Raw genomic sequence first — 54,066 nt, 5'->3', positions numbered from 1 at the left:
TCCTATTCCAGAACCTAAAAAAGTAGAAGCAGCACCTGTAGTACATTATGCCTCAAAGCCAGCGCTGAAGGCAGTACATGCTCCCGATTATGGCACTTTTGTTTCATATACAGGATCCTCACACAATTACAAATATTAAAAACAAGTGTCAATAGCAAAAAGAAGAGGAATAAGACAACAAACAAGCTACCAAAATCTAGTAAATTGAATGGAATTGATAAAATGACAAATAATTAGATAAGGATTATATTAAAATATTCTAACTTACCTAAGATAAATTCATTCATTCAAACTCAATCACACAACTTAAGTATACTTTTTCTTTTTATTATCATTAATACTTTAATACGCCATACCCTTTATCCATCCATTTGTGCCTCCCTCTTAGTTTATTTGTTTCCATCCTTCTCTTTTTATTCCCACAATCATTTTTCATCACCGTATTAGTAAAATATGTACTTAAACATCCCACTATTAGCCCATTCTTGATCACTGACAAATCCTATGAAAAGTACACTGTGAATAATGCAATTTACATTATATTAAATAGTAAATTTTTTCTACTTGTATGAATGTAAAAAAATATTAAATTTAGATTTTATTAAATAAGAAACAAAAAATATTTGTAAATATAAAAATAAAAAAAATATACAATGGAACTGCATGGTATAATGTGCATTCTTCTATATATGAATATAAACATTTTGGTCTTTCTTTGCTGACAATAGCATAGTAGAGGGTAGTCATTCGAATAAAAGCTATCGAATGATTACCCCATCGTTAAGAAGTAGTACACAATTTTTAATCGCATTAGAAAAATTGCAATGATTATTATTTAGTTAAGTTATAATTACCTAATTATAACAAAATTTAGAAATAAACAAACCTATGAATTCAATAAAAATATAAATATTACTAACCAAATAGTTTGTACAATTATGGCACTAAGTGACAGAAGTCAAATGCTTTACCACAACATTTGGCTAAGGTTGAGCTAGAGGCGAACCATTAACACCCTTTTTAACCTTGCAAAGATCACGCAATGGCAATTTTTGCACATGGCTTTGTCGGACCATGTACAAGCACTGTGCTGGAGTACTTGATCTAAGTAAACTCTAAACATCGCTGCCCCATTGTGTAACTTTTGAGATGCAAAAACACTTCCGTTTGCAACCACGCAGCTGGATTGGCCTCTATTGATACGGCAATAGGACGTAGAAACTTATTCGGAGAACCGAAATACGAATCTATCAAATAAGACCAGTTCTTAACACACTGTATTAAGTTCGTCCGCCTCTCACGGGCATGTTTCCTTGATGATAGACCGTATCTTGGTGTATTGCAATCCCGGGATAAATACCAATACCTCTAGTCTGTCGGGCGATGAACAAATGTGTCCTCAGCCTTTCCTTGAAATGATTTGACATGAGGTGGAACCAGACTACCACATAATCTCGTACTACGGTGGCTGTGGTTTAAATCCAAATTCTCGGGAAGGGGTGCTTGGTTAAAAGATTGATGCATGGTGAAATATAATTTTCAGGATAAGCAAGGCTGTGGATTAATAAAACATTTGATTTGAGCTGATAGTGCAAAGGCTGGGTATGTGTTGGTGTGCGATGTACCAGCAGATACTTGTATCTATTGGATGAGAGGGATTCTAAGTTGTATTTGAGGTGTTGTCGTATGAAGGTTTGAAGGATGTTTGGCGAAACTGAGTGAGATGTTTAGGAAGTTGTTAACACCACAATATTGGCGGAGTTGTTAGCACCTTAATCATTAATTTAACGATGATTTTCCTTCATAGTTGAGTGTGTTGCTCAACTTATATTATAGATCTGTGTTTCGAACTACCAAATACGTGCCTGGGTACTGTTGCCGAATCAACAGCCATCTCAGTAGATTGCTCCGACCTTGTGGGAGTTTGATTGAGCTTGACTCATGATATCTGTCATTCCTCAATGGGATTGCTATGGTAAGAGATTAGATAGTTCGAGTACTTGAGCAAAGTATCTGTACATGGACCATCAAAACCATGTACAAAAATTGCCACCTGCGTGTAAGATACACAAAGGGGAGTTGGTGAGTCGTCCAAGAATCTCACACTGTGGTTGAAACAGACTACCGTGAAATAAGGCCGATATAGCCGGTGTTCAAGTATAACACTTTGACATCTTGTGGTTAGGTATAAACAGAGTTAACCCTGAACATACCCAGACAAGGGATGGAATTTTCATGACGTCATCTCAATAAGATTTAACCCTTCAGAGTGGTGACTATGGGACTAAGCGTTGGGAATGAATCGGTGTTAAATGAATACGATAAAGAATGAATAAATATGTACATACATATGTCGGTTGTTTTCTCTATGAATATGTCGGAGAGATGAGAAAGATGCTAGGTTGAATGGTGATGGATGTACGGAATCTTGTCGAGATGACGTCATGAAAATTCCCTGACAAGGGTCAGGGTATGTTCAGGACTAACTCTGTTTATACCGGACTTATCATAAGATGTCCAGTGCTTCCCTTGAACACCTACTATGTCTTCCTTATTTCACGGTGGTCTTTTCCATACAGGCTGAGGTTATTTGACGACCACCGCCCCATTGTGTTACTTTCACGCTGGAGAAAATTTTTGTACATGGTTCTCCGGGTCCATGTACAAGCACTTTGCTTAAGTACTCGAGCTATATAATAGAGTAGCCCCTTTGAGGAATAACAGGTGTCTTGAGACCAGCCCAATACAACCCCCACAAGGAAAAGGCAATCATTAGTTTAGAGCGTACTGATGCTATGTTCACCCCAGTGCATTCCCTAACCTCTTAAAGGTTCGCACTGCTGAAATGGCTTTTTTATTTCAACAACAGCACCTAGGGACGTAGTTGATGGACTGAAGTACGAATTCATATTTAATTGACAAGACTTATTTTAGTGCCCATTACTGAATGCATGAATAAGCAAAAGTTTTCGAAGAAATACCGTTTCATTTGATAACTATTTAACTATCATACAGTTAAAGACTCACGCTTGTATTTATAAAAAAATCTTATTTTGCTTTTAATGCACTCAATAGTTAAAGCACACTTTAGCCTTAAAAACCATTAATAAAATTGTGATATTCATAAACAAATAATAAACGTGTATTAACTATTGTGCTGATTTATGTTTAAGTTGGCAGCACTGTACAATATGGCTGTCATTTTATGTGTTAGTGTTGCGTACAATTAGGATAAATATTCGTTGATTCGGTTTTCTTAATTTCATATTTTTGTTTATAATAGATTTTTGACAATAAAAACAAACTTTTAAGAAAAATAAATAATATATGGCTTTAATAAATGTCTATTTAGTTCAGATGTATAAATATAACATATAATTTCTAATTATTATTAAAAGTATCCGAATAACGGATATTTTGCGACAAAATATACATCACTATGACATATTTTCTTATTTTTACTTATTTTCCTTGTAATTTTTGATAAATTTTTGCAAAAATTGATAAATTTCTTTGATATTTGACTAATTTTAATGCCGGCGAATATATTTTGCATTAGTATAACACTAATCAATATAATTTACATGGTTAATTACTTTATGGCATTACATATATTTAACCAACAAACTTTGAAAAAGCCAAATCAAATGATTTTGTCCATCATTTAGTTGACAGACGGGCATTTCCAAATTGCCTAAAAAAAGTGCTGGACAATTGGAATATTGTCAAATATTCATGCATTAATCCAATAATGCCTAGATTTGAGTTTTTTCCTCAAAATATAATCGTTTAAAAATTTTCTGGGATTTTATTTACAAATTTGTAAACGTTAAAATTAGAATTTTTAGATTTTATTTTAAAAGAAACCATAATTACTTTTCGCAATCAACCTAAAATTACCGTAAAAATCTTTATCTGAGAAAAAAATTGTTAAAAATCAAGTTATTGTTGGCTTAAAGAAGGGTCGAGCCTACAATAAAATTCTTCTAATTGTCAATGGTTTATTGAAGGTGTTTTAAGCTATTTCACGTTTATAAATACGATTTTCCTGAATTTTGCCTAAAATTGTTTAATAAACCTAAAATAAGTTTTTATAAATACAGCCGTCAGTATGTAGAGCCGATTTTATTACACACCTTAAAAAGACAAAATGACACATATATATACCGCCAACAATATTTTAAATATAGAGTATTTCACAGTCATTATATATGATCTACACCATTTTTAAGATTTATTTAATAGTCACGACTGAATATGATGTTCTTCATCAATGATTTATAAATGCATGCATTCTCGACGACAAAAAAAAAGAACAGTGTAAACATTTTTGTTGAACCAGACAAAACCTCATGGCTATAAAACCGGAAAAAACACACGCTTCAAATTTAGAAGTCTTTACCCAGTGCTCAAGTTAAAAAACAAACAATCAATTCCGCATTCAACACCAAAGAAAAACAAAAAAACAAAGAAGAATGAAATTAAAATTTATATCTCAATATTTAACAAGAATTGTAATTGCATTAGCAGTTTTAAATACGAAATTAATAGTAAGTCAGGTCCATCATGCGCCGCTAACAGCACAACATTTGCAACAACATCATTCGTATCATCGGTATTATCACAATCATCAGCAAACTGAGGAAGGTAACTTGCAAAGGGACGAAGAAGCAGAAATTCCTCAACACAACAGCTACTCTGAGAGAAGGAAGACTAACGATCACTACAGCAGCCACCACCACCATGGTCAACTTCATTTTAATCACCTACATTTAAGGGAGTTAGCAGAATCGGCCAAAGATCCTAAAAATTTAAGAAATGGTATTTATCATGATGGTGCCATTACTTACGATTTGGGTTTGCCAAATTATGAAATCTTAAATCCACATGATCCACCGGAAATCATTACACCCGATCACCCGCACTACGAAGAGCAACTGAATCACATCAAAAAGACCAACAATTTCACAATTGAAGATTTTGGTGTAACTCCAATGCCAGACAGTGAAACTATATCAGAAACCACATCTTTCGCAAATGACTCCACTACCGATTCTACTACTATTACCACAACCGACATGCCAGAAACAACATCAACCAGTAAACGATTTTCATCAACCACAACAAAAGCAACAACAACAACTACAGCATCTCCAATGAAAAAATTTAAAAGCATTAAAAGTGATATTGAAAAGCATTTAAGTAAAACCAAAGAAAAACTTCGAATATTAAATGATGAATTGGATTTGAAAAATGGAAACCATAAAGTCTCCTCTACACCCCCTGCTCACAATGTGACAGGAGTAAAATATGTTGTTGTAAGAAAAAATATTAAACAACGTCCTGCACCATTCCGACTTTCCCATACGAATAGTTTTAACTATTCTAACCAACAAAATCAAAAAGACATTTCCGATAAGGCATCTGCCAAGATTCCAGTCACAACACATGAAACAGATTCTAAAATTAAGAAAAGTTTTTATGGACAATCGGTGCTACTGCCAGCCGAACGGGTTCATAATCCTAGTTATCCATATGGAGCGAGGAATTTCTTGCCAGCAACGCCTTACCATCGGCATTTTGCTTACTCTAATAATCACCTGCCCTCACCAAACCAAGCCTATGTTAGATCTTATGGTTCTCTTCATAATCATGATGACGGTTTATATCACTGGCCTACTTCCACGGAAAAGACTTTAACAGCAACGAAGGAATTGATAAATCAAGACCGATGATTAATTAAGTTGTTATAAGTAGTATTTAATTTTGTTACTTAGATTTAAGAAATAAATACTGTTAATTTAAATTAGTGCCAATTGCCAATTTATCTATTTAGATACATCTTTGATAGTTCGCCCATTTTTCTCTAAATGTTCATATATTTATATGTAAAAGTTTCCCATATAAAACTTTTTTAGGGTTCTAGCTGTTATTAGTATATTTCCAGTTGTACAACTTTTAGTATTTATTTTATATGGAAGGCGCCAAGCCTACTATTTCTAGTCAACTTATTCTTAAACCAAACATTCATAATGAAGTTGAAGACTCCTACTTGATGTAGTTTCCCAAATATTCCATCTTTAGTGTTAATGCATCATATTCTAAATTAAATATTTATAATGATACTAAAGTGGCTTCTCTTAGAAAAACTAATTTAATATTTTTATACCCCCCACCACCATCAGTGGTGATAGAGGGTATATATAACTTTGTCATTCGTGTGTAACACCAAGAAATATTCATCTGTCGATTTAGCTATGTCCGTCTGTCCGTCCGTCCGTCCGTCCGTCTGTCTGTCTGTGTAAAACACGCTCACGTTAAAACGAAGCAATGTAACAAAATTCACCCAAAACATTCGTTATTATCCGGTACAGTTTGCTATTGAAAATGAGCAAAATCGGTTCACATCGGGAAAAGTTATGAATCAAAATTTAAAACAACCCACAGTGGTATAGGAAAAAAAAGAGGGAAATAATTCGGTAACTTCTAAACGGTTAATCCGATTTTAATGAAATTTGGTATGCACAAAGAGGAGGTGTTGTCGAGTTTAGGTTTTGGACCTTATAGGCCAACCAGGGGCCCGGCGGGGGGTCCTGAAATTAGGACACCTCGGCTATGTTAAATTTTTAAAACGATCCTATTTCTTCATTTGAGTTCCGATTTAAAAAAAAAATCGTATATAGAATCTCCTCATCGAGCACTATAAAAAATGTCGTAGCAGTAAATTATCTCTTATAGTTTAGGAGATATCGCATTTGAAAATTAAAATTTTAAAATTTTTACCGTCCTTACTTTAGTTTTTGTGATAATAGCGGGTCCAATTCGCCATTTTTTTATTCGCTTAAAAACAAGTTTATATATCAAGCAGTGAAAGAATTATGTAAAAATCATGACTGAGTCCAAAGTTATAGGCATTTTAATTTAAAAATAAAAAAAGGCGATTTTTTGTCATTTTTTTGGGAAAAAAGTATCTTTTTCTTTTTAAGTTATCTAAAAAGTTTCTAAGAAGGTGTATATAGAATTTATACTTTTTGGAAAGCTGACTTTACATAAAGTACGATAAATGAAACAAAACCTAAAAATTTTTGATACCGAGGGGACCAGGTCCATCCAAAAAAACCCTATTTTTTATGGAAAATTCAATTTTGAGCAAAAATTCTCAAATCGCATAGTCGATATCAAATTATAGTGACCTGTTTTATATGACCCAATATGTTCTTAATCATTTTGTAACGGGTTTCGATAACCCCCCCCTGGTATGGATATAATAGGCAAAAAACCAAAAAATCCCATTTTTGGGATTTTTTAAAACTTTTTTGGGAATTCCGGGATTTCTAATAAGAAAATTTTTATTTAATTATGGATTTTAAGTAAAAAAATCTACCTAACTGTAAAACTTCATCAAAAAATATTCATAATAAAATTTTTATGCAATTTTGAAAAAATTGTATCTTCGCAAAAACTGAATAAAAAACATTTTTAATTTTTTTTAAAAAAAGTATTCCGCGAATTTTTTAAGTGACAAATTAATTAGGGAAATCTCAACATCTTTTAGAAAATTTACATAGCACTATTATTTTCATCCATAAGGTTAACTCTTAAATTTGTTACATATATGGATGAAAATAATAGTGCTAGGTAAATTTTCTAAAAGATGTTTAGTTTTTCCTAATTAATTTGTCACTTAAAAAACATTAGGTAGGCATGTTATATATCAATGGAAAAGTAATTTTGTCTATTTTCAAAACTGTATATAATTTTTGAAAATTAAAAAATTCGCGGAATACTTTAAAAAAAAAAAAAAATTAAAAATGTTTTTTATTCAGTTTTTGCGAAGATACAAATTTTTCAAATTGCAATAAAAATTTTATTTATGAATATTTTTTGATGAAATTTACAGTTAGGTAGATTTTTTTACTTAAAATCCAAAATTAAATAAAAATTTAGAATTTTCTTATTAGAAATCCCGGAATTCCCAAAAAAGTTTTAAAAAATCCCAAAATGGGATTTTTTGGTTTTTTTGCCTATTATATCCATACCAGGGGCGGGGTTATCGAAACCCGTTACAAAATGATTGAATTTTCCATAAAAAATAGGGTTTTTTTTGGATGGACCTGGTTAGGTTTTGTTTCATTTATCGTACTTTATGTAAAGTCAGCTTTCCAAAAAGTATAAATTCTATATACATCTTCTTAGAAACTTTTTAGATAACTTAAAAAGAAAAAGATACTTTTTTTTCCAAAAAAAATTACAAAATCGCCTTTTTTATTTTTTAAATTAAAATGCCTATTACTTTGGACTCAGTCATGATTTTTACATAATTCTTTCACTGCTTGATATATAAACTTGTTGTTAGCGAATAACAAAAATGGCGAAAATCGGGAATATTTGGACCCGCTACTATCAAAAAAACTAAAGTAAGGACGGTAAAAATTTTAAAATTTTAAGTTTCAAATGCGAATATCTCCTAAACTATAAGAGATAATTTACTGCTACGACAACATTTTTTATAGTGCTCGATGAGGAGATTCTATATACGAAATTTTTTTTAAATCGGAACTCAAATGAAGAAATAGGATCGTTTTAAAAATTTAACATAGCCGAGGTGTCCTAATTTGAGGACCCTCCGCCGGGCCCCTGGTTGGCCTATAAGGTCCAAATTCAAAACCTAAACTCGACAACACCTCCTCTTTGTGCATACCAAATTTCATTAAAATCGGATTAACCGCTTAGAAGTTACCGAATTATTTCCCTCTTTTTGTTTTCCTATACCACTGTGCAACCTCGAAAAAAATAAGCATTTTTTACACATTCTGATGTAATTTTCTCGAAAACTATGCAAGATAATTTCATGAAAGTCATCATACATTCGTTTCTACACAAGATATTCATTCTTGCTGAAAATTGCCAGTATCAGTCCATAATTTCATATACCTCCCATACAAAAGTACATATTCCCGGAAATGAGTTTTTTGTTAATAACTTCCGTCAGAATGTTGATATCTTCACAAATTTTACAAATCAAAATCTTATGTTAATAGAATTCATTGAGAGAAAAAATTTTTCTGGGTCGGTCCATAATTGGTCATAGCTCCCATATAAGGTCCCCTCCCGATCACTTAAACACACATAACTCATTACTAAATTAAGATATCCATATAAAATTTGGTACAAGTATTTCTCATATGCACAGAAATATTACTGTGAAATTTTTTTCCGATCGGTCCATAAATGGTCATAGCTCCCATACAAGGTCCCCTCCCGAAAATCACTTAAACACACATAACTCATTACTGAATTAAAATATCCATATAAAGTTTGTCACATGTTTTGCTCTCACATATACAAATATTACTACGAAATTTTTTTCCGATCGGTCCATAATTGGTCATAGCTCCGTACAAGGTCCAATCCCGAAAATCATTAAACAGACATAACTCATTACTAAATTAAAATATCCATATGAAGTTTGGTACAAGTATTGCTCTTACATATAGAAATATTACTATGGAATTTTTTTCCGATCGGTCCATAATTGGCTATTGATACAAAATTTGGCACAAATATTAGTTTTGTTTAAAAAATTCTATTTCAAGATTTTTTCACGATCGGTTCATAACATAGGTTCCCTTCAGAAAATCACTTGAACACACATTACTTATTACTAAATTACGATATAGATACAAAATTTGACTGAAATATAGCTTTTATGTACAGAAATTTAGCTTAAAGAATTTTTTACGATCGGTCTATAATTGGTCATATCTCCCATACTAGGTCCTGCCCCCAAAAAGCAATTTAACCGTATTTAACTAGTTGCATTATCAATTTATGTAGAACAAAATTATATATGTATTTGGAAATCCTTAAATCTTTCACACACATGCATACATGCACATTATTAAATATATATAAAGCATATATTAGGGCGCTATAAAAATATAAAAGAAAATGGGGTTTGTAATGTTCAATAAATCTTGGAATTGTAACAGATTTAAGCTGTTTAAATCTTGGGGTTTTTCTATTTAAGACATGAGAAAACTTATTTATTTTATTTGATCAATTAGAAAAGTATTAATATAAAAGTAGCTGGTGGAGGGTATTTAAGATTCAGCCGAATATAGCATTCTAACTTGTTTTAATATGAGAAATGCCACGACCACTAAACCCAGTTAGACCATTTTGTCCCTAAATGGATGTCAAAGTTGTAGATACAAAATTTGAGGACTCTATCTGCCGCAGTTTCTGAAATGAACGACTTTTAACAGTTACTTTGTATGAGAACAAATTGCCATTGCCTACTTGAAATATCAAAATAAAAAGGAGCCTATAGTTTCTTCCAGATACACAGAAGGATACTGTGAAAATTTCAAGAAAATCGGTCTGGCCGCTTAGGTGCATATAAATTTCAAACAAGCAAATAAACTCAAATTAATTTGTATGTAGATGTATGACGAATACGATCCCTATTTCATTCTTAACTTCAATATAAGTCCCGCTTATGGAAATGACTTTAACGTTTATAACAGTCTTATAAATATCTGGATGGAATACGACATTTTATGATGAACGACCACATTTGATCCTAGCCACCATCTAAAGTCCCCTTTAGAGTCGCTTTCGAATTCTTAAGAGTTCGGCACAATATTGGTCAAGCTTCCATAAAAGGAAAGCGCACAGATTATTGTGGCTGCAGCAGACGCCGGGAAAGCTTATACTATGAACCTGAATATTTCCGAGAAGTTTATTAATTAACACAGGCCAACAAAATTTAAATGCAGTAAATAAAAATCCAGAGATTTTCTAAGGTCTGAACCTGAATCTGTCCTCAGAATTTCTTCATCACATCATCATCATTATTGTGGCAGCAGCAGTTGACTCCACGGAATTTTATACTGTGTGTCCTGAACACTTCCGAGATATTTATTGAATAATACAGGCCAACAAAATTTGAAAGAAGTAAAAATCCAGAAATCAAAGCATACTTTTGTAAGGGTTGAACCCGAATCTTGCCTCAGGATTTCTCTATCACTTTAGGTTAAGATATCTTGAAAGACAATAAGATATAACAAAGATAAAACCTTTATATTAAAGTCGCAGATTGTACTTTTAGATGACAAAACAGATTTTATAAATAAATTTGTCTTGGCGCTATTAGAATTTCTCAAATATGGTTAAAAACGTAGTTATGGCCCATCGGCAGTATAATTTTTACTTTTATAAAAAGATACTTATGTAAATATTTAACAAAATTATGATCTCCTATGCCATATTCAGGGGATCCCGTTGTAAGGGCGCAGTGTGAAATAATGGACCGAATTCAATCAAATTCAATATGTATTATGGCATAATCGAATCAGAAAATGATTATAATTTGTAGTAATAATTTTCGGAAATTACAAAAATATTCCTGGAAATTCTTGGGATTAGTTTCACACCAAGAAACTCTAGTTCATATGAAATTGTGAATATTTATTTATAATAAAAACCACGGTAAAAATATCATGATAAAAACTATTCAATGGCGCTGAAAAACTGGCGGTATATATTGCCATAAGTACAACCCAATTTTATCAATGATCATAAAAACGATCACAAAAACGTCACAACATGTAACAACGTTGTGACGGAAGTTATGTAATACTAATCTGACCAACTGATTATTTCTGCACGTTTATTAAACACTGGCTTTTGCTTAAAAAGAACGTCTGCCAACAAATCTCTGATCAAAACTAGAAAAATGTCTGAAGCTCCCACACAATATGAAAAAAAAATCAATTAAGTAAAAAATCAACTTAAAATAATATTCAATTGAACACTTCTCCAGGTGAAATGTGCCAATGAATGTAAATGTTATAATCAATCATGCAGTTTCTAATAATATCTATTGAAGAGGGGTTGTGCAACGAGCATTTATACTGATCTCTTAATTTGCAATTGGCAACATGACAATAATGTATCTCAAACAATCGTACGTGTTAAATGACTAAACTTCCGTTCTTAATTGTTGATCTACAATACGCCGCTATATTTTCGCATTTTTTCGTTGATGAACTTTTAATAGAAGAAAAAAACACAGCAAAATAATGCAAACAGCCAAACGTATTCGTTATAAAAAGTCTGTATTGGCCATAAGCTTAACTTAGAATAGTGCGGCTGACGTCTTGTTAACAACTCTGTACAACAACTACTACAACCGTCACCTCAATTACCGTGACCACGACCACTACCACCTTTTAGTTTATTGTCATACTCTATTAACTTAATTGGTAACTAATTAAATAATTGCAAGTTCATTAAATTTTAAAAATTTCATGCAGTTTTTGGAACGTGCAAAATGCAATTGAAGGTGAGTTTTAGTTTGATAACATCTTGAAGAGGAATGTAAGAGATTTAATTATGTTTTTGTGTACTTTAAACAGATTACTGCGCATTTAATATTCTTCACTTGCTTGGTATCATCTCTGAGAGGTAAAGCATTGCATCCCAAAGGATGTTACGAGTGCGAAGAAGAAGTATGGGAAGAAGTTCCTTGTGCTGATATACCATCGAATAGTACAACTGTATCGACTCCCTATTACTCTACAACACCTATTTACAAACCAACCACACCAAGTCCAAAACCTCCTACGACCAAACCAACTACGGTCAAACCCACAACTAAAAAATATACAACGACCACACGTGCGCCACCCACTTATGCACCTTATCCCACTACAGTAAGTCCAGAATATACCACACCCAAAGATCCATACAAAAATGTTACTGTGAGTGTAAACTTGGTTGCAAGGAATTCTGTCGAAAAGTCGTTATCAATTCTCCTGACAAACAAATCGTTCAGGTATCAAAAATATCAGAACCAGTGGAAAAGGGTCGCATTGAGTCTACACACTTTCTACAGCGAGAACTTATACCTAAAGCAGATCATAGTTATGATAAACCCGATGATTATGCACCATCTTATGATGACGATGATGATGATCAAGATAACAAGTATGATGAACCAACACCTCCATCTATACCTTTGCCCACCATACCGAATTATGAAGAAGACCTTGATCCAGCTGTTTATGCAGCTTATCATAGTAAGCCCAATGTTCCTGCTATCGAATACTATTCGAAACCAATAGCTCATCCTATTGCACCCATATATCATGGTCCATATGCAACAGCTGAAGCGGGTGTAAATAACTTTCATTCTTATGCCTCATATCCACCCAAGCCTTCACATGCTTCGTACTATAGTCCTCCAAGTGCTGGCAGTTATAATTTCCCCATTCCCTTGGAAAACGTTTTTTCCAAGGTTACAAAAACTCTACTTGATCCTGTAGAAAGAGTACAAATCTCACTAGACGCCTCCGGTAGGAAAATTGCAGGTAATACTTATTCCAAGTGTCCCAGCTATTCAACACCCTCGTATTCATCACCAACGCCAGCGAAGGATTCCCAACTAGAAACTAGAAACGATCTCGATTTCGATGATTCATTCGATTCACTTATTAAGGAGTTCTTAAGAAGTAATCCTTCAGATGAAGCGTCATATCAAGCATTTCCCAACAAACCTTTCTACTCAGTGTCGTACAGTAGATAATAAATTGTTATATTATCTTCGTTAGTTTAATAAATTAATATTTAGTTTTAAGTTTATGACGAAGGAGCAGATGCTATGCATTGTTCAGTTATGATAAGATTTGTTATTAAAGTTTTTTATATACCTCTATACTTTGTTTTCGGCAATTTTTCTGGTAATAATGGGTTAAGGGTAAAAATATCGTATAATTTCGTATAATTTATATTTGGAGGCCTACCTGCTTAGCACAATTAAGGACAGAACAACCACCAGTCGAGTGCTTAACGAGAACACCAGCCTTGACATCCTTATTTCACGGAGGACTTTTTCAACTACTATATGAACTTGGGACGGTTCACCACGCTCCCCTGAGCAGCTTCTTGCCAAGTGATCACGTTGCGGAAAGAAGGTAGCAAGCTTCCCCGACAGGCTGAAAAGTACAAGACGAATCGAAAGAGAGGGGTCAACGAAGACCCCAAAATCGCACCCATTGAATCTATAATCTTGGGATCAACATCGAGATAGATCAATATATGCACAGCCATGAGCGACGCCGTGGCGTCCCCATCCTCTAACGATCCACACAGGTAGTATTAACAACCATTAGTCGTGCAACCACATCACGAGGCTCTGTTACTTCGGCAACAGCTCCTAGGAACAAACTGGCAGAACGAATCACAGATTTTATCACCAAACCGTTCAAAAACCATCAATCATACATCACCCATCTTCTCCAACAATTCCGACACTCCCATCTCTTCCGACATTTCCGTCTCTTCCGACACTTCCATCTCTTCCGACACTTTCATCTCTTCCATCAGATACATCATATCCAAGAGTCAACACAACATTTTAATGATCAATCATTGCATTATCAGCTCATTCCCAACATTTTATTCCACAGACTATCTTGTGGTTTGTACCGCTCTTAACGACGATAACAGAAACTTATCTTGAAAATATATTACTTCAGCGTGAATCAGACCAATCTAACTGTACCTTCCCGCGAATTTGGCTATAAACCACAGCCACTACGTGGATCCCGAAGGAACCTCAACCAACTGACCAGACAGGACAAAGTCCTGCGGACAACAGTCTAACCGTAGTACCAGATTATTTGGATCTCTGGTTAGACCCCATCTCAAATCATTCCAAGGAAATGCTGAGGATACATTTGGTCATCACCAGTTTATAGTCCCGGCAGACTAGAGATATTGGTAGCACCTCCTTTCCCCGGGATATTACAATAACACCAAGGTGGAGATTTCACCATGACCCCGGGGGGAGAATATAGATGCAGTCGGATATAATTATGATTACAAACTTGATAGCACAGGAGAAAAACACACAATCGAACTCTCTGATGGGAAAATTGGCATAATTAAAAGTAGAATGTAATAACCTTAACATATCTATTATCGGTATCAGTGAAATGAGAAGGAATGGTAGCAGCAATTTTACGACCTCTCAAGGTAACCGAATCATATATTATGATCACGCAACAGATAAGATGAGAGAGGGCACTGCGACCCTGTTTGAAACTAAAATGGCGAACTGTTTCTCGGATTATGAGTAGATTACGATCATGCTATAGGCGACTTATATTTCCCACGTAAAACGCACCACAAGTTAGCAAAGGAAATCAAATATACAAAGTCAAAAATTTATTTAAATTTATAATGATAGTTTGCTGACACTGCAACGTTGGACACTATAAATTTTGTGTACTCATAAGAAGATTTAAAATACCTCACAATGACTACTGTATAAGCTGTGTATACCCGAGGGGATGATCTTAATCTATCTGTGTGTGTATGATTATATACACTTCATTCCTTAAATATCAACTAAATAATAAAAGAAAAGGATTACTTACAATTTGTCACACACTGACAATAGTCATAATATGTTATAATTTATGTGACACTGCATTTGTCACGATCAATCGTAAAGTGTATATAGATACTATAGTATGAGATAAAGCCCACGCATAGCTTATTTTTTTTTCTATATTGTGTGTAAATACTTGTACACATACGTAAAATTATTTTAATTTTATTTTAATATTGCAAAATTCCAAATAAATACACCAAATAAAAAAAAAATATTAGAACTGAAATCCATTTCAGTTAACACCCTACTATTTCTATGAACTCTCGGTGGAGATTTTTCGAGCAAAAACCTGTAGTACAAAGTTGGTAGCAACAGCTAATTTCTATATTAAAAAATCTATCCGATATTATAAATGGCTCAGAATATAGATAAATAGACAGACAGACAGACAGAGAGACAGACAGACAGGACAGACAGATAGATAGATAGATAGATAGATAGATAGCTAGATAGCTAGATAGATAGATAGATAGATAGATAAGATAGATAGATAGATAGATAGATAGATAGATAGATAGATAGATAGAATAGATAGATAGATAGATAGATAGATAGATAGATAGATAGATAGATAGATAGATAGATAGATAGCTAGATAGATAGATAGCTCGCTCGCTCGCTCGCTCGCTCGCTCGCTCGCTCGCTCTCTCGCTCGCTCGCTCGCTCGCTCGCTCGCTCTCGCTCGCTCGCTCGCTCGCTGCTCGCTCGCTCGCTCTCGCGCTCGCTCGCTCGCTCGCTCGCTCGCTCGCTCGCTAGCTCGCTCTCTCGCTCGCTCGCTCGCTCGCTCGCTCGCTCGCTCGCTCGCTCGCTCGCTCGCTCGCTCCTCGCTCGCTCGCTCGCTCGCTCGCTCGCTCGCTCGCTCGCTCGCTCGCTCGCTCGCTCGCTCGCTCGCTGCTCGCTCGCTCGCTCGCTCGCTCGCTCGCTCGCTCGCTCGCTCGCTCGCTCGCTCGCTCGCTCGCTCGCTCGCTCGCTCCTCGCTCGCTCGCTCTCGCTCGCTCGCTCGCTCGCTCGCTCGCTCGCTCGCTCGCTCGCTCGCTCGCTCGCTCGCTCGCTCGCTCGCTCGCTCGCTCGCTCGCTCGCTCGCTCGCTCGCTTGCTCGCTCGCTTGCGCTCGCCTCGCTCGCTCGCTCGCTCGCTCGCTCGCTCGCTCGCTCTCTCGCTCGCTCGCTCGCTCGCTCGCTCGCTCGCTCGCTCGCTCCTCGCTCGCTCGCTCGCTCGCTCGCTCGCTCGCTCGCTCGCTCGCTCTCTCGCTCGCTCGCTCGCTTGCTTGCTTGCTTGCTCGCTTGCTCGCTCGCTCGCTCGCTCGCTCTCTCGCTCGCTCTCTCGCTCGCTCCTCGCTCGCTCGCTCGCTCGCTCGCTCGCTCGCTCGCTCGCTCGCTCGCTGCTCGCTCCTCGCTCGCTCGCTCGCTCGCTCGCTCGCTCGCTCTCGCTCGCTCGCTCGCTCGCTCGCTCGCTCGCTCGCTCGCTCGCTCGCTCGCTCGCTCGCTCGCTCGCTCGCTCCTCGCTCGCTCGCTCGCTCGCTCGCTCGCTCGCTCGCTCGCCCTCGCTCGCTCGCTCTCTCTCTCGCTCGCTCGCTCGCTCGCTCGCTCGCTCGCTCTCTCTCTCGCTCGCTGCTCGCTCGCTCGCTCGCTCGCTCTCGCTCTCTCGCTCGCTCGCTCGCTCGCTCGCTCGCTCGCTCGCTCGCGCTCGCTCGCTCGCTCGCTCCTCGCTCGCTCGCTGCTGCTCGCTCGCTCGCTCGCTCGCTCGCTCGCTCGCTCGCTCGCTCGCTCGCTCGCTCGCTCGTCGCTCGCTCGCTCGCTCGCTCGCTCGCTCGCTCGCTCGCTGCTAGGGCCTAGCTCGGGCTACCTATCGGGGTCAGCGGGTGGCGGATAGCTGAACGACCTACAGATATGTAGGCCAGCTGCGATAAATAAGCAGTCCCCGACCATGAGCGGCAAAGTCCGAGGGTGTGCTAAAAAAAGAGGCACAGAAGCCTGACGACGACTTTGTGACATGGCGATTAGATGCCGCCAGTAAGTAGGCATCTCCCACAGGAGGTACCCTCCAGAGAGGTGTAGTTGGAAGCGTGACGTCTTCGTGGTTCCTCCAGTCGAAATTAAACCCAGAAGCGTCTGTCTCAAATTGAGCGGCTCCCTGGTCAGCGTCTGTTTCCCATGTTAGGGTCGGCTGCAATTAAAACTCCTGGCGGTTAGGACAAAAACGCTACGGGTAGGATCCCGGAACAAAAAACAAAAATGGAAAAGCTCAATGAAGGAAATTCACTTACGGTGCAGGGGCTAATGACCCCAGTACCGGCGGCTCAAGGTGGTGCGCGAGCAGGCCACCAGTCGTCGATATCCAACGACTGCAATGTTACTCCGGTAAGCTTGGCTAGGGTAACACAAAATGCTACAAGCAACTCAGCACAGCAATCACCACTTGGAAGAAACTCGGTGACTAAGAAAGCCTCACCCGCGTGCAATACCGTTAAAACAACGAAAACGGGTCAGAAACCAGTGGCAGTATACAACGAAGGAACAAAAACTAGTTCAGTTCCCGAAGGAATGGAGTCGGATCCAAAACCAGAGGCATTAGAGCACGACGCCGATGGTACGAAAACAGGTCCAAAGTCAGTGACAGTAGAGCACAAAGCTCCAACAATAGTCTCCGACTTTGCCAGGCTAGGCGATAAGATCTGGGAACTTGTGTTATTCTTGCGCAAGAAAACAAATATCCACAAAGACGTCGGGGCAATGGCAAACGAGATGCAAGCACTCTATATTCTAGTAAGGGAAGACAAATGTGAAATGTGTCGCCGTGGATGTAAGGGAGCTGCTGATATTAGGTTAACCCAGAAAGAGGAGGGTACAACTCCCAAAAGCATGGAAACCTCTGCAAGGAAACGACCAGCAAAGATGATGAGCCCTAAGGATAACAAACCAAAAAAGAAGAACAAGAGAGAGTTGCCAGCTCGAAAAAATGGTCCAGAAGTGATTCCGGATACACCAGCTGAAAGTGCTGCTCCGGAAGAAACCGAAAATGGCGAGTGGAAAACTGTAAAGAAGAAGAAGATACGTGAGCGTACAACGAGACCTGATGCTCTTATAATTAAATCTTGTACAGAGCAGTCTTACGCACAGATCCTCAAAACTGTCAAATGTGATGCCAGACTAAATGCACTTGGTGAAAACGTTAAAGCCATTAGGAAAACTGCAAAAGGAGAATTGCTGTTGGAGCTGAATAAATCAGAGCATGAAAATCTACAGCAGTTTAGAGAGGCAGTAACAGAGGTACTGGGCAAGAATGCCGAAGTTAGAGCTGCTAGCCACGAGACGCTCTTGGAAATAAAGGACATAGATGAGGTGACGACAAAAGAAGAAGTCCTTGATGCATTGAGGAAGTTCTCCAACAAAACTGAAGTACTGCAACCGACCTCAATTAAATCAATAAGAATGGCTTATGGAGGCACACAAATTGCAACTGTCGGCCTAAGCATCCCGTTGGCTAATACCTTAATAGAAACTGGGAAAATCCGAATTGGCTGGGTAGTGTGCAGAATTCGTCGGAAATTTGCGCTGACGAGATGCTTCAAATGCTTAGACTTTGGTCACATATCTGCAAACTGTAAGAGTAACCACGACTACAAGGACACGTGCATAAAATGTGGTACAAATGGACATAAAATTAAGGATTGTCCTAATCAACCCTTATGTCTCTTATGTAAGGAAAACAGATCTCATATTACTGGCTCTTCGAACTGCCCTAGATATAAAAGTGCTATGGAAGTGCGTAAGCTGAAACCATGAGATTTTTGCAACTAAACCTAAACCATTGCGAAGCAGCACAATGTCTGCTTCGGCAAAGTGTTATAGAGACAAATGTTGACGTAGCACTTCTCAGTGAACCTTATACAATAGAAGAGTCTCCATCATGGAGGAGTGACGCCACGAAGACTGCATCAATTTGGGTAGCAAATGGAAAGATGCCAAATAACTCATTGACGTCCATGAGTGGATTTGTACGGGCCAAGATTTCAAATATTGCCGTATATAGCTGTTATTTTGCCCCTCGACACAGTCTGGAAGAGTTCAAAAGTATGGTGGACAAATTATCGTTTGATGCCGCCAAGCACCGTAAAGTGCTAATTACGGGCGACTTTAACGCGTGGGCTATTGACTGGGGATGCCCGCGAACAAACCCCCGTGGAAGTGCGCTTCTTGAAGCTTTCGCGAACCTAGACATAGTGCTTTTGAACCAAGGCTATGAACATACGTACAGTCGTAATGGAACTGGTTCAATAATAGACCTCGCATTCGCTAGTACTAATATCGCAAATCGCTTTAAGTGGGTTATCACTGATATTTATACCCATAGCGACCACAAGGCGATACTCATAGACTACACTGACACAGCTCCAAAGTTGGCAAACCGTGCCAATAAAGAAGTGTTTGGATGGAAATGTAACATCTTCGATCGCGAAATGTTCCAAGCGTGTCTCATTAACGAAAGAATAGATGGACTCCCAGAAGAAGCTGCAAAGCACTTTATCCGTAAAGTGTCCCAAGCTTGTGATATGTCAATGAAAAAGAGACGGCCAGGTACTCAACATAATTCCGTGTACTGGTGGAATGAAAATATCGCGCAACTGAGAAGGCAGTGCATTAAAGCTCGCAGGGAATTTACCAGATCTAGAGGCCTCCCAGTAAATATCCAGCACCACGAAGCGTATAAAATCAAAAAGAAGGAGTTAAAAAAAGCTATTAAAACGAGCAAAAGGGAATGTTTTACCAGTATATGCGATGATCTCGACAATAATCCTTTTGGGTTAGCGTACAAAATAGTTACGAAGAGATTAAAAACATGCAAAAGTGTATCACCGACAGAACCTACTACGATTAGAGCGATTGTTTCTTATCTCTTTCCTCCTCAAAGTACAATCACGTGGAACAGGACACCGACAGAGGCAAATCAGTTTTTTCCCCCAGTAACCAGCACTGAAATCCGCCAGGCTGCAGAACACTTACAGGACAAAAAAGCGCCAGGCCTTGATGGGATCCCTAATCTTATAGTGAAGGAAGTAGTCGCAGCATACCCTAACTATCTAGTTGACTTATTTAACAGCTGCTTTGAGCATTCAACTTTTCCAACAATATGGAAAAGACAAAAACTTGTCTTGCTACCAAAAGGTAACAAACCGCCGGACGACCCTTCATCATTTCGGCCAATATGCCTAATAGATACTTTTGGGAAACTACTAGAGAGCATAATCTGTAGTAGATTACAAGAAAGCGTGGAGACAGCAAATGGACTGTCGGAATATCAATTTGGATTCAGAAAAAAACGGTCAACAGTAGATGCTATAAAAATCCTGGTCACAACAGCTAGAGAGGCCATTAGAAGAAAAAAGTACGCAAATGATTACTGCGTAGTTGTAACTCTAGATGTTAAAAACGCTTTCAATTCTGCCAACTGGCTGAAAATCATACAGGCGTTAAAGAACTTAGACATTCCTCAATATCTAATATCGATGATACAGGACTACTTCACAGATCGGGTAGTCTACTACAACTCTGATGACGGCCCCCAACAATATATAGTCACGGGAGGGGTCCCGCAAGGCTCGGTACTTGGGCCATTACTATGGAATGTGATGTATAACGGCATTCTACAGCTCAATCTACCAGTTGGTGTCAAGACCATAGGTTTTGCCGACGACGTCGCACTACTAATTGTAGCTGCGGGTTTAAATGAAGCCAAAACAGTGACAAACGCCAGCATAAGTGTGGTTAAATCGTGGCTCTCTTCAAATGGCTTAACACTAGCAGAGCACAAAACGGAAGTTGTAGTTATATCCAGCCGCCGAGTAAGAGAATATATAACCATACGGGTAGGAGACTGTGAAATCTCTTCAAAGGACTCTTTAAAGTATTTAGGCATGATGATAGACAGCAAACTGTCTTTTAAAAGCCACATAGAATATATTGAAGCAAAAGCCAGAAAATCTGCTACGTCACTGTGCAGGATAATGCCAAATACGAGAGGTCCGAAATACCACAGAAGGAAGATATTAGCAGGAGTAGTTAAAAGCATTATACTATATGCTTCACCTATATGGGCTAGCGGTATAAAGTTTAGGACGTACAGTAATAAACTCAATTCAGTATACAGACTGACGGCGTTAAGAGTATGTAGTGCTTACAGAACGGTATCAGACGAAGCGGCGTTTGTAATTGCGGGATTGATTCCGGTTGACCTCCTGGCGGCAGAGATTGGTTCAATACATAAGGACAACATCACAAAGACAGAAGCTCGATCGAAAACTCTAGAAAGTTGGCAAAGAAGGTGGTCAGCTACCACAAAAGGCCGATGGACCTACACTCTAATACCTAATCTTAATAACTGGTTGGAGAGAAAACACGGGCATGTGGAGTACTACACAACCCAATTCCTTAGCGGACACGGTGCCTATAGGCACTACTTACATCGATTTGGACTGACCGAATCACCTTTATGTCCAATTTGCCATGACCTAGAAGATGCAGAACACGTCTTCTTCTTCTGTCCCAGGTTCAACTCAAAAAGAGAGGATCTTCAAACAGAGCTAGGAACTGAAATAAGAGTAGATAATATTATCCAGCTCATGATGAGTTCGCCTACGTACTGGGGATATATAGCCAAGTATATAAAACTTGTTCTTCTAGAACTCAGTAGAAACTGAAAACAATAGTGGAGGTCAAATGACCTACCCATCCCGGCGAAGAAATACTTCGCGGTCGTCCCGCCGGGATTGGGAAGACGTTTGGGGTGTTTTAGCGTGTTAAAGTCTCGCACAAAGTCTTTCGATGATTTCACCTCGTTAAAAAAAAAAAAAAAAAAAAAAAAAAAAAAAAAGATAGATAGATAGATAGATAGATAGATAGATAGATAGATAGATAGATAGATAGATAGATAGATAGATAGATAGATAGATAGATAGATAGATAGATAGATAGATAGATAGATAGATAGATAGATAGATAGATAGATAGATAGATAGATAGATAGATAGATAGATAGATAGATAGATAGATAGATAGATAGATAGATAGATAGATAGATAGATAGGAAGATTAGCAGGCAGGCTGGCTGGCTGGTAAACACTTCTCTCTAAAGCCAAAATTATGGACAATATTCTCTAACATATTCTATATCTCAAAACTTCTTACGAAACTTATCGTGACATTTACCACATTCTAGATATATGTATGTGCATATATTTCACATACCTACTGATTTATACTAACATTGGATATGGCCCCGTACTTAACAAAAATTATCATTTAGTTATTGGAAAAATATTTAACACTTAAGTGAATTATTGAGCAATATCCAAATCAAATGAACGATCAAATGTAGAGTACAATTTCAGACGAATGTAAACATGTCTCATACAAGCATATGTTTAGAAAATGTTTGTTTTTAACTTTTAAAAAAGTTTTCATATGGGTTGGGTCTAAAAAAACAACATCGGACGCGTGCTCTTGTTGTCTGCGGCATACTTTATTTAAGTTTAAAGGCTTAAAGAATTCCTCAGGTTTCTATAAGCGCGTGTGTTTATGTCTCTCAAAAAAAATACACGCACGTTCAAAGATTTCTTTACTTTTTAATTTTTTTTTTAGATATTAATTTAATACTCTAGTTTAGTATGTATGTAAATATATATTTAATATCTGTATGAGACTTAGATTTTACATATATACGAATATTAATCTAATGGCAATAAAAATTATTTGAATACTTTATTCGTAAACAAATTCTAAGGAACATGTTTGGAGAAGTATGATGAAAATTCATAGAGCTTTTTGTTTTTTAATATTTCTTGAAAAATTAAGATTAAAAATAAATAAAATTATTACATCGTATGATCTGTAAGTGCAGAACATGACATTTTCATAGCACATACATACATACATATCTATTATTTGCTGAGACAACTTTTATAAATGTGTTTCTTAAGAAACCAAATATTATATCAGGGGTTTATTTTTAATCCGAGGCGTTCTAATAAACAGGTTTAAGTTGATGTTTGTAATGCAAATTTAATAATCTCACAACCTCTTTAAACGTATAGATTGAGGGAAACCGTTTAACGAAACCTTGTAATCAAACTTCAAATCGAAAAACCTCAATGAAATTTGTACATGTACTATTTTGACTCTGCAATGAACCGTTTAGAAAAGTGTTTTATGATTTCACCTAGTACCAACTTTCTTTCAATGAGTTATAAGACACCTTATAACCCGAAATAGGCGAAATACATATATCGTTGCTGATAGCAGTAATAACAGGACACTGAGTGCTAGGCAGACATGTCGGCTTGGACTCCGCTTCAATGAATACTGTCGTAGTTGCAAAGACAGAGAAGAGGAAGATACGGTATACCATCTTCTCTGTAAATGCCCTGCTCTAGCCGTTAAGAGAAACAGTTTTTTGGTATTCACTTCATCTATCTATCCAATCTTAGTGAGATATCTGGGTCTAGATTTAATGACATCTTGAGATTTATCATGGCCTGGATTTAATTCTATACAATAACGAGTGGTCCTAACAAAACGGGATCGCTTCGACTCTACTTTACTGTTTGCGAACAAAATACGAAAAAACTCGAAACTCTGAGTCAAATGTATACATTTCTAAAGAATTGAGCTGTGCTGAATCCGAATCTCAGAATATCTTTATTACCCTTGGTTTTTGAAAAATTTGAAAAAAACACATATTTGGATCGTTATAAGAGCACGAAGAGCCATTATTAAAAAGATGTGTTACATATATCGTTTGAAAGTTCAAACTGTCTACTTTAAAATAAAGTGTTATATCTTAACTTAAAACTTGAATAAAACTTTTTCTAAATTTAAGGTAGTTTCAAGTTTAGGATTAATCTTAACCTTGAAGAAGGATTGGATTTTTGAATGACATAACAGATTTTATAAACAAAGGTCTTTTGGCGATTTTATAACTTCGCAAATATGACCACAAACCAGGTTTTTCTAATTTTTAGAACACGCTGACTGGAAAGTCTGATATGTAGAGGGCAGATACAGTTCTGCAGGATTAAAAAACTTGATTTTTTATATAAAACACAAAGTTTCAGTAAAATAATATTCTGTTAATCTTAACGTTATTATTTGTAACAATCAGGAAATTGAATAAGTTTTATTTAAAAAAACACATACATAAACACAGTTGTAAATTAACAACAATACTTTTATCTTAATTTTATCCTTTATCTACATGTCAATTTTTTATGTTTTTTTTTTGCTTTTTTTCTATACTAAAATTTTTAGATCTAATCTTGATTAAAACAACAATGTTTTATCTTAAAAACAAAACAAAAAAATGCGTGAATTGAAAATTTTTGAATTTGAACATAAATCAAATACAATTCATTTGTAACCAAACGTGCAGCACTCACACTCAAACGCATGAACATTAGACCTGTCCTTGAAAATATGTAAATTTTTTTTTGTACGTTAGAGTAAGGGTTTCGAGAAAGTTTTATCCAAAATAACTTTTTGCCAAAGTCATATCGTAAGCTTTATATTCAGAATTTTATTTCTGGATATTAGTTTTTAATAAAATCGAGTTCAAGTTTGTGGTAAATCGTCGAGTTGATCACGTCCAGTATTGGGTTCAGTCTGATAAACTCAAATCTGACATTAAAGCTGCAAGCTTTTATATCAGAACCATCCAAAGCAAATCGTTTCTTTGAGGGCAGGTCTATTACACACTCACTACATAGCAAATACTACGTGCAGTTTTGCAAAAAAGTAAGGTTAACAATCAACAACAAACAAATAACTAAATAAAAATCCATATCTAATTGAGTAATATAATGCAAAATGGAAAGAAAACAACCAACGATGTTTTTGTTTATGAATTAAAAAAGAAACGAAGAAAAATTGGAATTGTAGGCAAATTTTTTTTAATAACAAGTCCAAAACTGATACTCTAAATTCACTCACTCACACTCGAAAACAAAAATGCTCTAAATAAAATGATACAATTTTGAGAACAATAACAACAACAACAACTACTACTAAATAACATCAATAATAACAAAATGAATAAACTTTATTCGTGAAAACCCAACTAACAAGAATTTCCAATGCAAACAAAAAGTAATATTGAAATTTGATATTTGGAAAATGATGACTGCACAGTTCCCTACGATGAACGGTTACAAACTTCAAATTGACTTTAAACGGACTTACAAAAACTAAGATTAATGAAGATGTATATGGATTTCATACTGAGCACTTCAAAACTAAGAATATAAATAACATTGGAAAGGGTGATATAATTCAGGCAAATCCTTTCTTATCGACGTAAGCTCATCGGAAACAAATCATTTATCTCTTCGAAAGACCTTCTAATGACTAAAAATATAAACAATGCAACTCAATGCAAATATATTTCAAAAGAAGTAGATTTCCACTTAGATCACAATCTTGCTGCGATGTAGTGGTTTAGTTCTGGATGTGGGACTCTAGCCTGCTATTAAATGCTGCTGACGCAGAGTTTTCTTGCATGACAGCGAACTCAAAGCCTTCATAACCAAAGGTTAATCTCAGCGATTCCAATTTTTCATTTTTAATCCCTTGCTTTCCCGTTATTCCACTTCCCCACTTGTGAGGTTAAGATGGTTGGTAACAGTGCTGAGAACCTGAATGGCTACTTAGTATTAAAGATTAATCGATCCCTTCCGTTTCCATGACATAGGCAGGTCTTTTATAGCATAGCACATCAAAATCCTTGACTAAAACGCCTTTCCAATACGAAGCCAAGTCTGGCGACCAATTTAGGAAGAAACGAGCACTGGCAAAGGCAAATCCTTTCTTATCGACGTAAGCTCATCGGAAACAAATCATTTATCTCTTCGAAAGGTCCTCTAATGACTAAAAATATAAACAATGCAACTCAATGCAAATATATTTCAAAAGAAGTAGATTTCCACTTGGATCACAATCTTGCTGCGATGTAGTGGTTTAGCTCTGGATGTGGGACTCTGGCCTGCTATTAAATGCTGCTGACGCAGAGTTTTCTTGCATGACAGCGAACTTAAAAGCCTTTATAACCAAAGGTTATCCTCTCCAATTTTCATTTTAAATCCCTTGCTTTACCGTTATTCCACTTCCCCAATTGTGAGGTTAAGGTGGTTGGTAACAGTGCTGAAAACCTGAATGGCTAATTAGTGGTAAAGATTAATCGATCCCTTCCGTTGCCATGACATAGGCAGGTCTTTTATAGCATAGCACATCAAAACCCTTGACTAAAACGCCTTTCCAATACGAAGCCAAATCTGGCGACCAATTTAGGAAGAAACGAGCAAGAAGGAGGTGTTAAGAGACTAGATATGCCAAAGAAAAGTTCATTCTAGACAAGATTGATAAGAAGGCAGCAAATTGTACTCCCCATGAATACGATGAGAAAGATAGTGTTAAGTATGAAGCTGTGGTAGCCAAATACCAGATGTTTATGGAAACCGAACCCAGCTCATCCAAGGCAGCAGCTGCAGAAAATGAAAAGTCCGAGTGGAAGCGATTTCATACCGAGGCAATTAAACCGTCTAAAACGATAATGGTTACAGATAGCAAAACATCTCCAGGACCTGCAGCATCTAGAATCATATCGGCCGGAAGACCATTCAGTAAAGTGGTAAAGGACAACCTCCAAATGGCACAGGTTAAGGCTAGATATGCCAAAGCAAAGTTCATTCTCGACAAGATTGATAAGAAGGCTGCAAATGGCACTCCCAATGAAATCTATGTGGAAGATAACATTAAAGCTGCAAAAAACTAAAGATCCAAGTGGAACAGATTTCAGACCGAATCAGATAAATCGTCTAAATTGAGAAATGTTGCAGATAGCAAAACAACTGCATTTCCTGCAGCATCTACAATCCAATCGGCCGGAAGACCATGAAATGATTTGGCGAAGTCAACCTCCTAATGGCTCATTAACCCAGCATGTTGTGCATTAATCCAGCATGTTGTGCATTTTGGCTGAGTTGGTTATGGAAAACCTGCTGGCCAGTGACGACAGCACATCGTTTTGACTCTTGTGAAATATATATATATATGTTCTCAAATGACTTTCTCAGCTAATGCTGAGATAATCGACACATGGGTATTCTTATGCCTTAAGCTGATCCTCGCTGAAGAAATTCCGATGAGACCACGGGTGCATATTTGGTTACCAAAATTTACCATCTGAAGCGTCAGAACCCCAACTTCCACATGGGTGACGAAAAAGAGCATACCCTTACTGTCACAGAGTTGGGCACTGTTGAGCTTGCGAAAGAGCGGGAAATGAGGGCATTCAGAAATATAACATTTCTAACGAATGTATGTGATTGTGATATTCCCCTTGCCGGTATAGGATTGACTAATAGGTGATAGAAATATCTAACATCAGGTGGTCCACTACTATTACTTGCGGAATATTCAAAATGGACCTGTCCTTACGGAAAACTTCAATTCCCTTGCATCTCGATAAAAATTCGTTGAGCCTTCTTATAGAAATGCCTACATAGAACTCTACGATTGAAAGTACATAAGTATGTGTGATCATTTCAACTATTTACAGATGCATGCAGAAGTTTTTGGAGAGAATGACAACCAATATCTTTGGTACATACTTAATGTTCTAAAATGACACAAGGATAACGAATACACCGGTTAGTTCTCTTGAGGACCAAAATTAGGAAGAAATCGTTTAAATATTATCACAATGATCTAAATTACCTCCGAATATTCTCTCAAAATTGAGAGCATACCACATAACCTAACCAACCAAATATTGATAATCTACTCCCATCACAAGGTTTCGTAAGTTTCCTAAGAATGTTTAGGAATCGAAACAAAGGTTCCATTCAAACAGAGTAACTGCATCACTTCCTTTTTTCCAATATAGTGCAACATACCACTTGTAATACATTCACATCATTGACCAGAAATACAAGTGTAGAGTACTCTCAAAAAAACAAACCACACGCATACCAACACAATTATTCCGCTTACGCACTATGGAGGTCTATTGAAATTGACCGGACGGCCACACCGTACGAATCCAATACCACCAGATCTAAATGATACGTACAAACCATTTTCATATATAAATGTCTGCATCTAATTGACAAGAATCGTAGTTCACCTCAGGAGTTTCAAGTGATACAACAAACAAACCAACAAGCAAGAAATTCTTTGCATTGCCAAACAAAAAGTAAACCACCAGCAAATACTACAGAGTCATTTTTATTTCTCAAAAGTACAAAAACACAAAATATATTAAACATGTTCAAAGTAAGTGAGAACAAGGCTTAATGGAGTCAGGATTAATTGGAAAATGTTAATATAATTACAATATTATTTTTTTGTATTGCAGTTATTCGGTCTTTTACTTGTTGGTGTAAGTGCTGTCCTTGCAATTGAATATCCTTTGCTCCATCAGCCAGCCTTAATCAAACCCTTGATAAAGACTGTAGAAGTAGAAGCTCCTGCCCACTATGATTTCTCCTATTCGGTACGTGACGATCATACCGGCGATGTCAAAAGCCAAACTGAATCTCGTAAGGGAGACGTCGTACATGGCCAATATACTTTAATCGATGCTGATGGTTACTTGCGTACCGTGGACTATACCTCGGATGCCCATAATGGTTTCAATGCTGTTGTGCGTCGTGATCCCTTGGGCCACAAAGTGAAAGCTATTGCTCCCATTGCCAAGGTATTAGTGGGACCACCAAAACTATTGGCTGCCCCCAAATTGGCCCTACCATTGGGTTACCACTAAACACCCTCAGCTGACTATATATGACGACTTTTAAAACATTCATGCTATCGTATCGTACATTGAATCAACCAAGAAACCATTGCATGTCCACGTAAATATCACATTTATACAATAAGAACTGCTTGCTTACCAATATAATTTTTTGTTTCTTAATTAAATTAATTTAAATTTTAAAAACGAAAACAAACAATTTAACAATATTCAAATCTGAGATTGTACTCTTAAGTTACTATGCCCACTTTAGGTTTATATTCTCATTTAGCCATTTTACTACTAAAGCGAATGAATGCCAATTATTAAGGACACCCGAATCCATTTCAACCTTAAAACACATCCAGCAGAAGAAGACATTTTCTTTGTATACCACTTATCCTATATCCTAATTCCTTACACACATGATGATCTCTATCTTAAAGGGTATTTCCTAAAACAACATTTCCTTACCATGTCTTACCAAAAAACCAACCAACTGGAAATGGCAGGTTCTCGAGAAAAGGTGTGTCTAATTACATTGGCATTCATATTGATGTGGTTTTTTATTATATTTCAATCATACTGTAAATATTTCATTTTGTGTTAAATATTAATCTAATTTACTACATACTTTATTATACATACATTTATTTGTACATATGTAAATCCATACACAAACACTCAAACATAAAGATCCGAGGTGTGTATATGTGCAATGTACAAATTCACACACATGCCATATGAATTGCAAAAGAGCATTTTACAAATGAATAAACAAAATTTAAAATGCAACTTAAAAAGCTGTTATTTTTCTTAATTTTTCACTATTTTACTTTTTTAAAAATTTAACGGTCACTCAAAATAAAAATTTTGATTTTTACAAATTATTAGAAGCATATAATTAGGCTTAAAATATATTTATAATGCATGGGAATGTGCAATTACTATAGACTAGATTTTTGAGTAAACTATAGAATAGACTATAGACTAGACTATAGACTAGACTATAGACCAGACTATAGACTAGACTATAGACTAGACTATAGACTAGACTATAGACTAGACTATAGACTAGACTATAGACTAGACTATAGACTAGACTATAGACTAGACTATAGACTAGACTATAGACTAGACTATAGACTAGACTATACACTAGACTATAGACTAGACTATAGACTAGACTAAAGACTAGACTAAAGACTAGACTATAGACCAGACCATAGACTAGACTATAGACTAGACTATAAACTAGACTATAGACTAGACTATAGACTAGACTATAGACTAGACTACAGACTAGACTATAGACTAGACTATAGACTAGACTATAGATTAGACTATAGACTAAACTAGACTATAGACTAGACTAGACTATAGACTAGACTATAGACTATACTATAGACTAGACTATAGACTAGACTATAGACTAGACTATAGACTAGACTATAGACTAGACAATAGACTAGACAATAGACTAGACTATAGACAGGATATAGTCTAGACTATAGACCAGACTATAGACTAGACTAGACTATAGACTAGACTATAGACTAGACTATAGACTAGACTATAGACTAGACTATAGACTAGACTATAGACTAGACTATAGACTAGACTATAGACTAGACTATAGACTAGACTATAGACTAGACTATAGACTAGACTATAGACTAGACTATAGACTAGACTATAGACTAGACTATAGACTAGACTATAGACTAGACTATAGACTAGACTATAGACTAGACTATAGACTAGACTATAGACTAGACTATAGACTAGACTATAGACTAGACTATAGACTAGACTATAGACTAGACTATAGACTAGACTATAGACTAGACTATAGAATAGACTATAGACTAGACTATAGACTAGACTATAGACTAGACTATAGACTAGACTATAGACTAGACTATAGACTAGACTATAGACTAGACTATAGACTAGACTATAGACTAGACTATAGACTAGACTATAGACTAGACTATAGACTAGACTATAGACTAGACTATAGACTAGACTATAGACTAGACTATAGACTAGACTATAGACTAGACAATAGACTAGACTATAGACTAGACTATAGACTAGACTATAGACTAGACTATAGACTAGACTATAGACTAGACTATAGACTAGACTATAGACTACTATAGACTAGACTATAGACTAGACTATAGACTAGACTATAGACTAGACTATAGACTAGACTATAGACTAGACTATAGACTAGACTATAGACTAGACTATAGACTAGACTATAGACTAGACTATAGACTAGACTATAGACTAGACTATAGACTAGACTATAGACTAGACTATAGACTAGACTATAGACTAGACTATAGACTAGACTATAGACTAGACTATAGACTAGACTATAGACTAGACTATAGACTAGACTATAGACTAGACTATAGACTAGACTATAGACTAGACTATAGACTAGACTATAGACTAGACTATAGACTAGACTATAGACTAGACTATAGACTAGACTATAGACTAGACTATAGACTAGACTATAGACTAGACTATAGACTAGACTATAGACTAGACTATAGACTAGACTATAGACTAGACTATAGACTAGACTATAGACTAGACTATAGACTAGACTAGACTAGACTATAGACTAGACTATAGACTAGACTATAGACTAGACTATAGACTAGACTATAGACTAGACTAGACTAGACTAGACTATAGACTCCAATCCCTGGGGCAATGCATATCGCATAGTTATGTCCCGATTGAAGGGGAAAAAATCAGCCCAAGTAACGTGCCCCACATTAATAAAAAAAAATAGTCGCTACGCTTTTCCGCAGGGAGAACCATTTGTAGACATGTTACCATGCAGTAATATGTCAGAACCATTGCCAGTAACTGAGGACGAGATCCTAAAATTGTGCTGCAAAGTCGGTGACAAAAAAGCACCAGGACTGGATAATATTCCAAACAAAGCACTGAAGATTGCATTGAAAACCACGCCACAGCTGTTTGTCTCATTATTTGATAAATGCCTGAGAGATGGTGTGTTTCCATCGCGATGGAAGAAGCAAAAGCTCATCCTGATACCCAAACCCAGGAAAACTTTAGGCGAACCTCAGTCTTATAGACCGATTTGCCTTCTGGATACATTAGGCAAGTGCTTGGAGAGGTTGATATATACCAGAATACTGAACGCTGTAGAGGAATCAATCGGCTTATCAAAGATGCAATACGGCTTCCGAAAAGAGAGGTCCACAGTGGACGCAATAAATTTTGTTGTCAACATTGCAGAAAAGGCCATCAGAGGCAAAAGAAGTGCAAGAAAATACTGCGCGATAATAACATTGGACATTAAGAATGCCTTTAACTCGGCTGAATGGTGTAATATAATAACCGCACTGCGCAAACTAAATATTCCGGAGTATCTCATAAAAATAGTTAAAGACTACTTTTCAGACAGAACCCTGTGGTACGAGACAGACAATGGTATTGAGTCCCAAAACATTTCTGCTGGCGTTCCGCAAGGATCGGTCCTAGGCCCACTACTATGGAACATCATGTACGATGACCTTTTCAGGCTCAGTGTTCCGGAAGAGGTAAAAATTGTAGGCTTTGCAGACGATGTCGCAATAGTAGTCCAAGCTCGAAATCTGGAAGAAGTGCAGCTTTATGCAAACGAAGCAATTAGATCCATTAAGATTTGGCTGGAAAAATCAAACCTGAAACTAGCAGAACACAAAACAGAAGCTGTGCTAGTAAGCAGTAGGAGAGCGAAAGAAGTGTTAACGGTCCAAGTTGGAAGAAGTGAAATCGTGTCCACGGAAGCAATAAAATACCTGGGCGTGATAATCGATAATCGTCTAAACTTTAAAAGGCATATCGAATATTCATGCCTTAAGGCTACCAACGTCGTGAATGCACTGGCGAGATTGATGCCAAACATAGGAGGTCCGAGGCAAAGTCGAAGAATTCTTCTCTCGAGAGTGGCAAACTCTATACTGCTTTATGGTTCACCCATCTGGGAGGGCTTCCCGAGATGTACTTCCAGAAAGGACATGATGTCTATCTTCCGCAGAGGATACCTACGTATTTGCAGCGGATACCGCACTATATCTCTCGAGGCATCCTGTGTTATCGCGGGCATAGTCCCCTTAGACATTACCGCACATGAATTTTCAAAAATATACGAAACTAAAAGACAAAATACAGAGGCGCAGCACAGAAACATTCGAAATGACGAAAGAAGATCCTCAATGGAAAAATGGCAAAGACGGTGGGAGAACTGTTCTGCAGGACGCTGGACTTACAAATTGATTCCAAAAATAGAGAAATGGGTAAACCGCAGGCATGGAGAAGTTAACTACAATTTAACTCAGTTTTTAAGTGGACATGGAGGCTATAGAAGCTACCTGCACCGTTTTGGTCACGATGACTCACCGGTGTGTCCAGTATGCCCAGGTGTTGATGAAAACACCGAACATGTCATATTTGTATGCCACAGATTTGAAGTAGAACGTACTAGGTTAGAAACCCAGCTAGGGCACAGATTAACTCCAGATAACACTGTGGATATCATGCTGACATCTGAGCTGCATTGGGACCGTATAAATTCCTTTATTACTTATGTAAACGAATCCCTAAGAAAAGAAGAACAGCTTCGGAAGCAAGTAAGAGCGGTACTGTCACAACGCCAGTAGAAATAAGTAGATCAGCGAAACAAGCTGGCCGCCCCGCGAAGTAATACCTACTGGCAGTTCCGCGGAGTGTGGTGTTGACGATGGAGGTGGTTTTAGTCGGTAGGAATCCGACATACCCAATGGGACCTATAGAAGGTTTCCACCTCCACTATAAAAAAAAAAAAAAAAAAAAAAAAAGACTATAGACTAGACTATAGACTAGACTATAAACTAGACTATAGACTAGACTATAGACTAGACTATAGACTAGACTATAGACTAGACTAGACTAGACTATAGACTAGACTATAGACTAGACTATAGACTAGACTATAGACTAGACTATAGACTAGACTATAGACTAGACTAGACTAGATTATAGACTAGACTATAGACTAGACTATAGACTAGACTATAGACTAGACTATAGACTAGACTATAAACTAGACTATAGACTAGACTATAGACTAAACTATAGACTAGACTATAGACTAGACTATAGACTAGACTATATACTAGACTATAAGGTGTCAATTAAAAAGACTGCTACCATGGGCCTGATAAGGGCAGCACATTACCAACAATAGTATACACTGTATTAATAGCCACTTCAGGCTACCTGTAGGAGTCAAATGCAAAGAGCGAAGAGGTGAGCACCAACTCGCTGGAAGACCACGCTTAATACTTAGCTAAACAAAACATGGGTATGATACATTGATCCAGAAACCTTGAACGATTCGAAACAAGGTTGCTGGATTAAATTACATAAGTAAATTTCCAATTTTTCTATGCTGATACATGGTCTCGCACAATAACTTATGCTTTCTCCTCTCAGCAGGGTTGTCAACATCAGATGCAGCGGTGTTGAAGCAAGGGCGTGGAAGCATATACCTTCTCTCTGTTTACTTTACCGGAATCTACGATCGATGACAACGGCAGTAAGCTGGATATAGCTCTGGAAACGGTACTAGATATTCTACCCATTGAAACATATATAAGATATGAGGCCCCATATTGGACACGGAAGGCTATACACAATCGGGAATATATCGGAAACTTTGAAGAATTGATTCCAGATAGAATGTCATGGTCTAGCGGACTATTAGATCAAATACCCATAGGAATCCATTGCTACACGGATGGTTCTAAATTGTGAGATAAAGCGGCTGTGGTGTTCTATATTTAAGATCCAGATATATGTAGAAATATACTACCGTCTTCCTAATCACAACACTATCTTCTGGACAGAAGTCACAGCAATATTGGAATTAGATTAGAATAAGTATGGCGCCAACAATGGTTCTCGTTATTAATACGGATCGTTTAAGTTGAATTCCTATAAAAATATTTTTGAAAATTTCTTTAATTTTATCCAGTGAACAAATACATATAAACATCAACGGAACTGGAAATAAAAACTCAAATGGGGAAATTTGAGATCTTTTCGGCGAACTAAATTGAGTCACTAGACTACTGAGGTAAATGTTTGTAAATAGCGGTAATTGTTGGAAATGTATGAGTGTGAAGTTTGAAGGGCCGACTATAAAACACAAACACACATACAAACAAATTATGGTTAAATCTATTTAACGTTTTTCAACAATTTGTAGTCTGAATACATAAAAAACCTGACTGTGTCACAGATAAAGTGACTGAATGACTGACTGATGTATGGAATGCTGAGTGACAAGCTAACTGACTCACCGATTTTTGCAATGTGAAGATGCAAATAAGTGTGTATGTATGTACGATCGAATATTTGATATTGGATATCATTTCCTCTTTGAAGTCAGTTAAAATGGTTGTTGATTGTATGTATTTGCAACACACAAATATTGCATAATTTCTTCATTTTTATGTTTTTGGTATATTTGTTGCAACAAATATGAAAATCATACGTCTGTAGTCTTACACATGTTAGGGGTATCACTATACACATTATTCACTAGACTTGTAGCCAAACATTTGAGATCTCATTGCAAGACAATCAAAAGTATAACATTTGATCGTCATCAACAAGAGTTTGGGCGGCAGCAGCAGATGATGATGATGTTAATGGGGGTATAAAAAGAACTTGCTTGACAAATGTTTACCATTAGACATCTTCTATTCAAATAGTTATCATACCTTACCAACTCCGAAACATTTCAATTATGAAACTTATTGTAAGTATTTGGATTATTTGTACGCATCATCATTACGCTGGGAATTATAGTTAACTTTGGAATACTATTCGTTACAGTGCTTCTCATTTGTCTTGGCTGTAGTGTGTGTTTTGGCCAATGCCAGTATCATTGGACATCCCGCAACAATCGAAGTGGAGGAGTCCAGTCCACCACATTATGAATTTCAATATGCTGTACATGACAGCCATACCGGAGATATAAAAGATCAATTTGAACATCGTCGTGGTGAATACGTAACAGGACGTTATTCTCTTGTGGAACCCGATGGTCATCGTCGTATTGTTGATTATAGCTCTGATCCCCTATTGGGTTTCTCAGCACAGGTGCGTCGTGAGTCACCCACTTTGTTGACAGGACATGCTGTTGTAGCACCAGTAGTCGAAGAATGGCCTGCACCTACACATCGCCGTTAAAAAGAAATTCAAAAAAATTTCTAGGAAAAAAAATTAAAGCAAAACAACAACAACAAACAAACATCATCACAAGACAAAAATAACAGATTTGTAATTTTCGAACATTAACAATAATATTTTATTTACAATTTGTTTTGTTTTTATTTTATCTCTTGCTCTCTTACTTTCTATCTCTTTAAAATACTCTTACATTACATTACAATACAATAAATAAATACATAGTAATTTTACTACAATCATACATACAATAAATTTAGTTTTCAATTTTTATTTTCCTTTTAATTTTAAATTTTTCTTTTTAACTTAGTTTTTGTTTATTTAGTTTTGTTTTTATCACAGAAACACTTAATTCACTTAAAATTAAGAGTTTATTTTTTTTACTCTTTATTCATCACATTCTCACTAACTATCAAGATATCATAAGCTCCATTTTCAAAATTTCATTAGATGTGAGATATTCAAAGAAATACATATTATATGATCACCAGTTTTCCAAATGATATACAAACCCGGTTAAGTTTGGTTACATGATCTCAACACTCGAAGGCTATGGAAAATTTAAATTTTGAAAAGGTACTCAATTGTTCCAAAAATAGTACTTTTTAATATTAAAACATTAAGATATTTCAAAGTCTTTAGAGTAGTCTTTGAACTAGTCTTTTGTCTAGTTTATGGACTAGTATGTGGACAAGAACATTGACTAAACTGTGGACTAGTCTATTGATTACTTTCTTTACTTGTCCGTGGAATTGTTGGTTGACTAGTCTATGGATTTGACTAGTATAGAATATTCTATCGAATAATCGGTGCTAGGAGTACTACGGTATTTTTCGATGACAAAAAGTACAATAGTACTGAATGCTTGATTCGGCCCATTGTGATACTAATTTGCTAAATTGGGCGATCCAACTTGAGTATATAGTAAATAATGTTAGGTTTATTAATTATTCTCTTTCTGAAAATTTTCTTGCAAAAATAGAAGACTTAGAACAGCTTACTTATTTGACTTTCAAAATTATGTTACCGCTAGATCTTGGAGTTCAAAATTACGCTAAGGAACTTTAATTGAAAACTTGTACCATTTAACCGAGGTCTTAATTCTTGGTATAAAAAAGTACCAATTCGTTCTTTGACGCACCGACCCTTTAACTTTTAATATACAAAGAGGGCGCTTTTAGCCTACCAGACTTTTTTAATTTGTCTATTTCCTGCTTCTAATTCTTTCTTATCAGAGTCATAGGGCTCCGAAACCCACCTGAAGTTTTTCGAATTTTGTCTATTCATTGTATCGAATTCCCTTTTCCACAAAAAAGTGTTAGTTTTGCGAGTTATTCCTCTGCTTTAGTCAGACGCATACGCTTCTAACCTTTGGGAACAGATCCAAAAGAGTTTGGTAATGAAAGATATTTACTTAGTGGACGCCTTTCATATAGAATACTATCACTACTTAGTCGGTCAGACTAATCGAAGTAGCCATTTTTAATGAAGAGGGCATATGCTGCAAGGTATGTGATGCTTAATACCAACATAGTTCATATCTATGTAGAGGATGATAAGCTCTTACAACGTGTTCGAGGAGTCAAAATGAGAAGCGAAATAGAAGTCATAACTTTTAAATTTATTAGGGATTACCTGTTGTTTTTTAGAAGTTATTTAAAAATATTGAAGGAGTTTAGACATGATTGTCTTGATGATAGTTTGTGATAATCTGATAAACATTTTAGTTAAACTTAATTAAAGTAAATAAATTAAAAATGTTTACACAACACATTATTTTTTTATATCAATCATCCCAGGTTTTAAAATATTATTCCAAATTCAGTTATAATTTTTAAATTTTATAGTTTAAAAATTACTATTTACTATTTTTAATTATTCAGGTACAAGGATGAAGAAGTCCTTAACGAATTGCTGTTATATTTTTGATGATATGGCGGCCGTTGTAGTTGTTGGTTATGACAACTGTGCATTCCCTTGGTTGTATAATTTTCTAAAAGGGATCCTAAGCCTAAATGAGATTGAAATAATAAACAAAATTTTGTTTGTGTCGTATTTAACGCGTTTTAAAGTTAATTACTCGTAACTACTTGTTGCAGTAACTACTAGATCTACGGTTTAACTAGTAATTTTAGTTTCTTTTCATATGTACAAGTGTCGACTATTTGCAAAATGTTATTTTTAAAAACTTTTTAATTGTTTCTTAGTTTTGTGAGTTTTGAGCAGAATTAGTTTAGTTGACCGATTTTGTGATGATTTTTCCTACATTCTCTAAATGTTGTTTGCATATTTTAATTTACCATTGTCGGATACCATCCAGGCTGTTAGTTTTTCATCCTCTGTTTTATTCGTTTCATCCCAAGGGAATTGCGTGTTTTGGTTTCCCTGAAATTTGGCTCTAAAAAGAAATTTTCAAATTTAAGAAAATTGTTTTACTAAAAATAATACGAAACTAAACCAGCCAAAATAAAAAGGTTTACATCTTGAATTTTAATGTATTAATTTATAATTGTTTAATAAAACACTGAAAATTAATAAAATAAAGTGATGTCAATGAATTATGAAATGCAGTGCGTGTCAGAAATGTTGTGTAATCCTTAGGTGAAACTAATTGTGTGTAATTGTAATTTATCAGTTAGATATAAGAATTGAATTAGCTTCTACTTTTTAATAAAACATATTCAATAATATTTCAAATAACTTCTGTGGGATCTGCAACATAGATCGGCTTGAATTTAAGCGATAACAGGATTTTGAGGACATTGATCGCAGTCTTGGGTCGCTATGATTTACATGTAATTTAAATTACATCTACTTTTAAAATATAATTGTAATGTATCTATAATGAACCACAGGCTAAGGATGCAAACTAAGTACTACAAATATAATCTATCAAAAAACTCGCAACATTCTCCGAAGACATCTGTTAATAAACGCTTGTGTGGATTGCTTTATCTCTCAGTAATGTTTCGGTCAATTGGAGAAAGGTTAAGGTTGTTTTTATTCCCAAATCTAGCAAAAGAAGTCATGAGAATGCCACTCAAAACGTTGGAAAGACTGATCGACTCACATTTCAGCCAACGACTAGACGTCTCATTGCTGCAACCAACCAGTCAACATGCCTACCACAAAGGACAAAAGAAATACACCTAGCCCATTATCGATCCTGTTTTGCACTGTTTCCAGTGTAACGGACTAGAACACTAACTTACCGAAGGCCATACTAGATATTCAAAATGTTGAAATCTGGAATAATTACGAAAAGTCTTGGTAACAGCGGTAAATCCAAGCAAGTGGAACCAAACGCACCACAGAAGGGTGCAATCTATCCACTACTTTGGCTCACTGCTATTAACTCGATTCTTATTGAACAGATTAATAGAGGGATACGTGGACGATGTGGTACTGGTACCAGGAATGTTCCCCGACGTGATTAGTGATATTATTTGAAACACACTGGTGCTACTCAATAACAGTACTCAAAGAGTAAATCCAAGTAAAACAGAACTTGTACTATTCACAATAAATACCATTGTTCCAAGCTTCAACTTGCCCTGCTTAAAGGACTAATAAATTCCTTATCAAACAATGCGAAATGTAAAGGAATTATTTTAGACTATAAATTATCATAGAACTTATCCGGAAGTTGGAGATCAAAAACATATAGACATGCCTACTGCCCCCAATATAAGTATATCTCACCGTCTTTAAAACAATTGTGTGTTTTTCAGGCTAAAATTTTCGATATCAGCCTGTAGGGTACAATATAATTTCAATATTCGTGGCAACATTGAATTATTGTCGACAGCCGCTTAGCATTATTTAACTAAACTCTTACACTACCACTTCCCTATTAGTCAGACAATACAAGAAGGATTTGTAAAGGCTAGGTCGCCTGTCTAACATTACGCTTGTGTCGGTCCCTGCCCATAGTAACTATTATGAAAAGGCACAGATGAGCTAGACAGAACGGGATCTGCTTTGGATATCTTAAATGCCATTTTAGTAGCAACACCGTTAGGTTTTACCAAAATCAGTATCCTCATTTCAAAGGGCTGAAAATAGATGGAATAACTTAGGCACATGTAGTTATTGTGGCCTTCTTTTACTGAGAAACATACAAGACACCTTATAGCCCGAAATAGGTATATATAGGGGTTGATATTTCTGAACACTGGGTGCCAGACAGACATGCAGTGGAGTGGTGCTATCAAAATGGAGTCCCTTTGACTTTACTTGACTGTTCGCACTCAGTGATTGTACATTAGAATTGTTATGCATTCTAGAAAATTATTTAGGGTGTACGTTGTTTTTGTAAATTATGCTCTTGCTTTTGCAAGTTGTTCTTGTTTTTTCAAGTTGTGTTTGCAATTTCTTTAACAAAGCGACATCAACCTGCTTTGTTGAATGCTGCCAAGCAACTAAATAAAATATTTTTTTTATGCTCTTGTTTAGAGGTTCGTATGCGATCGTGCCGACGTCTGGTCTAGTTGGATGTCATGAAAAATGCAAAAAGTGCATACAATGATGCAAGATCGCAGAAATCGAAACTAAGTATGGGCATGGAGACCTAGGAATAAATCCATAGAATTTGCTAAACATATAAGTAATATATTTCAACCGAATCCCTCTCAAATATCTTTCTATTAAGGATTTACCTTTTCACACAGAAACAGACTTTGAAATTATCAATATTAGTCTAGAAGATGTTCCGAAAATTGTAAAATTAAAATCTTAAATCCCCTGGTTTTGATTTGATTACACCTTCTATTATTAGAAAATTACTAAATTTGGCAACTTTTCTGCTCATAGTATTATTAAATGCGATCTGTAGTTTTCCCAAAAGTTTGCGATCAAAGCTGGTGTCCCTCAAAGAAGTGTTGTAGGACCAATGCTTTACCCAATGTACACCTCTGATTTGCCTATGTAAAATGAATTAACTTTTTCTAACTTTTTTAGGTCCAATCCAAAATTCATAGTAGAAATGGGAACGTCAACAGAGATTAAAGGACTAATAGCAAAATATGATTCTGCACTGAGAGCAAAATAATTCTTTTGACATTAAGATAAGACATACAATAAGTAATTATTGTAAGGCCTAGAAAATAATGGGCAGAAACAAGAGAAAATTAGATGGAAAAATTAGAGGCAGAAATAAAATATATTAAAAAATCAAATTAAAACTAATTGAACATAAGTTAATTGTTAATCAATCTACAAAATTACTATGTACTACATGATAAATTATGGTCATAAATGTGTATCTACAAAACTTCTAAATCCTCTAGCAAATAAGGTTTAAATAAAAACGAATTTCTTGTTATATAGTTTTTACCTTATGGGCCAAAATTGGCAATCGTCTTCATCATTCGAATATAAATTGTTGTGATCTTTGGGTGAAAGGTCTCTATTTCATCACACAAACACATAAAATGATCAATGAGGTGTAATAATGATATAATTAAATCAAAGAAAAGAAAGCAATAATGATAACAATGAATGACGTTTTAAGAATACATTATTATAAAGCAAATATTAAACAAGAACCAAACTAAATTTCAGATAACACTAGACTTACGCATTTGTTGTAAAAGAATCTGTTCTACTGCCGTTATTAGCTTCGATACTACTCAAAGGATTTGAATGCTTTTTTATCGGGATATTAGATGTACGATCCGTAACAAGTTGATCTGGAAACTTGTTATCACTTACATCTGAGTCCATTGATAGATGACCAAAAAGGTCTTCTAAGAGAATATTTGATTTAGAATTTCTTTGCTTCTTCGCCGAGCTTTTTAGTTTCGTACTACAAAATGGATTAAATATGTGAACATAATAGTTTTTAATCTTTTAAAAGATTACTTTTAAAGGTTCCCTACTTACCCCAATATTGTATCCAATTCGTCTCCATTCTCATTGTGTTTGGAATTGTTCTCATAGTTAGACTCATCTGCGGCCAAAAACATATCATTTTCTCTTTCCTTTCGATTGGCGTCATAACGACCGATCTGTGATCGTGCTGATAAACGATCATTACTGGCAAACACCTTACTTCCCATCAAAGTGGGTTCATACGAGTTGCGTACGATCAGCTCTGCAGGAGGATTATTTTGTTTCATGCCCACCTTCGAAAACATATTATACACTTTGCTAGATTCATTTATACCGTAATCTTGTGATGGTCTTGTATAGACATAGTAACCACCAATTTTGGCCGAATTTTTTGCATTTTTGGCTGCAGTTTCGTAAAGAGCATAGTTGCGTGAACCATTGACATAGATAGCATTGTTGCCCCGATTACCCATTATATTGTTACTGTGAAATGACACATTTGGATGTTGCGGCTGTACGTTTGAGGCGGGAGTTTGACTTAAGCCAAACAGTTGCGATATATTACGATTCAGAAATATATCATTAATCGATTCATTGCGTGACAAATTTTCAGTACTCTGATTTAGATTTCCGGTACTTAGATAAATATTACTCGAGGGCGCCAATATTGTGTTATAACGTATTGTTTCACTTTTCACTGATCCCGATTCGTTTAGGGATTTTTGCTGAAATTTTTGTTGCGGTGGATTTATCAAATCATTTGAGTTCATTGTTAGAAAACTTATTTTCGGTATTTGGCTGACATTTTTGGCTTGTTGTACTATAATATGACCATTTTTTGAACTACTTAAATTGGCCGCTGAGATATCGGTATTGTTAATGTTGTTATTATTGGTATTATTATTGTTGTTATTTTTATTATTATTCATATTACTACGTTGTATTATTTCGGTAAGAGTTTGTAGTTTCTCTTGCACCGGAAGCACATTGCTTGACAAATTGTGTGTCAAATTCGAGTTGTTGCCATATTTGGCGGTTAACTTGACATTGGCCTTTGTAGCTGCTGCTGGTGATATACGTTTCATAGCATTAAAATATGGATATTTAAGACTCTGTTGTGCCGTTGGCCTTTTATCTGGATCATAGAGCAACAAATCTTCTAATAGATCTAAACCAGATTGACTGCATCGTGTTACTATCGAATTTAAAGGTACTCGAACGCAGTCTGGATATCGAAAATGTATGGCTGCGGCTAATCTGTAACCTTCTGGCCAATCATTCTAAAAATAAATTTTGTTAAATGAAGTTATATTAATTATTCTTCTTAATTTTAAGTAAATTGATAGTGATAGTATTGATATTTCAGTTCCAACGGAATCATTCAAAATTACCTTTATAAATGGATCAAAAGTTTAAAAAACGTTAAAATTTTACCAATTTAGAAAAAAAACGTGATATTACGAATTTAATGAATGGGGCGTCTATTACGTAGATATCCCATAAGATCTGACATGCGCCCTATCCTACAGTAATCAGTAAATATGACCAAAAGAAGTCTTAAAGAATTCTTAATAAGAGACAAGAGTGTCAAGATCTTTTCTGGGATATTCTACATATTTTAATAGTATACCTTGAAGTTCCGCTTTTTTTCCCCGATCGTGCTCAATGCAGCTGTCAGTAATTTACTTTTACCGAATTCCCTCTTGCCCTAGAACTCATATAAACTCGACAAAATGTCGTCTAAGTTGTGACAGTTGAGAGCATTGAAAGATAATTGATATTGATGCTTTTTCCCCGATCGTGCTCAATGCCGCTTATCCTGTTTTTATTCCGGTTCGAAGCGATCATGATAACATGCGCTGAACTTTCTAAATCTAAGATTTGCACTTGATATAGTTATAAAAGGGAGGTAAAACCATAGGTTAAGACCACATTTTATTCCAAAGATTATCTTACACGAATAAAAGATGGTAGTAAAAATTACTCTACACGAGGCATAAAAAGTACCTCTGAGGTTTCGAGATGACTCTTTGGATCTCATTAGTAGATCAATATATTTGACGTGAGACAGTTTCAACGAGACTAGGGAATTTGAAGTGAAAGTCGTATTGTGAATCTTATCCTATAATGATCCGATCAAAGGGTAGATCAAGAATCTACCCTTTGATTCACTGTTATTAGCCAAAGCAATATCAATGATTTTACTTCCTTATGACAAATTACAAATGGAATCTTATCTAGAGCCTACCTATAATAACTCTTTAGGAAGCTTTAATTATTCAGAGACATTATTCCAAATATATTTTCACATAGTTTCTCAGACAACATTCCAACTATATATCCATTAATCACAACCAATATTTAACAACAATTTACCTTATCTGGTGTCCCTAAAACGGAACATATTTTATAAAGTTGATCAACTTCGCTGCTCCCAGGAAATAAGGGGCGAAATGTATATAATTCAGACATAATACAACCCATGGCCCACATATCAATAGAGCTGCCGTAAGTGGTTGAGTGTAATAATACCTCTGGGGCACGATACCTTTAAGAAATTACATAATTAAATTATATTTTATTTTTCACAAATAACGCTAACCATCTTGTTGACACATAATCGGTAAAGGGAGGTCTTGAGCGTATTTCCCTTGCCAGACCAAAATCAGCTATCTTTATTAGTTCTGGACCGGAGCACAGTAAATTTTCAGGTTTTAAATCACGATGAAAAAATCCATGGCGATGCATAAAAGCCAAACCAGTAAAAACCTTAAATTAAAAGATTATTGAAAACTACTTAAAGAAATTGCGATTATTTTAAGTGAAACTCACCTGAAACAATATACTTTTTAAGGTTGGTTCTGGCAAGTGAGTCTCACGATCTTTAATCATCTGATACAGATTTTCTTTCATATATTCAAATACAAAATATAATGTATCATTTTCTCTTATAACTTCTTTAAGTTTCACAATATTTGGATGGGATAGTTTTTTGAGAGACTGTAATAAAAGATTATTTAAATAATTTTTTTAATAATCATGAGTTTTTAAATGCAAATTTGTTATTACTTTGACTTCTCGCAGATTCATTGCTTCCTCCCATGAATAATATTTTCGTTTCATGCGTTTAATGGCCACCTTTTCTCCAGTGTCCTTTCGTTGTCCCAGCACTACAGTGCCATAGGTACCATCTCCCAGTTGACTTAAGGTTATATAACGATTCATAGTTCAGTCATTTAAATGCTAAAATTAAAGGATTTAAGACAAAGATATGAATTACATGGAAACATTATATTGAATATAATCTGTAACAGACCATGCCTAATTGACATTTTAGAAAAGTACTAACTTTTAACAAAATAGTACCTTTTTAGGACTTAAAGTACAAAACTAATTTTCCACTAGACTATAGACTAGACTATAAACTAGGCTATAGACTAGACTATAGACTAGACTATAGTCTAGACTATAGACTAGACTATAGACTGGACTATAGACTAGACTATAGACTAGACTATAGACTAGACTATAGACTAGACTATAGACTGGACTATAGACTAGACTATAGACTAGACTATAGACTAGACTATAGACTAGACTATAGACTAGACTATAGACTAGACTATAGACTAGACTATAGACTAGACTATAGACTAGACTATAGACTAGACTATAGACTAGACTATAGACTAGACTATAGACTAGACTATAGACTAGACTATAGACTAGACTATAGACTAGACTATAGACTAGACTATAGACTAGACTATAGACTAGACTATAGACTAGACTAGACTACTATAGACTAGACTATAGACTAGACTATAGACTAGACTATAGACTAGACTATAGACTAGACTATAGACTAGACTAGACTATAGACTAGACTATAGACTAGACTATAGACCTAGACTATAGACTAGACTATAGACTAGACTATAGACTAGACTATAGACTAGACTAGACTAGACTATAGACTAGACTATAGACTAGACTATAGACTAGACTATAGACTAGACATAACTAGACTATAGACTAACTATAGACTAGACTATAGACTAGACTATAGACTAGACTATAGACTGACTATACTAGACTATAGACTAGACCTATAGACTAGACTATAGACTAGACTATAGACTAGACTATAGACTAGACTATAGACTAGACTATAGACTAGACTATAGACTAGACTATAGACTAATAGACTACTATAGACTAGACTATAGACTAGACTATAGACTAGACTATAGACTAGACTATAGACTCGACTAAGACTAGACTATAGACTAGACTATAGACTAGACTATAGACTAGACTATAGACTAGACTATAGACTAGACTATAGACTAGACTATAGACTAGACTATAGACTAGACTATAGACTAGACTATAGACTAGACTATAGACTAGACTATAGACTAGACTATAGACTAGACTATAGACTAGACTATAGACTAGACTATAGACTAGACTATAGACTAGACTATAGACTAGACTATAGACTAGACTATAGACTAGACTATAGACTAGACTATAGACTAGACTATAGACTAGACTATAGACTAGACTATAGACTAGACTATAGACTAGACTATAGACTAGACTATAGACTAGACTATAGACTAGACTATAGACTAGACTATAGACTAGACTATAGACTAGACTATAGACTAGACTATAGACTAGACTATAGACTAGACTATAGACTAGACTATAGACTAGACTATAGACTAGACTATAGACTAGACTATAGACTAGACTATAGACTAGACTATAGACTAGACTATAGACTAGACTATAGACTAGACTATAGACTAGACTATAGACTAGACTATAGACTAGACTATAGACTAGACTATAGACTAGACTATAGACTAGACTATAGACTAGACTATAGACTAGACTATAGACTAGACTATAGACTAGACTATAGACTAGACTATATACTAGACTATAGACTAGACTATAGACTAGACTATAGACTAGACTATAGACTAGACTAGACTATAGACTAGACTATAGACTAGACTATAGACTAGACTATAGACTAGACTATAGACTAGACTATAGACTAGACTATAGACTAGACTATAGACTAGACTATAGACCAGACTATAGACTAGACTATAGACTAGACTATAGACTAGACTATAGACTAGACTATAGACTAGACTATAGACTAGACTATAGACTAGACTATAGACTAGACTATAGTCTAAACTATAGACTAAACTATAGACTAGACTATAGACTAGACTATAGACTAGACTATAGACTAGACTATAGTCTAAACTATAGACTAAACTATAGACTAGACTATAGACTAGACTATAGACTAGACTATAGACTAGACTATAGACTAGACTATAGACTAGACTATAGACTAGACTATAGACTAGACTATAGACTAGACTATAGACTAGACTATAGACCAGACTATAGACTAGACTATAGACTAGACTAGACTAGACCAGACTATAGACTAGACTATAGACTAGACTATAGACTAGACAATAGACTAGACTATAGACTAGACTATAGACTAGACTATAGACTAGACTATAGTCTAAACTATAGACTAAACTATAGACTAGACTATAGACTAGACTATAGACTAGACTATAGACTAGACTATAGACTAGACTATAGACTAGACTATAGACTAGACTATAGACTAGACTATAGACTAGACTATAGACAGTCGTTTTAATCTGGGTATTGTGACTGACGTTACCGTAGAATCGTGTTAAATTTACAGTATTTTCAGAATAAGTTCATTTTGAAGACTAGTTTTAATATGCATATTTTTATTTTGTTCAACATTTTTAATTTCTTTGATATGCGAACACGTTGTAATTAATCAATCAATATTTTAGTTAAAAAGCAAGTAAAACACATTATACTTGTTTTTGAATACATAGTTAAATGTCAATTATTATTTAGTAAAGTAAACCAAAAAAAATTTATATTCAAGGTCATTGTCGTTATCCATGTGGCATACTTTTTTATTTTAGAACTAGTACATAGTACCGGAAATAGATAAAATATAAAGAACAAGCCTATAACTCACACCTACACATAATTAGATAATTGTACGGTAGTATTATGTTCATGCATATTATTTATTTACTTCAATAGTGTCATAATTCCAAATTTCGGCTAATTCTTTTTCAAATAATTTTATATTAAAAGCTTTCTAATACCTAAAGGATTTAAAGGATAGTAAATTAGTAAATTTAAAGACTTTTTTAGAAATGATATTTTTTGAGTTAAGACACTATTTTAATAAATGTGTGATATGTATATCAGTTTATTACTTCAAAGCATTAATGATAGTTGCGTTAATTTTGGTTAAATGATATAGAAACTACACCACCTGGAGTTATATTGTCATTAAAGGACCTAAATCAACAATTCGTATTTCCCATACCTTTAAAATTTTGTTGCAAAATTTGTAGTTAACCATTTTAAACACCTACAGGTCGATGTTTTTAAATCGGTCATTGTTTCCACGTGGTCCTCAGTAAACGTACTCATTAATGTGACTCCGTACGTATAGCCGTCAAATTCAGCCTTGATGACGAACGTAGACTTACTAGTCTAAGTGGAAAAACTGGCCCAACTGCCCGCGGAATGTGGGTAGCAAGATAGAATGGAATGTTTGTGGCGACTTCACGAACTTCCAAGGTCATACGGTAAAATACCATCAAGATAAGCCACATACTCATGGTGTTGGTATATTTATACCCTACACCACTATAGTGAGAAGGGTATTATGCGTTTGTGCTGATGTTTGTAACGCACTAAAATATTAGTAATATACCACCCTTTAAGTATACCGATCGACTCAGAATCACTTTCTGTGTCCATGTAAACGTTGTTATTAAAGTACAGTACACTATAGTGGGAAGGGTATTATGCGTTTGTGCTGATGTTTATAACGCACTAAAATATTGGTACTATACCCACCTTTAAGTATACCGATCGACACAGAATCACTTTCTGTGTCCATGTAAACGTTGTTATTAAAGTACAGCTAAGTTTTATACAAGCCTTGATAACCTTGCCTAATTTCGATACAACAGCATCAAATACTGCGAGACTCAATGAAGAGTGCAATCTCCTGGAGCAGATGTTAGGTCAAGAGCTTATCGACACCACGTTTTAGAAGTCTTGTTGAGGCATATTCAAGAGGTTTCAAAAAGAACGGTCGGCGATTAAAGTTCGATATAGGCGAAAATGTCCAAAGAAGAAGTAGAGAATATCAAACAAGAACTGCAAAGAAAACTAATGTAATGCCAGCCAAGAGACGACTACAAAGAGCTGTTACAGTTGGCATTGATATATCTTCAAATCTCCAAGTCCATGCCCGGTGGATGGCAAAACCTATTTCCCAAGGACAAGAGGCCATAGAAGCACTTTGTGTTTTCCTCGTCCTCGCCGCCAGAGCGTGTTAAGCGGCAAAACAAGACCGAGACCTCATTGAAAATCTATTAAAATACGAAAGCTCTAGGGGTTATATAGTTACGATTTTATGGACATTGGTTTCATTATCTCAATTTTGGTACTAGTTACAATTTGATGTATTACACGGGCAAATATGTCAAACCCTTCTAGAGATATGGGTTGGCAAAGTCGCCAAACAAAAAAAACGAGATTTTAAAACTTTGAGGCCCCAGTGGCACGTGTTAACATCTTAAAATCTAACAAAATGAAACATTTTAGGGGGGTGCCCCCTAAAGAAATCAGACATCGATTTTTTAAAACCAACCTAATGTACATACATATGTATGTATCTTGGATTATTTGATTTTCAGATTAGGAATAATTTTCTATTCTAGATTACTATCTTACTTTGAACACATGCACTGGTACATTCTCCACTTACTTTCGATGCCTAATTAATTAAATTTCTAGTTATTTGTTACAGTAACAATATGTTGAACCTTTTTATACTAAAATTATCTTAACCGGCAGATTATCTACCGGAGATTTATATAAAGAGCCATAGTCCAGAAAATTTTCCCATTTGAATATGTTAAGTTATACATATGTATGTATAAGTTCATTTGCTAATTTTCACAAAAAAAAAACTCAATTGCATTGCAGGTTTAGATTTTTTAATAATGGATTGTAACTTGTACCAAATATTGAAGCTTTTAGCAAGTAAGAAACTATAGTCGGGGGAGGCCGACCATATAATACCCTACACCTGTTACAAAAATAAAATGTGATTTAGTTTTCACAATAAAGCATTTAATTTGAATTGTGCCTTGCCTCAGATATACTTAAGCCATTTATTGTTGAATAAAATTGTAGACATTCGAAAACCTATTGAAACAAGTGTGAATTCAATTTTTAGCTTGTTTCTATTTTTCGTTTTTTAAACCAGAATGAAATTTTTTATTATTTTTAAATCTAAACTGTATTGATACAAAATTATTTTTTAAGTTGAAAGTATTTTTATAAAATTATGTAAAGTTTAATTGTATTGACTACACTATCTTTCAAAGAACCCGATTCCGGTTTCAAGTTGCTTATCAACCCGGCAAGTTGACGGTGACTGCTATCCATCATGTCACGACGAGAATTGAGAAGGCTCTGGGCTCCAAACAAATAGCCATATGTGCTTTTATAGACATGCAAGGAGCATTCGACAACATGTCATATGATGCGATAGACCTTGCATTCCAAAGGTTATCAGAAACTTGACTCTGGAAATGCAAACATCAAGAGTCATTAAGTTTGACCTTTGCGGAAAATCGAGAACCATATGGGACACAAGAGGCTGTCCCCAAGGAGGCGTATTATCGCCATTATTATGGGCACTGGTAATCGATAGTCTACTTGAAAAACTTAATGACTTAGATTTCCGAACATACGATTATGCTAACGACCTTGTCATATCTATCGCAGGCTTCGACGATGTAACGATATTGGAGAGGATGCTGCAGGCAATTAATATTACAGCCAAATGGTGTGAGGAAAGAGGGCTAACAAGTAATCCCTCAAAAACTATCCTTGTACCATTTAAACGACGCAGATCTCTGAGACTTATTGAGCCTACTCTTAACGGGTATATTATTAAGTTCTCTGAGGAAGTTAAATACTTAGAGATCATTCTTGACAAAAACCTAAATTGGAACTCGCATGTATCCAGTACGATCAATAGAGCCATTAGGGCATTATATGCCTGCCAAAGGCTTTTTGGTAATACATGGGGTTTAAAACCGAAAATGATCTCATGGACTTTTAATATCATAATAAAGTCCATTCTGACATATGCTGCCTTAGTCTGGTGGAAAAAAGTGGAGCAGGCCACTACTAGGGCTTCTCTGGACCAACTTTATCGTCTCGTCTGCGTCTCTATTACGGGGGCCATGAGAACATGTCATACATATGCCATTGGGGCTTGTAAGCTGGCAATTCGCCTACCGGAAACCGCCAGTCTAAGAACAGATGACCTGGAAGGGCATATAAGTATATTCAAATTATTCATCAACGACCCATATGTCCGCGTCCATGATTGTAGATCACCAACATTGGTTTTTGACCGTACCTTTGAGGTTATGATACCTGACAAGAACAAATGGGCCAAACATACATGGTGACAGCAAAATGCTGATCAAGTATGGTTTACTGACGGGTCCAAACACACAGATGGTGATACTGGAACAGGCAATTGTGGTCCTAACTTCCAGAAGGGAATCTCCATGGGAAAATATCTCTCAATCTTTCAGGCGGAAATATACGCCATCTTCATCTGTGCCATCTGAGTGCGTGAGGAGAAGGTTCAGGGGTCTTAGAATTTACGTAATGTCAGACAGCCAAGCAGCACTCAAGGCCTTACTTTCGCATGAAATAAGGTCGGGTGTTGTGATGGACTCTGTGTCCTGTGGGATACCAAAGAATGGTTCGGCCCTGATCCCACAAGGTTACGTCAGACAAAGATGCGTATCGTGGGTCGAATTGGAATTTGCTCGCCACTGGGGAGCAACAACAGGGCTTAGACAGACCAAGCGCTTAATCACGCTATCAAGAGGAAAATCCCAAAAGCTGTTAAAAGTGATCTCAGAATACTACCGGGACTACTCACGGGACACAGTGGTCTCAGATATCATCAATTCATCCTAGGAAACGCCATATCTAAGCTATGCAGATTTTGTGGCTGTCAGGAGCAAACCTCGGTACATATATTGTGCAATTGTCCAACACTAAGGACACGTCGAGAAAGAATCGTAGGTGCTGCAACACTAGTCCCGAAGGATATATTCAACCTCTACCAATCAAACCTGTTATTTTCATACGTGAATTAAACCTGTTCTGGTGAACCCATGGGCTGCACAAAAGATCCAAAATAGGATCGCAGCGCTTAGGGCTCTCTCTAATCTAAATCAATTCTAAATCTACATCTGTCTGTCTGTTTGACATTATGTATGTTAAAGTCAGTTTTCAGAAAACCATGACAGACATGATTTCGAGAAGATTGGTATATAAAAACGGATAAATCGGGCCATAAGTAAGGGAAATATAACTCCGAAACAACCCATTAAAATATAACGTTTTTATATCCTCCATCACCATCAGTAGTGATAAAGTTTATATAAGTTTTTCATTCCGTATGTAGCACCAAGAAACATTCATCTAAGACCCAACAAAGTATGTATATATATTCTTTGTCCTTGTGAAATTCTGAGTCGATTTAGCTATATCTGTCTGTCTATGTAAAACACGATCACGTTAAAACCAAGCAAAGGAAATCCACCAAATTCATACAAAGGTACATGTTTCCGGAGATAGATTTATCGTTAATTACATTATCCAAATATCGATATCACCACTAAATTTTGTATATATAAATATAATATGTACGGGTAACATATTACCAACGTAGAATTGAATCGGTCCAAAAATAACTTAACGAACATATCTCATTGATAAATAATGCATATACATATGTATGTATTTTTCCTGATCCGTCCTTAATTGCTTATATCTCCCATATAAGGACCATTTCCGAAAATGACTTAAACGCACATATTTCAATTATAAATAAAGCTATGTGTTGTTTTTATATATAAATCATTATAAGGAAATTTTCCTGATAATAGCTCCCATATAAGGTTCACTTCTGAAAGTCACTTAATACCACATAATTTATTATTAAATGATTATATCCGGATAAAATTGGATATCAGTATATTCTGTGTATAGATAAATCATTCTGCTAATTTTTTTTTTTTTTTTGAATTGGCCCATAATTGGTCATAAGTTCCCATATAAGGTCATTTACTTCGTTTCGAATATCACTTAACAAATATAATTCGGATATCGGAGTAAAACTTGACTGGAAAATATTTCGTAAATATGTATACACAAATCATTCTCCTAAATTTTTTGGCATCGCGATGCATCGGTAAGATCGGCCATAATAGGTCATAGCGTTCGTAAAAAGTCCATACCCGAAAATCACTTAATATAAATTTTTCTCCACCTTAATCAATAACTAAATGAACTACGGAAACTGAACTTATGCCGGATTATCTAAAAATTAGATAGTTAAATGGGGTTTAATAAAAAGTAGCTTAGAGGGTATTTAAGATTCGGCATAGCCGAATATAGCACTCTTGTTAGCAAACAACAAAATTGATTACTTGTTGTAAGCGGGAATCCCCAGTACCGCGGGGATATATAAAACATTGATAAACGATCGAATTA

The 54,066-nt window shown here is 35.8% G+C and overlaps 4 protein-coding genes across 4 annotated transcripts; 3 read left to right on the top strand and 1 right to left on the bottom strand.

The window, feature by feature from the left end:
* Positions 1-12,155: 12,155 nt before the first annotated feature.
* On the top strand, positions 12,156-13,591 carry LOC119612190 (extensin-like). The gene is given in 3 exon segments (XM_037967921.1): positions 12,156-12,349; positions 12,423-12,753; positions 12,756-13,591. Coding segments are annotated over 3 exon segments (1,179 nt in total). The 5' UTR covers positions 12,156-12,337.
* Positions 13,592-28,547: 14,956 nt separating this feature from the next.
* Positions 28,548-30,036, top strand: LOC119612198 (cuticle protein). The gene is made up of 2 exons (XM_037967930.1): positions 28,548-28,781; positions 28,864-30,036. Exons 1-2 carry the CDS (start codon positions 28,773-28,775, stop codon positions 29,269-29,271), a joined length of 417 nt encoding a protein of 138 aa, XP_037823858.1. The 5' UTR covers positions 28,548-28,772; the 3' UTR covers positions 29,272-30,036.
* Positions 30,037-36,019: 5,983 nt separating this feature from the next.
* Positions 36,020-36,764, top strand: LOC119612199 (larval cuticle protein A2B). Its single transcript, XM_037967931.1, has 2 exons — positions 36,020-36,082; positions 36,160-36,764. Exons 1-2 carry the CDS (start codon positions 36,071-36,073, stop codon positions 36,514-36,516), a joined length of 369 nt encoding a protein of 122 aa, XP_037823859.1. The 5' UTR covers positions 36,020-36,070; the 3' UTR covers positions 36,517-36,764.
* A 1,945-nt stretch (positions 36,765-38,709) lies between these two features.
* Positions 38,710-45,570, bottom strand: LOC119612200 (sporulation protein kinase pit1). The gene is made up of 8 exons (XM_037967932.1): positions 45,415-45,570; positions 45,178-45,345; positions 44,948-45,114; positions 44,722-44,893; positions 42,397-43,625; positions 42,092-42,319; positions 41,849-41,920; positions 38,710-38,911 (listed from the first exon to the last, which is right to left on the bottom strand). Exons 1-8 carry the CDS (start codon positions 45,568-45,570, stop codon positions 38,785-38,787), a joined length of 2,319 nt encoding a protein of 772 aa, XP_037823860.1. The 3' UTR covers positions 38,710-38,784.
* Between the last annotated feature and the right edge of the window lie 8,496 nt (positions 45,571-54,066).

This window comes from Lucilia sericata, unplaced genomic scaffold, assembly GCF_015586225.1.
Source record: "Lucilia sericata isolate MDLA Ls3-8-SP2 unplaced genomic scaffold, ASM1558622v1 Contig001622F_arrow, whole genome shotgun sequence".
NCBI lineage: Eukaryota > Metazoa > Arthropoda > Insecta > Diptera > Calliphoridae > Lucilia > Lucilia sericata.
The sequence above is the reverse complement of the archived record's forward strand: the minus strand, read 5'-3'. Positions and strand labels throughout refer to the sequence as shown.

Coding starts and splice junctions, on each gene's coding strand:
- LOC119612200 (XM_037967932.1), bottom strand. CDS start 45,570: ATGAATCGTTATATAACCTTAAGTCAACTGGGAGATGGTACCTATGGC. Junction 45,346..45,414: donor TGAATCTGCGAGAAGTCAAA/GTAATAACAAAT, acceptor CTTTTATTACAG/TCTCTCAAAAAACTATCCCA. Junction 38,912..41,848: donor TGCCAATTTTGGCCCATAAG/GTAAAAACTATA, acceptor ATTTCTTTTTAG/AGCCAAATTTCAGGGAAACC.